Consider the following 65,926-nt stretch of genomic DNA (forward strand, 5'->3'; position numbering starts at 1 on the left):
CGTTGCACTTGGCAAGCAGGAGGTCATTGGTGACCTTTGAGAGGGCAGTTTCCGTGGAATGTAGGAGATGGAAGCCAGATTGGAGGGGGTCGAGGAGAGAGTTAGTGTTGAGGAATTTGAGGCAGCGCGTGTAGACAACTCGTTCTAGACTGTGAGCCCACTGTTGGGTAGGGACCATCTCTATATGTTGCCAACTTGTACTTCTCAAGCACTTAGTACAGCGCTCTGCACAGAGTAAGCGCTCAATAAATACAATTGAATGAATGAATGAATGGTTCGGACATATGGTCCCAGAAGCCTTTGAGAAAAACCACCTGTGGCATAGGGACCCCCTCTCCTTGTGACTGTTATGGCTGTTAGGCCCCAATCTACCCCCCTCTTTCCACGTTCTTTGTTCAACTGTATTTATTGGGCATCTACTGTGTGCTGTGTGGAGTACTATAATGGGCGCCTACTGGGCTCGGGGTGCTGTAATGAGTGCCTGTGTGTAGAGCACTGTACTAGGTGTTTGGGAGCATTTGGTAAAAATGGAAAGCTGTGGTCCTGTTCTCAAGGGGCTTGCAATTTAATGGGGAAAGAGAGGCAGGAACAAATTACCATATATACATTCAGTGGGTACAGGAGAAGCATAGACAGGGAAAAACAACAAAAGTCAACCAAAATGATTGAGAAGTAGAAAAGAAATAAAAGAAGAAAGGAAAGAAGGAAAGAAAGAAGAGAAGTAGATAGACCAGTGCTTTGCACATAGTAAGCACTTAAGTGCCATTATTATTATTATTATTATTACTACGGGTTAATGCTAAGGGTAGCTGACGGGGTCATCTGAGACGGGGAAGTGGGGATTAGTTAAAGAAGGCCTCCTGATGGAGGTGGCTTTTCAGGAGCCTTTGAGGGTGGGGAATGACATAATTTGGAGGATTTGAAAAGGGAGGAAATTCCAGGCAGGGGCAAGGCTGTGAGCAAGATGCTTTAAACACTCCCTGATTAATTCCCACCACCTTAGGTCTTGTCAGCTTAATAGTCCTGTCAAACCTTGGGTTTGATCAATCAGTTATATTTACTGAACACTTACTGTGTACAGAGCACTAAACTAAGGCAATCAATCAACGGTATTTATTGAGCACTTACTATGTGCGGAGCACTGTACTAAGCGCTTGGGAGAGTACAATGTAACAATATAACAGACACGTTCCCTGCCCACAATGAGCATAGAGAAAAAGGGTAAGAAGTTGGTAGTGTCACCCTGACCACTGGGGAGCCGAAGGGCCCTAATATCAGGGCCCTTATATATGCTTCTCTATATAATAGAGAAGCAGCGTGGCTCAGTGGAAAGAGCCCGGGCTTTGGAGTCAGGTCGTGGGTTCAAATCCCGGCTCCTCCAACTGTCAACTGGGTGACTTTGGGCAAGTCACTTCACTTCTCTGGGCCTCAGTTCCCTCATCTATAAAATGGGGATGAAGACTGTGAGCCCCCTGTGGGACAACCTGATTACCTTGTAACCTCCCCAGCGCTTAGAACAGTACTTTGCACATAGTAAGTGCTTAATAAATGCCATTGTTATTATTATTATTGTTATTATTAGAGAAGCAGCGTGGCTCAGTGGAAAGAGCCCGGGCTTTGGAGTCAGAGGTCATGGGTTCAAACCCCAGCTCCACCAGTTGTCAGCTGTGTGACTTTGGGCAAGTCACTTCACTTCTCTGTGCCTCAGTTACCTCATCTGGAAAATGGGGATTAAGACTGTGAGCCCCCCCATGGGACAACCTGATCATCTTGTAACCTCCCCAGTGCTTAGAATAGTGCTTTGCACATAGTAAGCACTTAATAAATGCCATCATTATTGTTATTATTATATCAGAAGGAATGCAAAACCAGAGGGGATCATGGGAGGTCATTTACTCCATCCCTCTGCCTTTGTTTTATGGTATTTATTAAGCGCTTACTATAGGTCAAACACTGTTCTAAGAACTGGGGTATGTACAGGTTAAGTAGATTGGACACAGTCCTTGAACTACATGAAGCTCACAATCTAAATGGGAGGGAGAACAGGTACTGAATCTCCATTTTACAGTTGAGGAAACTGAGGCACAGAGAAGCCCAAAGTAACAGAGCAAGCAGTTGGCAGAGCCGGGACTAGAACCCATGTCCTCCAACTCTAAAGCCTGTCTCCTTCCATTAGGCCTCGCTGCTTTTCCCTGTTTCAAGGGAGACATCGCCCTACAAGTAGTGGAAATTCACAAATGGTGTAAGAGTCACAGGGGAACGATGTCTCTCCCACCTTCAGAGAGCACCAAGGACGAATGGAAAAGAGCCCGGGCCTGAGAGTCGGAGGCCCTGGGTTCCAATTCCGGCTCTGCCACTTGTCTGCTGGGTGATCTTGGCCAAGTCACTTCACTTCTCTGTGCCTCAGTTACCTCATCTGTAAAATGGGAATGAAGACCGTGAGCCCCATGTGGGAAAGGGACTGCGCCCAACCCGATGATCTTGTATCTACCCAAGTGCTTGGCACAATGCCTGGCATGGAACAAGTGCTTAACAAATACCACAATCCTTCTTATCATTATTAAAGGGATAAATGCAGGTGATCCCAGGGCAACTTTCAACCGTGGGCAAAACGGGAATTCTCTGGGATACCGTGGGGATCGGGCCCAAGCCGGGACGGACAACCAAACCCTTTACATGGTCCTCTCAGCACGGAGAGACACCCCCAGCCCTCGCTCCCATGGGGTCTCTTTTCCATTGAGCTGCCGGCTTGCCCCCCCAACCCTGGGGAGACCCTTTCCCCTCCTCTCCCCAACGTGGGGCTGCTCACTGCTTTCCTGCGGGATTGGGGCTCCAGGAAACCCCCCGGCAGGAGCTGGAAGCTGGCAGACTCTTGTGCTGCTCCCAGGGTGGCCGTCTCCTCCAAGAAGCCTTCCTGCTTCGGTGTCCGGGCTGGGTGCTGTGGTCCCGACCCGCCTGGGAGGGTACAACATAGCAGAGTTGGTGGACACGTTCCCTGCCCACAGTGAGCTTAAAGGCTAGAGGGAGTTTACAGCCTAGAGGGTTTGTACTGAAGAAGCAGCGTGGCACAGTGGAAAGAGCCCAGGCATTGGAGTCAGAGGTCATGGGTTCAAATCCTACCTCTGCCCCTTGTCAGCTGGGTGACTTTGGGCAAGTCACTTAACTTCTCTGGGCCTCAATTACCTCATCTGGAAAATGGGGAGTAAGACGGTGAGCCCCCTGTGGGATAACCTGATCACCTTGTAACCTTCTCAGTGCTTAGAACAGTGCTTTGCACATAGTAAGCGCTTAATAAATGTTATTATTATTATTATTATTATTATTATTATTATTATTATTTCTGTGCTCGGATTTATTTGTCTTCCCATTTATCTATTCATCTTTCCATATCCCTACTGCTGCTCCAACCAGTTCTCACTTTACTTCCTCCAGCGTGGCTCAGTGGAAAGAGCCCGGGCTTTGGAGTCAGAGGTCAGGGGTTCAAATCCCAGCTCCGCCAATTGTCAGCTGTGTGACTTTGGGCAAGTCGCTTCACTTCTCTGTGCCTCAGTTCCCTCATCTGTAAAATGGGGACTAAGACTGTGAGCCCCCCGTGGGACAACCTGATCACCTTGTAACCTCCCCAGCACTTAGAACAGTGCTTTGCACTTAGTAAGCGCTTAATAAATGCCATCATTTTTATTATTATTATTATTACCTGTCAGTAACTTGGGTCTGCCTGCCTCCTCATTAAATTGTATGCTCCCAGAAGGTCCTTTTGGTAGCAGCAGTAGTAGTATTAGTGTTTATTAATAATAATAATAATAATGACATTTATTAAGCACTTACTATATGAGGAGGCCTTCCCAGACTGAGCCCCTTCCTTCCTCTCCCCCTCGTCCCGCTCTCCATCCCCCCCATCTTACCGCCTTCCTTTCCCCACAACACCTGTATATATGTATATATGTTTGTACATATTTATTACTCTATTTATTTATTTATTTTACTTGTACATATCTATTCTATTTATTTAATTTTGTTAGTATGTTTGGTTTTGTTCTCTGTCTCCCCCTTTTAGACTGTGAGCCCACTGTTGGGTAGGGACTGTCTCTATATGTTGCCGACTTGTACTTCCCAAGCGCTTAGTACAGTGCTCTGCACACAGTAAGCGCTCAATAAATAAGATTGATTGATATGCAAAGCACTGTTCTATGCGCTGGGGAGGTTACAAGGTGATCAGGTTGTCCAATGGGGGGCTTACAGTCTTAATCCCCATTTTACAGATGAGGGAACTGAGGCACAGAGAAGTGAAGTGACTTGCCCAAAGTCACCCAGCTGACAATCGGCAGAGCTAGGATTTGAACCCACGACGTCTGACTACAAAGCCCGTGCTCTTTCCACTGAGTCACGCTGCTTCACACAACATTAAGCCCGCACAACGTGCAAAGTACTGTATTAAGCACTGGGAAAAAGTACAAAGAATAAACAGGGGTCCTGGCCCTCATGGGGCTCACTGTCATGAAATAAAGGGGTGGGAGGAGGGGAGGGCTGGTAACAGACACACAAGAAAGGTGAAACAAAAAAACAGAAAATAATAGCAAAAGACAAGACTGGAAATCACAGGTTAGGACTCTCCCCAGCATTTAATGCATATCATAGGTGCATTGATGGATGGATGAATGTGGTGGTGGGAAGGGTGGGCTGGAGAGGAGAACGAAGGAAGTAATAATGAAGCAGCATGGCACAGTCGATAGAGCTTGGTCCCGGGAGTCATTATTGTTATTAGTATTATTAATAATAATAATAATAATAGTGGTATTTTTAAGTGCTCACTATGTGCCAGACACTGTACTAAGTGCTGGGGGGGGATACAAGCAAATGAGAGTCTGTTGCCGAATTGTACTTTCCAAGTGCTTAGTCCAGTGCTCTGCACACAGTAAGCGCTCAGTAAATACGATTGATTGACTGACTGATCAGATTGGCACAGTTCCTGTCCGACACAGGGCTCACAGTCTCAATCCCTATTTTACAGATGAGGTAACTGAGGCACAGAGAAGTGAAGTGACTTGCCCGAGGTTACACAGCAGGCAAGTGGTGGAGCCGAGATGAGAACCCATGACCTTCTGATTCCCAAGTCAGTGCTCTATCCACTACGCCTGAACTCTCTCCCCCTCCCCATCCCCCCCCACCTTACCTCCTTCCCCTCCCCACAGCACCTGTATATATGTATATATGTTTGTATGTAGTTATTACTCTATTTATTAATTTTATTTGTACGCATTTATCCTATTGATTTTATTTTGTTAATATCAATCAATCAATCAATCGTATTTATTGAGCGCTTACTATGTGCAGAGCACTGTACTAAGCGCTTGGGAAGTACAGATTGGCAACACATAGAGACAGTCCCTACCCACCAGTGGGCTCACAGTCTAAAAGGGGGAGACAGAGAAAAGAACCAAACATACGAACAAAATAAAATAAATAGGATAGAAATGTACAAGTAAAATAAATAAATAAATAGAGTAATAAATATGTACAACCACATATACATATATACAGGTGCTGTGGGGAAGGGAAGGAGGTAAGATGGTGGGATGGAGAGGGGGACGAGGGGGAGAGGAAGGAAGGGGCTCAGTCTGGGAAGGCCTCCTGGAGGAGGTGAGCTCTCAGCAGGGCCTTGAAGGGAGAAAGAAAGCTAGCTTGGCGGATGGGCAGAGGGAGGGCATTCCAGGCCCGGGGGATGACGTGGGCCGGGGGTCGATGGCGGGACAGGTGAGAACGAGGTACGGTGAGGAAATTAGCGGCGGAGGAGTGGAGGGTGCGGGCTGGGCTGGAGAAGGAGAGAAGGGAGGTGAGGTAGGAGGGGGCGAGGGGATGGACAGCCTTGAAGCCCAGGGTGAGGAGTTTCTGCCTGATGCGCAGATTGATTGGTAGCCATTGGAGGTTTTTGAGGAGGGGAGAAATATGCCCAGAGCGTTTCTGGACAAAGATAATCCGGGCGGCAGCATGAAGTATGGATTGAAGTGGAGAGAGACACGAGGACACGAGTTAATATGTTTTGTTTTGTTCTCTGTCTCCCCCTTCTAGACTGTGAGCCTGCTGTTGGGTAAGGACCGTCTCTACATGTTGCCAACTTGTCCTTCCCAAGCGCTTAGTACAGTGCTCTGCACACAGTAAGCGCTGAATAAATACTACTGAATGAATGAATGAATGAACTCTGATGGACTTCTCGGCCCAGCCTGTGCTGAGCATCATTAAGGACTGTCTCTATATGTTGCCAACTTGTACTTCCCAAGTGCTTAGTACAGTGCTCTGCACACAGTAAGCGCTCAATAAATACGATTGATTGATTGATTGATTGGCCTCTTCCGGTCCCCTCCCTGTCAAAATGTTATTGGACAGTGAGTCTGAGACTAAATAAATGCTTATGGCAAACCAAGTTTCAGCAACACCCTGCCCCTGATCCTAGCCTTGAAACAGGAGGCAAACACCAATGCAACATCCAGATTAAGTTAAGGACCCACATGCGATCATTCATGCATTCAATCGTATTTATTGAGCGCTTACTGTGTGCAGAGCACTGTACTAAGCGCTTGGGAAGTACAAGTTGGCAACATATAGAGACAGTCCGTACCCAACAGTGGGCTTGCAGTCTAGAAGGGGGAGACAGAGAACAAAACAAAACATATTAACAAAATAAAATAAATAGAATAAATAATAATAATAATGTCATTTATTTAGCGCTTACTATGTGCAGAGCACTGTTCTAAGTTCTAAGTGCTGGGGAATTCACAAGGCGATCAGGTTGTCCCACATGGGGCTCACAGTCTTAATCCCCATTTAATCCCCTTAATCCTCATTTTACAGATGAGGTACATAAATATGTACAAATAAAATAAATAGAGTAATAAATACGTACAAACATATATACATATATACAGGTGCCGTGGAGTATCGTACTCTGTGGGATTGTGATTCTCCGAAAGAAAATCGGAGACGGCAACCAAACCCAAACAATCTCAGGAAGACTCGCGAGGGAAAGTACAGGGGGGTTTGGCTCAGTGCAAACCGTCTCTTATGACGAAATACAACGGAAGTGAAAATCTTACTGATAGATACTTCGTAACCACAGTTAAAAACCAAACCCGCCTGGAATCAATCAATCAATCAATTGCATTTATTGAGCACTTACTGTGTGCAGAGCACTGTACTGAATGCTTGAGAGAGTACAATACAGCAGAGTTGCCAACATGTTTTCTGCCCACAAGAAGCTTACAGCCTAGAGGAGGGGTCAACTTCAACCCATTATCTGAAATTTCTCAAGATTCCTGTTTCAGTTTGGAATTCAATTTCGAAGTGCTATTCTGCATATAAGAGCCTATTTTGGGGGAACTTTCCTCCTTATCTCAGCACCCTAGCCTCAGGCTCCAGAGTTCTTTGAAATCAATCAATCAGTGGTATTTATTGAGCACATACTATGTGCAGAGCACTGTACTAAGCACTTGAGAGAGTACAGTACAACAGAATTAGCAGTCACGTCCCCTGCCTATAATAACCTTACAGTCTAGAGGTGGAAATGGACATTGATATGAATAATAAGTAATTTATAACATATAATTTAAAGATACATACCTAAGTGCTGTGAGGTTGGGGATGGGGCAAATATGAAATGTCCAGAGGTCATAGATCCAAGGGCATAGATGCTGCCGAAGGGAGAGCAAGCCAGGGAAAAGACAGCTTAATTGGGGAAGGCCTCTTGAAAGAAATGTGACCTTAATAACGCTTCGAAGATGGAGAGAGTGATCGTCTGGCATATACGGCCGGGGATGGAGTTCCTGGCTAGGGGGAGGATGTGGGAAAGGGGTCGGAGATGAGACAGATGAAGCAGGCACCAGAGGAGCTGTGTGACCTTCGGCAAGTCACTTAACTTCTCTGAGCCTCAGTTACCTCATCTGTAAAATGGGGATTAAGACTGTGAGCCCCACGTGGGACAACCTGATCACCTTGTATCCCCCCCAGCGCTTAGAACAGTGCTTTGCACATAGTAAGCACTTGACAAATGCCATTATTATTATTATTATTATTAGTATTAGGCAGGCTGGGCTGCATTAGACCAGTGAGGTGAGGTAGGAATGGGGCAAGCTGATTGAGTTCTTTAAAGGTGATAGTAAGGAGTTTCCATTTGATGTGGAGGTGGATGGGCAGCTATTGGAGGTTCTTGAGGAGTGGGGAGCCATGGACTGAACTTTTTTGAGAAAAATGATCCAGGCAGCAGAGTGAAGTATTGACTGGAGAGGAGAGGGACAAGAGGCTGGGAGATCAGCAAGGAGACAGATAGGGTAGTCAAGGCGGGATAGGATAAGTGCTTGGATCAGTGTGGTAGCAGTTTGGAGGGAGAAGAAAAGGTGGATTTTGGCAACGTTGTGAAGGCCGAACCAATAGGACTTGGTGACACGTTGAATATGTGGGTGGAATGAGAGAGATGAGTCAAGGACAATGCCAAGTTTACTGGCTTGTGAGATAGAGAGGATAGTGGTATTGTCTACTGTGGTGCAAAAGACACGGGGAGGACAGGGTTTAAGAAGATAGGGAGTTCAGTTTTGGATATTCAGTTCTGAACAGCCAAAAGGTCGGTGGGACATCTGAGCAGAGGTGTCCTTGAAGGCAGGAGAAAATGCAAGATTGAAGGGAAGGAAAGAGGTCAAGGCTGGAAATACAGATGAGGGAATCATCTGCACAGAGATGGGAGCAGATTCATTCATTCATTCATTCATTCAATCGTATTTATTGATCGCTTAAGCAGATGAGTTCTTCAAGGGACTGGGTGTAGATGGAGGATAGAAGAGGACTTAGACCTGAGCCTTGAGGGATTCCCCACTGTTTAGGAACGGGAGTCAGAGGAGGAGCAGGCAAATAGAAACTGAGAATGAGCGGTCAGAGAGATAGGAGGAGAACCAAAAGAGGACAGTGTCAGTAAAGCCAAGGTTGGATAAGGTTTCAAGGAGAAGGGGGTGGTCCACAGTGTCAAAGGCAGCTGAGAGGTCGAGGAGGATTAGGGTAGAGTAGAGCCTGATTTGGCAAGAAGGTCATTGGTTTCCTTAGGACTGTTTTTACGGAGTGAAGGTTGCTGGAGGCTGGATTGGAAGGGATCTAGGAGAGAATTGGAGGAGAGGAAATGTAGGCAACTCACTCGAGAAGTTTGTAGGGAGATTGTAAGCAGGAGAAGGGGCGATAACTGAAGGGAACTGTGAAGGGGGGGGTTTAGGCTCAAGCATGTTTGAAAGGAGTGGGGAAGGAGCCATTGGAAAGTGAACAGTTGAAGATGGAAATCAAGAAGGGAAGAAGTGTTTTAAAAAGTTTTAAAAAGTGTTTTGAAATGGACAAGTGTTTTAAAAAGGTGTGGAGGGATGGGATCAGAAGCACAGGTGGAGTGGGTCGATTTACAGAGGAAGTGAGAGATTACTGCAGGGAGTGTGGAAGAGGGAAGAGGGCAGAGAGGGGGATTGGATTAGGGAGGAGAAATGAACACAAATGGTCATGCTCTTCTGAGCTCCAGCTTTAAGCCTCTCCAAAATAAATCAGACTTTAATCTACTAATGTTAGTCGTATTCATCAGCCAATGACGATAAAGGTTACTCATCTCTGCACAGCATACGTGTAGAGAGGGAATGGCAAAGCTGAAGAGATTCAAGGCTAAGCAGAAAACCCCTGAACAAAATATGTTTCTAATGTAATACATACCAAGAATTACTGTCCTAAATGCCCAGCTATTCCAGCTGAGCACAGAAACAGACATGACCCATTCCTGATCGTTTGGGAGAAAGTATTTGGCTACAAAGTTATGAATTGTCATTGAAACCCTAACCTTCCCCAGTCCAGCTCCCTGGATTTTGAAGTCAACACGATAATAATCATCATTATTATTTTATATGTGAGTGCTATGTGTCGAATATTGCTCCAAGTGCTGGGGTAGATATAAGTTAATCAGGTCAGAAAAAGTCCCTGTCCCACCTTGGACTCACAGTCTAAGTAGGAGGGAGAACAGGTATTTCTCTCCCATTTTACTTATGAGGAAACTGAGGCATAGAGAAGTAAACAGCTCCCTTTCTCCTCTGTAATAATAACAACAATAGTGGTATTCATTGAGTGTTTACTGTGTGCCGAGCACTCTTCTAAACCCTGGGGGAGATACAAGTTAATCAGGTTGGACACAGTCCCTGTCCCACGTGGGTTTTACAGTCCCAATCCCCATTTTATAGATGAGGAAACTGAGGTCCAGAGAAGTAAAGTGACTTGCCTAAGGTCACACAGCAGACAAGTGGCAGAGCCAGGATTTGAACTTATGTCCTCTGACTCCCAAGCCCATTTACTTTCCTCTACGCCATGCTGTTGTGAGTCCCACTGTCAGGAGAGGCTGGCAGGTGGCCCCAAGTCAGACAGGCCCACATCTCTTCCACACGGCCTGGGCTTCTCGGGGCCGGACGCCGGACCTCTCCATGCTGACTCTGCCGCCCACTCCAGCAGCTCCTCAGACACCTGGCTACAGCCTCCGAGGAAGGGAATTCCGGGGTCTATTGATGCCTCTCAGGTGGGCTTCCCGGCACCTTGCCCGGATGAGAGTACCAAGACCCCCGAGCAGCGGGGAAGCCCCAAGCCCAACATGTTAGTAGTAATGACAATAATTAAGCACTTTCTATGTGCCAAGCACTAGGTCTGAATATGTCAGACACAGTCCCTGCCCCACATATGGCCCACAATCTAAGGGGGGAGACCAAACCGGTAATCTAATCCTCATTGTACAGATGAGTAACTAAGGCACAGAGAAGTTAAATGACTTGCCCAGGGTCACACAGTATTCAAGTGGCACAGCCTAAGAACCCAGCTTTCCGATCTCCCAGACCTGTGTTCTTTCCATTAAATCACACTGCTTTTCACGCTGTCGCTGTTGTTTCTGTGATAAAACACCCCACATTCTCCAGGGCTCTTCTCTGGGAGGCAACGAGGCCTAGGATAAAGAATGGAGGCTGAGAGTCAGGAGATCCGGGTTCTAATCCCTGCTCTACCATTGGTCTGCTGTCATCATCATCATCAATTGTATTTATTGAGCGCTTACTGTGTGCAGAGCACTGTACTAAGCGCTTGGGAAGTACAAGTTGGCAACATATAGAGACGGTCCCTACCCAACAGTGGGCTCACCGTCTAAAAGGGGGAGACAGAGAACAGAACCAAACATACTAACAAAATAAAATAAATAGAATAGATATGTACAAGTAAAATAAATAAATAAATAGATTAATAAATATGTACAAACATATATACATATATACAGGTGCTGTGGGGAAGGGAAGGAGGTAAGATGGGGGGATGGAGAGGGGGACGAGGGGGAGAGGAAGGAAGGGGTTCAGTCTGGGAAGGCTCAGTCTACTGTGGCCTTGGGTTCTTCCTCCCTCTAAGACCTTGTCCCCAGGAACTGTCTGGTCCAAATATCTTGTAACTATCCTAGCGTTTAGCAAAGTGCTTGGCTCATGGTATGTGTTTGGGCAGTAAAGAGTTAAAGGGAACAGGACTGAAATTTACAGAAGTTTGGAAAGGGGTCATATGGAATTGTGAATTTTATTAATTCACATCCCCAGAATTACAAGGAAACACTTTACTGGGCAAGTGGGAGAAGGTGGGAATTTATCACAGGAAACTGTATAGGCCCAAGACGCGAGCAAGGTTTGAATAAATTTACCCAGAGGCTGATAACGAGCTCCTGGTTGAGGGGGAAAGTCTGCGATGTTAGCTTGAACACCACTGAGGTGAGCGTCCCCGAGGGCAATCCTCATATGTACCCAACCAAAAGCCGTAACTAGGGAGAGAAAAAACCCAGCTCATACCCTACGCTAGTCAGAGCAGCCCAAACTTCAGCCAGTTTGCAACTGAGGAAGTTTGAATCATTGATGCTGGTCTTCCAAAGTCTTTTCCCAATGCTCATTTAGAAACAGACCCTTTTTTTGTTCCGTATATACTTGTATCTTTGGCACTTCTTTCCAAGAAACTCAAGATTTCTCACTCTTCCCCCCAGGCCTACAGTCCCGTGGACTGTAAACTCGTTTTGGGCTGGGAATGTCTCAGGTGCTTAGTGTAGGGTTCTGCACACATCAAGCACTCAATAAATATGACTGACAGTAAGCTCCTTGAGTGGAGCGACTCTGTCTACCAAATCTACTTTGTGGTACTCTCCCAACCGATTAAAATAATTCTCTGCACAAAACGCTCAATAAATACAATTTACTGATTGATGAATAAATACTACAATTATGGGACTGTCTAAATACAAGAATGGGGTTGAGGGGAGGAAGCACAGCTGGTGCATCAGGATGGAGACACCGCCCTTGGAGCCAAGGTATTATTCAGATCAGGTCATCCCATCCCAGGCAATTTTCCCTCAATTATTTGACTTATTCAGGTTTACCCAGGGTGGCAGACACCTCTGTTTAAATCGGGTTGTTTTGTACCAGAAGGTCCGGTTCTGTCACGGTGGGGCATCTGGCCTTTGTCGGGCATCTCCCCAAACCGGAACGTCTTTTGAACTAAGCCACCCCCATGGGACCCGAGGCCGGTCCCGGGGTTTGATCACTGCCTGGCCTGCCAAGGAGGGGACCTTGACCCCTGTGTGAGGTCCAGAGGGTTTGTAGGGTTTTTCGCTTCATTAACTAGCCCGTGAGGCCCGGAGCCGGCCATTCATTCACTCAATCATTTTTATGTGCAGATCAGGGCACTAAGCACTTGGGAAGTACAATTGAGCAATAAAGAGAGACACTCCCTGCCCACAACGTGCTTACAGTCTAGAAGAGGGGAGACAGACACCAAAACAAGTAAACAGGCATCAATATGAATATACAGAATTTTTTATAAATATATATATATATATATATACATCAAAACAAGTAAATGGGCATTAATATAGAAGTATAGATATGTACATATCTATACACAAGTCCTGTGGAGGGGGGAGGCGGGGTAGAGCAAAGGGAGTGAGTCGAGGTGTTGGGGGGAGTTGAGGAAAAGGGGGGGCTTAGTCTGGGAAGGCCTCCCGGAGGAGGTGAGCCTTCAATAGGGCTTTGAAGGGGGGAAGTGTCACTGGCAAATTTGAGGTGGGAGGGTTTTCCAGGCCAGGGGTAGGAAGTGGACCAGGGGCCGACGGTGGGACAGGTGAGAATGAGGCACAGTGAGGAGGTTAGCACCAGAGGAGCGGAGTGTGCGGGCTGGTATACAGAAGGAAGCAGCGTGGCTCAGTGGAAAGAGCCTGGGCTTGGGAGTCAGAGGTCATGGGCTCTAATCCTGCCTCATTTATTCAATCGTATTTATTGATTGCATACTGTGTGCAGAGCACTGTACTAAGCACTTGGGAAGTACAAGCTGGCAACATGTAGAGACGGTCCCTACCCAACAGTGGGCTCACAGACTAGAAGGGGGAGACAGAGAAACAAAACAAAACATATTAACAAAATAAAATAAATAGAATAAATATGTACAAATAAGAGTAATAAATACATACAAACACATATACATATATACATATACATATATACAGGTGCTGTGGGGAGGGGAAGGAGCAACTTGTACTTCCCAAGCGCTTAGTACAGTGCTCTGCACACAGTAAGTGCTCAATAAATACGATTGAATGAATGAATGAATGAAGTAAGGTGGGTGGGATGGGGAGGGGGAGGAGGGGGAGAGGAAGGAGGGGGCACAGTCTGGGAAGGCCTCCTGCAGGAGGTGAGCTCTCAGTAGGGCCTTGAAGGGAGGAATATTACTAACTTGGTGCCACATGTCTGCTGTGTGACCTTGGGCAAGTCACTTAACTTCTCTGAGCCTCAGTTACCTCATCTGTAAAATGGGGATTAAGACTGTGAGCCCCACATGGGACAACCTGATCGCCTTGTATCCTCCCCCCAGTACTTAGCACATGGAAAGCGCTTAACAAATGCCATCACAGCGTGGCTCAGTGGAAAGAGCATGGGCTTTGGAGCCAGAGGTCATGGGTTCAAATCCCAGCTCCACCAATTGTCAGCTGTGTGACTTTGGGCAAGTCACTTAACTTCTCTGTGCCTCAGTTACCTCATCTGTAAAATGGGGATTAAGACTGTGAGCCCCACATAGGACAACCTGATCACTTTGTAATCTCCCCAGTGCTTTGAACAGTGCTTTGCACATAGTAAGCGCTTAATAAATGCCATTATTATTATTAGTATTCGTATTGAGAGAAGGGAGGTGAGGTAGGAGGGGGCAAAGTGATGGAGAGCTTTGAATACAATAGGAGTTTTTGGTTGGTCCAGAAGTTGATAGGCAACCACTGGAGTCTTCTAGACTGTTAGCCCACTGTTGGGTAGGGACCATCCCAAGTGCTTAGTACAGTGCTCTGCACACAGTAAGTGCTCAATAAATATGATTGAATGATTGAATGAATGAATGAATGAATGAATGAATGGAGATTATTGAGGAGGGGGTGACATGCCCAGGAGGTTTCTGTAGAAAGATAATCCGTGCAGCAGAGTGAAATATAGACTTAAATGGGGAGAGACAGGAGGTTGGGAAATCAGAAAGGGGGCTGATGCAGTCATCCGGTCAATCAATTTATTGAGCGCTTACTGTGTGCAGAGCACTGTACTAAGTGCTTGGGAGGTACAAGTTGGCAACATATAGAGACGGTCCCTGCCCAACAGTGGGCTCACAGTCTAGAAGGTCAATCAATCAATCAATCGTATTTATTGAGCGCTTACTGTGTGCAGAGCACTGTACTAAGCGCTTGGGAAGTACAAGTCGGCAACACATAGAGACAGTCCCTGCCCAACAGCGGGCTCACAGTCTAGAAGGTCAATCAATCAATCAATCGTATTTATTGAGCACTTACTGTGTGCAGAGCACTGTACTAAGCACTTGGTAAGTACAAGTCGGCAACACATAGCGACAGTCCCTACCCAACAGCAGGCTCACAGTCTAGAAGGGGGAGACGGAGAACAAAACCAAACATACTAACAAAATAAAATAAATAGAATAGATATGGATAAGTAAGATAAATAGAGTAATAAATACGTACAAACATATATACAGGTGCTGTGGGGAAGGGAAGGAGGTAAGATGGGGGGATGGAGAGGTGGACAGGAAGGAGGGGGCTCAGTCTGGGATGGCCTCCTGGAGGAGGTGAGCTCTCAGTAGGGCCTTGAAGGAGCTCTCAGTTGAAGGTCGGTATGGGATGAGTGATTGTACTAACGTGGTCAGACGTCCCTCTCACCAAATACACCAGGATAATGACCCAACCCAGAGCAGGGCCCACTTTTGGGCAAATGGAGGATCTGAAACGACCCTGACCCCCCGCCTCAGAGGCCTTCCCGAGAGGAAATGTAATAAATACATATGTAATACATATGTAATAAATACACATTTTTTACATATTTACTTAATACATATTTATTACTCTATTTATTTATTTATTTTACTTGTACATATCTATTCCATTTATTTTATTTTGTTAGTATGCTTGGTTTTGTTCTCTGTCTCCCCCTTTTAGACTGTGAGCCCACTGTTGGGTAGGGACCGTCTCTATATGTTGTCAACTTGGACTTCCCAAGCGCTTAGTACAGTGCTCTGCACACAGTAAGCGCTCAATAAATGCGACTGACTGATTGATTGAGGGACAAAATGGCGGCGGCAGTGAGGGCACCGTCATGTGAGGCCGCAGTGCGGTAGCGCCGGCCGTGCGTGGTGACGTCATCGCGGCGGGGGCCGGAGCTTGGGGGATGACGTAATCACGTCCGCCGGCCGCCCTGCTGCCGGAACCTGCGGAGCCTCCTGGGGCTGGGGGACAGGCAGTGGCTGCAGGTAAGATCAATCAATCAATCAATCGATTGATCGTATTTATTGAGCGCTTACTGTGTGCAGAGCACTGTACTAAGCGCTTGGGAAGTCCAAGTTGGCAACATATAGAGACGGTCCCTACCCAACAGTGGGCTCACAGGCTAGAATGGGGAGGCCTGGGCTCTTCCCAATCAATCAATCAATCGTATTTATTGAGCGCTCACTGTGTGCTGAGCACTGTACTAAGCGCTTGGGAAGTACAAGTTGGCAACATATAGAGACAGTCCCTACCCAACAGTGGGCTCTCAGACTAGAAGGGGGAGACCTGGGCTCTTTCCAATCAATCAATCAGCCGTATTTATTGAGCGCTTACTGTGTGCAGAGCACTGGACTAAGCGCTTGGGAAGTACAAGTTGGTAACATATAGAGACGGTCCCTACCCAACAGTGGGCTCACAGTCTAGAAGGGGGAGGCCCGGGCTCTTTCCAATCAGTCAATCGTATTTATTGAGCGCTTACTGTGTCCTGAGCACTGTACTAAGCGCTTGGGAAGTCCAATTTGGCAACATATAGAGACGGTCCCTACCCAACAGTGGGCTCGCAGTGTAAAAGGGGGAGGCCCGGGCTCTTTCCAATCAATCAATTAATCGTATTTATTGAGCGCTTACTGTGTGCTGAGCACTGTACTAAGCGCTTGGGAAGTCCAAGTTGGCAACATCTAAAGACAGTCCCTACCCAACAGTGGGCTCACAGTCTAAAAGGGGAAGGCCCGGGCTCTTTCCAATCAATCAATCAATCAATCAGTCGTATTTATTGAGCGCTTACTGTGTGCAGAGCACTGTACTAAGCGCTTGGGAAGTCCAAGTTGGCAACATCTAGAGACAGTCCCTATCCAACAGTGGGCTCACAGTCTAGAAGGGGGAGGCCCGGGCTCTTTCCAATCAATCAATCAATCGTATTTATTGAGCACTTACTGTGTGCAGGGCACTGGACTAAGCGCTTGGGAAGTACAAGTTAGCAACATATAGAGACAATCCCTACCCAACAGTGGGCTCACATTCTAAAAGGGGGAGGCCCGGGCTCTTTCCAATCAATCAATCAATCATATTTATTGAGTGCTTACTGTGTGCTGAGCACTGTACCAAGCGCTTGGGAAGTCCAAGTTGGAAACATCTAGAGACAGTCCCTACCCAACAGTGGGCTCACAGTCTAAAAGGGGGAGGCCCGAGCTCTTTCCAATCAATCAATCAATCGTATTTATTGAGTGCTTACTGTGTGCAGAGCACTGTACTAAGTGCTTGGGAAGTCCAATTTGGCAACATCTAGAGACAGTCCCTACCCAACAGTGGGCTCACAGTCTAAAAGGGGGAGGCCCGGGCTCTTTCCAATCAATCAATCGTATTTATTGAGCACTTACTGTGTGCAGAGCACTGTACTAAGAGCTTGGGAAGTCCAAGTTGGCAACATATAGAGACAGTCCCTACCCAACAGTGGGCTCACAGTCTAGAAGATGGTGGCAGGGCCGATTAGCCCCCCACACCCAATGAAGGGAGGGGATGGCCCACTCCCTTTGAAGGTTGAAAGACTGGGGTTAACTCTCCCCAATCAATCAATCAATCAGTCAGTCGTATTTATTGAGCGCTTACTGTGTGCAGAGCACTGTACTAAGTGCTTGGGAAGTACAAGCTGGCAACATATAGAGACAGTCCCCACTGTACTTGGGCTGAAGGGAAGGGAGCCCCGGTAAAGACAAGGGCCAAGAGGAATGAGGAAGGGTCTCACTTCAGGTATTGGAATGGGGGGCTGCCCTTAACCCCTCAATCAATAATAATAATAATAATGATGGCATTTGTTAAGCGCTTACTATGTGCAAAGCACTGTTCTAAGCTCAGGGGGGGATACAAGGTGATCAGGTTGTCCCACATGGGGCTCACAGGTATCATCCCCATTTTACAGATGAAGGAACTGAGGCTCCGAGAAGTTAAGTGACTTGTCCAAGGTCACACAGCAGACACGTGGTGGAGCCGGGGTTCGAACCCATGACCTCTGGCTCCAAAGCCCGTGCTCTTTCCACTGAGCCACGCTGCTTCTATCAATCAATCGTATTTATTGAGCGCTTACTGTGTGCAGAGCACTGGACTAAGTGCTTGGGAAGTCCAAGTTGGCAACATATAGAGACGGTCCCTACCCAACAGTGGGCTCACAGTCTAGAAGGGGGAGACAGAGAACCAAACCAAACATACTAACAAAATAAAATAAATAGAAAAATATGGAACGCTTCACGAATTTGCCGCCTCAGACCTCAGAGTGGCGGGGAGGGGGCTGCAGCCCCTCTGTCCCTCCGAGCTCTCCAGTGCTTGGTTGGTCCCTGAGTCCATGTCCCCTGCAACAGGGAGCGGCCCCCCCCGGGCCCGGGCCCCCTGTGCGACCTTCTAGACTGTGAGCCCACTGTTGGGTAGGGACCGTCTCCATATGTTGCCACCTTGGACTTCCCAAGTGCTTAGTACAATGCTCTGCACACAGTCAGCGCTCAATAAATACGATTGAATGAATGAATGAATGACCCCCGTGCTAATCGTGGCTTTGGAGTCACAGGTCATGGGTTCAAATCCCGGCTCCGCCAATTATCAGCCGTGTGACTTTGGGTAAGTCACTTCACTTCTCTGGGCCTCAGTTCCCTCATCTGGAAAATGGGGATTAAGACTGTGAGCCCCCCGTGGGATAACCTGATCACCCTGGTTTTGTTCTCTGTCTCCCCCTTTTAGACTTTGAGCCCACTGTTGGGTAGGGACTGTATATGTTGCCAACTTGTACTTCCCAAGCGCTTAGTACTGTGCTCTGCACACAGTAAGCGCTCAATGAATACGATTGATGATGATGATGATGATGTAACCTCCCCAGTGCTTAGAACAGTGCTTTGCACATAGTAAGCGCTTAATAAATGCCATTATTATTATTATTAATCACACCTGACCCCACCCTCGGGAGGGGTGGGGCCTCTGACCTGGGAGACCCGGGCCACTCCTATGTGGTTCAGTGGGTGTCACCCGAACCCTGATCCCAAAACCCCATCCAGGGATCCATCCCCTTCCAGATCCACAATCGCAATAATCCACAGCCGGGAAGTGCCAGATTAGCTCTAGACTGTTAGCTCTTTATGGACAGGGAACGTGTCTACCAGCTCTGGTTTTGAACTCTCCCGAGTGATTAGTTTTGCCCGCATTAAGCACTCAGGAAGTACCATTGATTTGTTTGGGGCTAGAAGCTAAGCAGAACCACCTCGATCCTGGGCCGTTTTCCCAAGCATTCTCTGGAGGCACGGAGAGTGCAGAAGAACCTTTGTCCTCAGGGGATCCCGAAATCCGAAATATTGCCCTCTGCTCAGAGGGGTTCGATAGAAAATAGATGTTTCAGGACCACTGAGAGCGCCTGCCGAGCCTGGAGCTTCTGTTCAAAAGTTAACTACTGCTTGCCAAGGAAGCCTTGTTTGGCTCGAGGCCAGGGTTAGGCCAGGACCAAAGTGTTCCCCGGCCATGGAGGGGCATAAACTCAAGAGTCTCATGGAGGTGAAGGGTCTGCCTGTGTCCTGTAGCCCGAGGAAGATGCACCGTCACTGTCTTGCAGTCAGCTGACAGTCGGAAGACTGTTCCTCTTTTCCGATAAGAGCTGTAGTTTAGTCACCGCGAGGTGGAAAAAGATGGGAGTTCTTCTTTTCCTGAGGGGCTGCGGTTGCCGGGCCCTGCAGTCCGAGGCGTGGCCGGAACTTGCCCGATGGCTTTTTCTGCAGAGGAAACGGCAGCCAAAGGGCAGAGTCTCACAGGCCCTGGGGTCCGTTGGGTCGAAAGAGCCAAGGTGGCCCCCAGCCCGTGACTTGGGCCGAGGACTTGTCAGGAGGGTGGCCAAGGGCCAGAGCGGCTCAGGAATCGGGAAGAGAAGCAGGGTAGATATTGGGGCCGTATGACCTTGAGACCATCAACGCAGCCCCCGACGTGTTCCAGCCCTAAGTGGTCACAAAGCTACGGGGTTCAGTGACCCAAGCCTTGCTGGCTGGAGCTGGGACCAGCGGCCCTGCAGATTCCAGAACTACATGCCACCGTGGGGCCCTGCGTGAAGGGAGTGGGATAACTAGCCCGGAGGAGCCCTGACACCCGTTGGAAGCCCCAGGCTCATGTTTGCTGATCTCTCCATTTCAGGGGAAAGTGATCCAAACCGGTGCCAGACTGTCTAATCCCCTGCAGGTGCCTCTGATCGGCTCTCCGCTCCCACCATGGGGGAACTATTCCGGAGCGAGGAGATGACCCTGGCCCAGCTCTTCCTGCAGTCTGAAGCTGCGTACTGCTGCGTCAGCGAGCTGGGAGAACTGGGGAAGGTGCAGTTCCGTGATGTAAGTAGCCGGCGGCTTGGCCCTTCGTGTGCAGACCAGAGACTGATGGGTCAGGTTTCCTCAACTCCTTAGTCTTCACGTGGTAGAGGGCAAAGCTCCCCGAAGCCTTGCTCGTCACCCTCCGCTCTCTCCCACCGTAGGGGAGCGAAGGGTCTCGTTCCAATGACGTGGCCGGTGGCTGGAATCTAGCTATTGTAGAGGTTGACGCCCAGCCAGCTTGCCCTGACCCCGTGACCGAGCCCCGGTCCGACAGGCCAGAGAACTTTTGCCTCAAAGCCTGAATGTCCTGAGTTTGTGAGGGGACTTTCCTTCCCTGACTTGTGTCTGCTGTGGCATTTGGGGAGGGGTCGGGGAGGGGAGCTACCCTGACCTCTGTTCCCACCGCTCCTCCATGCTGGTGGCCAAAAGGATGACGAGAGCGTCAGCGTGGGAGAAGTTCCCCACCTGGAAGGAAAATGAAACTTCCCCCTGCTCCTTGACTTGGCCTGTCTGTACTGTTCCCAGTGTGGGTGGGTAGGTGGCTGACTGGCTGGGCGAGTTGATCAGATTGGCCCCGCGTCTCTGGAAACCATGAACCCTGTGCCGCCACCTGAGCCGGAACTGACTTGCACGAGTGGGCCAAATTCCGGAGATCCACAATTTGCCTTGTTCTCTTGGCAGCTAAACCCGGACGTGAACGTTTTCCAGCGGAAATTCGTGAACGAAGTCCGACGATGTGAAGAAATGGATCGCAAACTCCGTATGTCTCTCCCGGCTCATGTGCTTTCTCCAAACGGTCGGCCCTCTCTCTCACAGTGGGCGGCTGACTGGCTGGGCCAGTAGCCCAGGGCCAGAAACTCCCGATGGGGTCTTCTAGAGCGGGGCTAGGATTCTGATCCAAAAGCCATTTTCTCCTGTCTGGTGTAGAGAAGTCTTCTGGAGGGTCTTTGGCATCAGGCTCAGGCGAGCTCTTTGAGGGAGCTCACGGGGGTGAAGGGGATGCAGGGCAAGCGGGGGTCCCACAGGGATTCCAAACTAGGGGTTTGTTAGCTGCTTCCAGCCCCGAAGAGCTGTGTCTTAGGTGGTCATGAGGGAACCAGGAAAAGCTGCTCCCATCAGGGAGCCTTCTGGAATAAGCTCCAGCTGCCTCGGGCTCAAGTGCACAGATTCGGTCACTTCATCACCAGCCTCCTGTCCCTTTGGCGTAGTGTCTGGATGAATGGCAGCAACTCCCAGTCAGGCAGTGAGCCCAGCAGAGATGTGTCCCTGGAGGCAGGGGGCCGGCTGTAGGCCTCGGGGGCACCGGGCACCCCGCCTCCCCATCTCTGGAGTGAGCCCAGGAGGGGAGACTGACGCTCATTCCCATCTGTTCCATGGGAGAAACGTGTCTCTGATTGTCAGCAGGCCACCTATCTTCCCATCAGGTGGGACCAGACTTATTCCATCTCTGTCAGCCACTCCAGCCTCTCTGACCCAGAACTCTCCAACCTTGGCCTCCTCTTCTTCACTATCTTTCGGCTCGCACGTGTAATCAGAGTGTAAATCCTGTTGTGCCTTCCTCTCCCCAAATAGCTACCACCCTGCTGCAAGCTCGTGTCATAACCCAGGCAGACCGTGGCGTCAGGGTCTTTGCCAGTCTCCCTGTCTGCGGCCTCTTCCCTCCAGCCCATCCAATCTACACTTTACGCTGCTGCACAGATAACCATCTCACAGGGTCGCTGAGCGCAGATGTCTCCACTCCTCCAAAGCCTTCCGTGGCTTCCCATTCCTTCTCTGGATCAAGCAGAAAACTGTTGAAGTTCAACTTTAGGGCCCCCACCCCGACCCCCACTTCTCCCCATCTTATAAATGGGGCTTCTTCACCTGCAACTCCTCAGCTTGTTCTCTTCACTTCTCCCAGGCCAGTCTAAACAACACTTCACTCTCGTTTCCCCTGGCTCTGTCCCCTTTCCCGACCCCAAATTCCCTTTTCCTTTACACACACCCGCACTCTCATACACACAATAATAATAATAATTGTGGGTTTTTTTAAGCAGTTACTATGTGCCAGGCACTGTACTATGGGGTGGACACAAGCAAATCAGGTTGGACACAGTCCCTGTCCCACCTGGGGCTCAGTCACAATCCCTATTTAATAGATGAGGTAACTGAGGCACAGAGAAGTGAAGCGACTTGTCCAAGTCCACTCAGCAGACATTTATCACTACCACTTCCCACCTAACAGACCCCAGGTTCCGCTATCTTCAAGAGGCTTTCCCTGGTTAATCTCACATGTCCCCACCCTATATCCCACACCAACCGCTACTTCAGCCCCTTCAGGTCACTTAAGCATTTGGGTAGTAACTGCCCCCCAACTCCTTTGCACCTATTTACATATCTTTATCCTCTATCGCCTCCTCTTTACTGTCATTTATTCTGTTGTCTGCCGGCTTCTTCCACTCCTGGAGGATCATGGCTACTAACTCAGTTGTGTTCTCTCCAGCAGAAGAACAAGACGTTCTGCCTCTAAGAAACTCACCCAAGCTGGGGAGATGGAGAGAAAATTCTTTTCAGAAAGTAGAATCAGAATAGTTGACTGTTCAAGGAATAATGAAGTGCTGAGGAAGGGCATAAACATCAGGGTTCGAGTCGGCTGACTCAGGGTATTGGGGATTAATCGGGGAAGGTGGGGATTTTTAGAAAGGCTTTGACCCTCGGTCAATATTTATTGAGCACTGGCTCTGTAGAGCAGTCTGGAAAGGTTTTTATGGCCACTGCCCACCACTAGCATAAGTTCCTGGAGTGCAGGGTGTCAGGTGTGTCTACTGTACTGTGCCACGCAATCAGAATACGGCCCCTAGGCCGCAGCGGCCGGAGCCCCGACTCTGTCACTCCATTACAGGCTTTGTGGAGAAGGAGATCCGGAAGGCGAATATTGCAATTCTGGACACGGGCGAGAACCCTGAAGTGCCCTTTCCTCGGGATATGATTGACTTGGAGGTAAGTAGGCCCGGGGAAGAGGGGTGGGGGTGATTCAGGGCATCACAGCGTGGTCTCTCCACAAAGCAAAGTGACCTGTTGGTCTGAGAATCGGCACTTGAAACGTGTCCTCGGGCTGAACCACTGAGGTACAACCGTTAGCCTAAGCAAAAGCTGCCTGAACATATGTCCTGATATAAAGAACCTAGAAGCTGGTGGTGAGAAGAGAGATGATGTTAATAGTTGTGGTGTTTGTGAAATGTTATATACCAGGCTCCATTTCCCTCCACATCCAATGGAATATTATGGTAATAAATGTTGTATTTGTTAAGCATTACTATATGCCAGGCATCATACTAGAGCACTGCGATTGTCTTGGTATACGCTGTCGAGCTGTTTCCAACCCATAACGACTCCACAGATACAAGATAATCGGTTTGAACAATCCCACATAGGGCTCATAGTCTTCAATCTGATTTTACAGATGAGGGAACCGAGGCACAGTAAAGTGAAGTGACTTTCCCAAAGTCACCCAGTAGACAAGTTGCAGAACTGGGATTAAAACCCAGGTCCTCTAACTCCCAGGCCTGTTCTCTTTCAACAAGATCATCCTACTTCCACTCCCAGGCTTGCCCACCAGCTCCTTCCATCCCACAAATTGGTTCTTCTCACTCACTGCTCCTCAGCATTCTCAATCAATCAATCATTATTGGTTGAGTGCTTATTGTGTACAGAGCAATGTACTAAGCTCTGGGAAGAATGCAACATAAAAGAGTTGGTAGACGCATTCCCTGCCCACAAGGAGCTTACGACCTAGATGGGGAGGTAGACATTAAAGACAATTATGGATATGTACATAAGTGTTGTGGGGCTGAGGTAGAGTGAATAGCAAATGCTTAAATGATACAAGTTCAAGTGCAACGGGGATGCAGAAGGGAGGGAGTAGGAGAAATGAAGACTTAAGTGGGGAAGGCCTCTCGACGGAACAATGATTTTAATAAAGGCTTTGAAGGTGGAGAAAGTGACAGTGTGGCAGATATAAAGTGGGAGGGAGTTCCAGGCCAGAGGCAGGATGTGGATGAGGGGTTGGTGGCGAGACAGATGAGCTCAAAGTACAGTGAGTAGCTTGGAATTAGAGGAGCAAAGTGAGCATACTGGGTTGTAGTAAGAAATCAGTGAAGTAAGAAAGGAGGGGGCAAGAGGATTGGGTGCTTTAAAGCCACTGATAAAGCATTTCTGTGTGATGCTGTTCCAGACATTCAACTTCCCCCTCAAACCTCCTGTCCCCCCGTCCCCCGATCCTACCGTTTCTTTCCCGTACTGACGTGGCCACATATTCCATCATCAAAACTGAAACCATCAGATGTGATCTTCCTAAAATCTCCCTTGCTTCTCTCCAGTTGCCCCTCCTCCTCAACACTCTTTAACTCTTCCTGTGTTCCCTGCAGGAACTCAAGAAGAGCTCTCTTATTATTAATAATAATCATAATAATAGTGTCACAGAAGTAGCATGGCTTAGTGAAAAGAGCATGGGCTTGGGAGTCAGAGGACATGGGTTCTAATCCTGGCTCCCCCACTTGTCTGCTGTGTGGCCTTGGGCAAGCCACTTAACTTCTTTGTGCCTCAGTTACCTCATCTGTGAAATGAGGATTAAGACTGTGAGCACCTTATGGGACAACCTGATTACCTTGTATCTACCCCAGCTCTTAGAATTGTGCTTAACAAATACCATCATTATTATTATTATTTCTTAAGCACTTATTATCAATCAATCAATCAATCAATCGTATTTATTGAGCGCTTACTATGTGCAGAGCACTGTACTAAGCGCTTGGGAAGTACAAATTGGCATCACATAGAGACAGTCCCTACCCAACAGTGGGCTCACAGTCTAAAAGGGGGAGACAGAGAACAGAACCAAACATACCAACAAAATAAAATAAGTAGGATAGAAATGTACAAGTAAAATAAATAAATAAATAAATAAATAGAGTAATAAATATGTACAACCATATATACATATATACAGGTGCTGTGGGGAAGGGAAGGAGGTAAGACGGGGGGATGGAGAGGGGGACGAGGGGGAGAGGAAAGAAGGGGCTCAGTCTGGGAAGGCCTCCTGGAGGAGGTGAGCTCTCAGCAGGGCCTTGAAGGGCCTTATGTGTCAAGACTGTTCTAAGCACTGGACATGTTGTTTGTCTCCCCTTTCTAGACTGTGAGCCAATTGTTGGGTAGGGACTGTCTCTGTATGTTGCCGACATGTACTTCCCAAAGCACTTGGTACAGTGCTCTGCACACAGTAAGCGCTCAATAAATACGATTGAATGAACGAATGAATGAATACAAGCTACTCAGGTTGTATCCCTGCCCAGCATGGAGCTCACAGTCTTAATTCCCATTTTACAGATGAGGTAATTGAGGCATAGTGAAGTGACTTGCCCAAGGTCACACAACGGACAAGTGGCAAACCTGGGGTTAGAACCCCAGGTTCTTCTGGCTCCCAAGCCCATGCTCTCCATTAGGCCAAGCTGCTTCCTCTGTAACTCTACCCCTTCCGCCTGTGCTTCTGACCCCATCGCTTCATTCCTTTTTGAAACACTTGCCCCCTCCTTTCTCTCCTGCCCTCAACCTCCATCTTCAACTGTTCACTTTCCAACAACTTCTTTCCCACTGCCTTCAAACATGTTTATGTATCCTCTACCCTAAACCCCGCCCCTTGATATCATGACTCCCTCCAGTTATCGCCCCACCTACCTCCTACCATTTCTCTCCAAAAGTTGTTTAGACCCGCTGCCTCCACTTCCTCTCCTCCAGTTCTCTCCTTGATCCCCTCCAATCTGGTTTCCACTCCTTACACTCCACGGAAATAGCCCCCTCAGAGGTCACCGATGATCTCCTCTCCAAGTCTGACAGCCTCTACTCTCTCCTACAGCTGCCTTTGACAATGTAGACAACCCCCTTCTCCTTGAAACTTTAACCTTGGCTTCATTGACATTGCCCTCTCTTGGTTCTCCTGCTAGCTCTCTGACTGCTCCTTCTCAGTTTCTTTTGCCTCCCACTCTGTGACAGTGGGGCTCCCTCAAGGTTCAGTTCTATGACCCCTGCTATTCTCCATCTACACCCACTCCCTTAAAGAACTCATTCGCTTTCCTAACTTCAACTGCCACCTCTATGCAGATGATTCCCAAATTTGTATCTTCAGCCCTGATCTCTCTCCTTCCCTGCAATTTTGCTTTTCCTTCTGCCTTCAGGACATCTCTTCCTGGATGTCCTGGTGACACCTTAAACTAAAGATGTCCAAAACTGAACTCCTTATCATCTCACCCACACCTTACCCTCCCACTGTCCCATTACTACTACTACTGCTAGTAATAATAATGGCATTCGTTAAATACTTGTATGTGCCAAGCACTTTACTAAAGTGGATGCAAGCAAATCAGTTGGACACAGTCCCTGTCCCATATGGGACTCATTGTCTTAATCCCATTTTTTTTTTTAATAGATGAGGTTGCTCGGGCACAGATGAGTCACAGATAGAGCCGGAATTAGAACTCAGGTCCTTCAGACTCCCAGGCTCGTACTTTATCCACTAGGTCACGCTGCTTCTCCATTCTACCATCCTCCCTATCTCACAAGCCCGTAACCTTGGCGTTGTCCTCGACTTATATCTCTCATTCCACCCACATATTCAGCATGTCACTAAAAATATTCAACATGTCCTGTCGGTTCTACCTTCACAACATTGTTAAAATCCACCCTCTCCTTTCCTACCTCATTAATTCAACCTAGAATTAATTAGGTAGAATTCATGCTACCTCATTAATTCAAGGGCTTATCGTATCCCGTCTTGACTACTGCATCTGCGTCCTTGCTGACCTCCCAGCCTCCTGTCTCTCCCCAGTCCAGTCCAAACTTCACTCTGCTGCCCAGATCGTTTTTCTACAAAAACATTCAGTCCGTGTCTCTCCTCTCTTCGAGAACCTCCGGTCGCTGACCATTCACCTTGGCATCAAACAGAAACTTTTTACCATCGACTTTAAAAAACTCAATCAGCTCGGGCCCCTTCCTATCTTCCCTCACTGCTCTCCTACTACAACCTAGCCCTCACACTCTGTTCCTCTAGCTCCAGCTTACACACCGTGCCCCAGTCTCATCTATTTTACCACCGGCTCCTTTTCCACATCCTCTTCCTGGCCTCGAACTCCCTACTGCTCCATGTATGCCAGACCATCACACTCTCCACCTTCAAAGCATTAAGGTCACATCTCCTCCAAGAGGACTTCTCTTTATTCCTCAGCTTGTACTCCCTTCTCTGATGTCTATGCACTTTGATCTGTGACTTTTGGGCATTTGATATTCACCCTACTCTCAACCCCCCAGCACTTGTGTACATATCTTTATATTGTATAAATTATTCATTTTAAATGTCTGTCTCCCCCTCATAATAATGGTATTTGTTCAATGCTTACTATGTGCGAAGCACTAGAACATAAGCTCACTGTGGGCAGGGACGACATCAGCCATATTTAGTGAGCACTTACTATGTTACTGTATGAAGTGTTTGGAAATTACACTCCAGCAATATAGCAGACACATTCCCTGCTCACAGTGAGCGAACAGTCTAGAGGGTGAGACAGACATTCTCAGATCACAGTGAGCGAACAGTCTAGAGGGTGAGAAAGACATTCTCAGACAGACATATAATAAATAAATATATTTATTAATATAAATAAATTACAGGTGCATTCATAAGTGCTGAGGGGCTGGGATGGGACTGAATAAAGGGAGCTGGTCAGGGCAACACAGAAGGAAGTCAAAGAAAAATAAAAGGGCTTATTCAGGGAAGGCCTCTGGGAGGAGACGTGTCTTCATAAAGGCTTCGAAAGTGGGGAGAGTAATTGTCGGTTATAAGGAGGAAGGGCATTCCAGACTAGGGGCAGGATGTGGGTGAGAGGTGGACGGCAAGGTGGACGAGATTGAGGTACAGTGAGAAGGTTGTTGGTATTAGAGGAGCAAAGTAGTTGCTCCTGGGTTGTAGTAGGAGAACAGTGAGGTGAGGTAGGAGGGGGTGAAGTGATTAAATGATCTAAAGCCAACTGTGAGGAGTTTCTGTTATGTCTGCTAATTCTGTTGTATCTCGCCACTGACCTCTCGCCCATATCTTGCCTCTGGCCTGGAACACCCTCCCTCCTCATATCTGACAGACAATTACTCTCCCCCACTTCAAAGCCTTATTGAAGGCACATCCCCAAGAGGCCTACCCTGACTGAGCCTGCCTTTCCCCTTCTCCCACTCCCTTTTTTCATCCCCCCGCTCCCAGCCCCACAGCATGTAATGTTCATAGCTGTAATTTGTTGATATTAATGTCTTTCTCCCCCTCTAGACTGTAAGCAGTTTGCGGGCAGGGAATATGTCTTTTTATTTTTATGTTGTAGTCCTCCAAGCGTGCTTAGTATAGTACTCTGCACACAGTAAGCACTTAATAAAGATGACTGAGACTGACTTGTACTTTCCCAAGCCTGTAATATAGTGGTCTGCACATAGTAAGGCCTCAATAAATATCACTGATTGATGTGGAGGTAGATGGGCAACTACTGGGGGCTCTTGAGGAGAGGAGAGACATGGTCTGAATGTTTTGGGTTTTTTGTTGTTTTGTTTTTAGAAAAATGGTCTGTGCAGCAAAGTGAAGTATGGACTAGAAGTGGGGAGAGAGAGGCAAGGAGGCCGATGCAGTAATCCAGGCAGGATAGGATAAGTGCTTGGATCAATGTAGTATCAGTTTGGATGGAGAGTAAAGGGTGGATTTTAATGATGTGAAGATAGAACCAACAGGATTTGGTGAGATTGACTATGTGCCTTGAATGAGATAGATGAGTTGAAGATAATGCCCAGGTTATGGGCTTATGGGACAGGGAGGATATGGTGCTGTGTACAACAATGGGAAACTCAGGGGAGGACAGGGTTTGCGTGGGAAGATAAATTTGGTTAAGTTGGAGGTGTCAGTGGGGCATCCACGTAGAGATGTCCTGAAGGCAGGAGAAAATGTGAGACTGCAGAGAAAGAGAGAGATCAGGGCTGGAGCGATGGATTTGGGTATTATTCACGTAGAGGTGGTAATTGAAGTCGAAGGAGTTCTCCAACGGGGCGGGTGTAGATGGAAAATAGAAGGGGACCCAGAACTGAGCCTCAAGCCTAGTTAGGCAGTTAAGCAGTGGGAGGTGGAGGAGCAGCCCGCCAAAGAGACTGTCGGAGCAGCCAGAGAGATAGGAGGAGAACAAGGAGAAGACAGTGTCAGAGAAGTAAGATTAATAATAGCCAAGCACTGTTGGGGTAGATATAAGGTATTCAGGTTGTCCCACGTGGGGCTCACAGTCTTAATCCCAATTTTACAGATGAGGTAACTGAGGCACAGAGAAGTTAAGTGACTTGCCCAAAGTCACACAGCTGACAATTGGCAGAGCTGGGATTTGAACCCATGACCTCTGGCTCCAAAGCCTATGCCCTTTCCACTAAGCCACACTGGTACCAGGCCTGCCTGCTCACCAGGCCTCAGTCCTGACCTTCCCACCACCGTCCTCTGGTTTACCCCACTCTGCCTCTGCCTAAAACTCCCCCCGGCCCTTCAGATCTGCCGAAACTCTCGCCCCTTTCATCGTTAAAGCCCTTTTAAATCCCCCCTCCTCCAGGAGGCTTTCCCAACTAATTCCCTCTTCCCTTGGTCATGGCATGAGAGAAGCAGCGTGGCTTAGTGGAAAGAGCCCGGGCTTGGGAGTCAGAGGCCGTGGGTCCTAATCCCGGCTCCATCACTCTGTTGTGTGACTTTGGGTGGGTCACTTAACTTCTCTGTGCCTCAGTTACCTCGTCTGCAAAATGGAAATTAAGACTGTGAGCCCCACGTGGGACAACTTGATTATCTTGTATCTACCTCAGCATTTAGAGCAGTGCTTGGCACATAGTAAGCACTTAATACCATTACTATTATTATGGCATCCCTTAAGCTCCCCATAGCCCTGATATGAATGTTGGTTTGTTCATGTATTTGCTCCCTCTTTGCTTCTCCTGCCAGGAGTCATGTCTGTCTTTGTTCTTGTTCCCTCCGTATGTTCCCAGTACATTACTCTATTTATTACTACTCTGTTTATTTATCTATTACTCTATTTATTTTACTTGTACATATTTATTCTATCTATTTTAGTCTGTTAATATGTTCTGTTTTGTTCTCTGTCTCCCCCTTCTAGACTGTGACCCCACTGTTGGGTAGGGATTGTCTCTATACGTTGCCAAATTGTACTTCCCAAGCGCTTAGTACAGTGCTCTTCACACAGTAAGCACTCAATAAATACGATTGAATGAATGAATGAATCTGCCTTTATGCACTGTCCCATTGTAACCTATGAGAAGCAGTGTGGCCTGGTGGCCTAGTTCCATCCAAACCGCTACCCTGCTCGTTCAAGCTCTCATCCTATCCCATCTGGACTACTGCACCAGCCTTCTCTCTGATCTCCCATCCTCGTGTCTCTCCCCACTTCAATCCATACTTCATGCTGCTGCCCGGATTGTCTTTGTCCAGAAACGCTCTGGGCATGTTACTTCCCTCCTCAAAAATCTCCAGTGGCTACCAATCAATCTGCGCATCAGGCAGAAACTCCTCACCCTGGGCTTCAAGGCTGTCCATCCCCTCGCCCCCTCCTACCTCACCTCCCTTCTCTCCTTCTCCAGCCCAGCCCGCACCCTCCGCTCCTCTGCCGCTAATCTCCTCACCGTGCCTCGTTCTCGCCTGTCCCGTAATCGACCCCCGGCCCACGTCATCCCCCGGGCCTGGAATGCCCTCCCTCTGCCCATCCGCCAAGCTAGCTCTCTTCCTCCCTTCAAGGCCCTACTGAGAGCTCACCTCCTCCAGGAGGCCTTCCCAGACTGAGCCCCTTCCTTCCTCTCCCCCTCTTCCCCCTCTCCATCCCCCCATCTTACCTCCTTCCCTTCCCCACAGCACCTGTATATATGTTTGTACATATTTATTACTCTATTTTACTTGTACATATCTATTCTATTTACTTTATTTTGTTAGTATGTTTGGTTTTGTTCTCTGTCTCCCCCTTTTAGACTGTGAGCCCACTGTTGTGTAGGGACTGTCTCTCTCTGTTGCCAACTTGTACTTCCCAAGCGCTTAGTACAGTGCTCTGCACACAGTAAGCGCTCAATAAATACGATTGATTGATTGAAAGTGCAAAGGCCTGAGAGTCAGAGGACCTGGGTCCCAATCCCGGCTCCACCGCTTGTCTTTTGTGTGACCTTGGGCGAGTCACTTCAGTTCTCGATGCCTCAGTTACCTCATCTGTAAAATGGGGATTAAGACTGTGAGCCCCATGTGGGATATGGACTGTGTCCAACCTGATAAACACCAGCACTTAATACAATGCCTAACACATAGTAAGTGCTTAACAAATACCATTTAAAAAAAAACAAAAAATAAAAACGAGGGCAGCAAACATGCTGTTGCTCCTGTGTTTTCCGGTGCCCGACATGGGTCACCCTGGAGGGTGAGAGGTTGGTGTCGGGTCCTCTTAGGAGCTCCTCCCTCCGGGCACCGGCCTGGCCCACGTCCCCCGCGGGCAGGTCTGAGGCCCGAACCCGGCCGGGGAAGCAGGCTCCACCGCGGGCTCACCGCTTGCTGCCCTCCCCTCTCCCAGGCCAATTTTGAGAAGATTGAGAACGAGCTGAAAGAGATCAACACCAACCAGGAGGCACTGAAGAGAAACTTCCTGGAGCTGACCGAGCTGAAGTTTATCCTGCGCAAAACCCAGCAATTCTTCGACGAGGTCAGACTGTTGTTTGTTTCGGGACCTGGGCGGCCGGCGCCAGCCCAGCTCTGGCCCCCGCCTGGTCTTACCCCAGAGGTTGGGTTTCAGTTACCGGTCTGGAGACAGCCATTTTTACGCCTTCCTCTAGTTGAAGAAGCTTCGGATTCAGTTCCATATTTCATGCAGAGCCAGCCTGCTAGAGTTCACATTTTTCATTTTTTTCATGTATTTTTGGCTGCTTTTCATCTCTGGCTGGGGAAATCTTAGGTAGTTATGGAAAGGTAGAGGTGAGGTCCCCACACTGGGGAAGCCTGTTGGCCAGGTAAGTATTTCCACAGGGCCAGTGCCCACTGGGAGGGGGCTTCCACCCGGAGCTCTGGCCAGATCTCACTCCAGTCTTCCTCCCCTGCACCCCTCCCCACCAAAACCGTTCCCGTTAATCTCAACCTCTGAATGCATTGGCAAGGCCACAGATGTACTCAAACATCCAGGCCTAATTTCTCGAGGCGGGCGCACTGGCGGCCCTGAGTTCCAGCTGCCAGGTTCCTCAACTTGATTGCCCCCCACTTCTGGGTCTCACCGATTAGATTGCAGATGTCCCCATGCCAGCCTGCAGCTGGCCCTCCCGGGGGTGCCACGAGATAAGCCGCTGGGATTGGCTTTGGCCAAGGACCCTCCGCCTGGGCAGCCACAGAGCCTGTGCCTCCCGCCGCCCCCGGGTTTTCCAGGGAAGAGATTCCTCCTGCTGGCCCCGAGTTCCACTGTCTGCTGCACCGGGAGCCTGGGCAGGAGCTGCCACTGATGGAGCAGCTGGGCCGGGGCAGGACAGGGAGCTGGAGGGGCAGGTCACACTGACCCCTGACCTCACGCCCTGCCCTCCAAGCCTGCTGAGATCTGGAGACCAACGGGAAAGAGGGGTGGGCACAGCCAGCCCTCTGGACACGTTGGTGTGGGTCTCATGCCACAGGCCTGAGCAGATCCAGAGTGGCTCCCCCATCTCTTTGTGAGTGGTCAGAAAGGGCTGCCTGCAGCCCGTCCCCTCTGTGGGTTGAGGCCCTGGCTGCGCAAAGCCCCATCATCCAGGGCCTTTTTCCTGCTGGCCCTGGACAGGCAGCAGATATGGAGAGGAAACCGAGTCCCTCTGTCAAAGCCTCAGCATGGGGGAGGCTGGTCTCACTCTCCATAGCCCAGCGGTGGGCCAGACCTTTCTGCTGTGCAGGCGGCATTCAACTCATGAGGTTGCACTCACCCGACTGGTGGGTGGCATAGGGAAGTGGGCTCTGGTGGGCACTGGGCATTGAGAATGCTGGGAGGTTGTGTTCAGAGAGATAGGACCTCATCAAACGGGTCATGTGTATGATGATGACTCTTTTCTGGGTCATCTTCGTTGGCAAGAGGTATAAAGGTTGAGAGATTTCTCTGAACCTTCTGCCCTATGCCCCCTAGCATATGAGTGCATAAAGAAGAGGGGAAAAGTAATGGTTAATGGCATGCAGACCTCCCCGTTCTCCCTCCACCCAACTCGTCTATTTCTCCTCTCTTGAAATGTCTCTCTGTCTGTTTCTTTGTCACCCTACCACTCATCGCTTTCAGGCTGAGGGTTCGTGGGAGCCGATTGGGTGGACACAGAGGGTTTTGATTTTGGAGAAATTTGACTTCCCTGAGTTTCTGCCTGAGCAAGGGCTGCTGAGGTCACGAAGGCTGTGGGACAACTGGGAGCGGCAGGCCCGCTGATGATTATGATGATGGCATATGCTTAAGCGCTTACTATGTGCCAGGCACTGTACTAAGCATGGGGGTGGATACAAGCAAATTGAGTTGGATACAGTCCCTGTCCCATGTGGGGCTCCCAGTCTCAATCCCCATTTTACAGATGAAGTAACTGAGGCACAGAGAAGTGAAGTGACTTCCCCAAGGTCTCACAGCAGGCCAGTGGTGAACCCAAGCCTATGCACTATCCACTACACTATGCTGCTTCTCTGCTTCTCTCTTCCTGGAGACCCCTGGGTTGGGGCACAGCCAGGTGCTGAGTGAGGATCCTGGGTTTCTGCCAGGATGTGGGCCCTCCCGTGTGAGATCTTTGTTTGCCCAGACCCTGGGGCCAGCTAGTTAATAGGGGCATGAGGAGCCGGGTTGAGGGCCTCACCCAGTGGTGGTGGTATTTTTGGCGTGCTTACTGGGGGCCTGGCACTGTACTGAGTGCTTGGGAGAGCCCATCAGAAGCAAGCCACATTGCCTGGCCTCCAGGAGCTCTCTGCCGAATGGCCAAGAGAAGCAACATGCAGCCCCTCGCTCCTTCTGAGCCCAACTTCAGACACTGCCTGGGTTCCCTGTATTTGATCTGCTTGAAACAGAATCCAAAGAGCCCGAAGTGGGGCTGGCAATGGGTGGCACCACGGGGACCCTCAGTGCCCACCTCAGACTACTATTGCCACGCCCTTAGCCCCCGAATAACCAGCGTGAACTTGGCTGTCCAGGAGAAGTGTGCCCGACTCTGCATCTGGTCCCCGGGCCCCTCTCCTGCCAGGGTTGGGGCTTTGGCTGGGCCAGGCTGCCATTTGTGGAGGAGACTTGGCTTTAAGCCTGAAGACTTGCACGCAGCTCTGCCTTCCAGGGCCCAGCGTGGCCCCGAGACGGGAGGAAAGGCAGCAGGTTTTGTTCCAAACAGGAGAACCCTTTAATAGCCACTTGGGTGGCCCGGGTTGGTGGTCTGGGCAGAGTGGCCACAGCCAGAAAGCTCCACCCGAGGTGTGGTCTGGGGTCAAGTCGCCCAGAGGGCAAACCCTCGGCCGGAAGCCCCTAGGCACACCAGGCTGGGCCACGGAGACACCCGCTCACTCGCTGTCCTGACCATTGGTGGCAGGCAGGTGCCTGGCACGCTTCTCCAGGAAGGCAGGGCCTTGGCAGTTCCCGGCTGCAGTCGCTCCCCGTTCTTGTCCCCAAACTTGTGGACCAGGATGCTGCTGCCACCGCTTCCCTCGCCTCACAAAAGTCTTTCCCACACCTCAGGTGGAAGGACGATTTCTGGCATAGCTGCCTCGCCCCCTTGCCCTCTCATCTGTTAATTCTCTGTGGCTCTACCTCTGGCCCAGGCGCCTGGGGGGAAATCTCTGCTTCTCGTCCTGTCTTTCCTCTTCCACCCCATCAACTGCCGCTCCTTCTGCCTGTGTCGCCGGGCCCCTGGGGGCCCTTCCATCCGCACCTTCTCCGGCTTGTCTCCTGGCTGGTTCCTCACCCCTGCATGCCACTAACTATCTTCACTAGGTGTTAATTGATTTGTGAATTCAGGCTGAATTGCATCATCAGCAGATGGCGGATCCAGACCTGTTGGAGGAGTCCTCGTCCCTCTTGGAGCCGAGCGAGATCGGGAGAGGCGCGGCCCTGCGGCTTGGGTGAGAGCACCAGCAGCAGCAGCAGAACCGCCGCTCTGCCCCAGCATGAATCCCACCGCCCCCCCCCCCCCCCCCAGGCTATCTGCTGACCCCCCAGGGGAGAGGGTGAGGCTGGCCCTCGGCCACCCGGGCTTGACCCGGGAAGGCTGGGCGGGCCAACGGTCTGGCCTTGTCCCCGCAGCTTTGTGGCCGGGGTGATCAACCGGGAGCGGATCCCCACCTTCGAGCGCATGCTGTGGCGGGTGTGCCGCGGGAATGTGTTCCTGCGCCAGGCGGAGATAGAGACCCCCCTGGAGGACCCGGTGACCGTAAGCAGGGCCTGAGGGTCTCTGGGAGGACCCCCGTGAGGGGGGAGAGTCGGTGGGACGGTGCACGTGAGACCAGCGGGACCCCAGCGGAGGATCTCGGCCTTCTCCCTGGCAGACGGGGAGTTGGCTAAGTGGGCGTTGGGGCTGTGGGAATGGCCGTGGGGAGTGATGGTCAGTCTCTCTTCGCATGTTTTTCTGCTTCTGGTCTGGGCCTGAGGCCTGTGGCCCACTGCCAGGATGGCGCTTCACAGGGAACGGTGCGTCCTCAGCTCTGGGGGCCAGCAGTTCCCTGGGCCGCTTCAGTGGCTGGAGCAGGAGAGAGGGAGCAGCTTGAGTCTGTTGACTCCATTCTTGGCTTCAGTAACCGTGCCGATGTCCCAAATCTTGGCTCCCAAGCACCGCCGAGGGCATGTGAGGAAGGCACAGGCTCCCCTGGGCCTCAGGCTGCCTTCCCTGGCTTTCCTGAGGCTGCTCTTCGGTGTGGGGGCGGTGCATTGTCTGGCACCTGCCAGCTCACCCCTGCTCCTACCCTAAGGGGCAACCCTGGGGTTGGTAGGTGGCACCCATCACCCAGAAGGCTCAGATGCCCTCCTGCCCTGTAGTGGGCCGGGAGACCTAAATTGAGGGTGTGTCCTGGTTTTAAGGGAGACCACGTGCACAAGTCTGTGTTCATCATCTTCTTCCAAGGAGACCAACTAAAAAACCGCGTCAAGAAAATCTGTGAGGGGTAAGAGGCAGTCATCCTCCCCCTCTCCTTTCCCCTTCCCTTCCCTGCCCACCACCAGCTGGCACAGCCACCCTGAGCCCCCCCAAATCCGGGCCCTTGGAGCTGTGGGGCACGCATCCTCGTAGGCCTTGATCTGAAAGGGCCTGATGGCCTAGCTGGATAAAGGCCCCAGGTGCCCTATACAAGTGGCCTGAGCCCCTGGAAGCCTGGCACGGCTTCGGTTCGGGTATGGGCTTCTACCCGGGAGGAGGGGCGAGTGGGCCCTGATGTTTCTCTGCTGACTTGATCATCTTCTCCCTTCTCTTCCCTCACCCCCCCATCACCATGCTAAAAAGCGCCTGGGCTGGTTCCGCCTCTGCTACCTGCCTCCGTCCAGGGCTAGCGGTCACCCCCGGGGCCCGTGCGGCCCCTCTCCTGGGGGTTGTCCCATGCTTTGGGAGGTAAATCATCCCATCCCTGTGCCCCTCAGGTTCCGTGCTTCCCTCTACCCCTGCCCTGAAACACCGCAGGAGAGGAAGGAGATGGCTTCTGGCGTGAACACTCGCATCGAAGACCTGCAGATGGTACGGCACCGCCCCGCCCCAGGCATTTTGAGACTTGAGACCATGACCTGGGATGAGTTCTGGGCCAGGTGAAAAAGAACCTGCAGGCTTGAGTGACCTCCAGGCAGCCGTCTCAGCCCACCTGTCCCCCGGGTCTACCCGGCCCGCCTTTCAGCTCTGTGTGAGGGCAAGGCTCCCCACTGGAAGGGCACATTGGGAAAGGGCATTCCTGTTTGTGAGTAGGGGCAGGAGAGCGCTGGCAACAGGGTGAGACATCCTTGTGCCTAAAGACCAGAGTGGAGGGCTGCTGTATGCCTGGACTCTGGGCCCTTTTGGGCAGGGAGCTGACTCTGGCACTAGCTGAGACACCAGCTGAAGAAAAATCCAAGCCAGGGGCTGCCTCCCTCTCTGCCAGCCTGGCCTCCCTCCCTCAGCACCCTGAGGTCAGCCCAGCCCTGACTCTGCTGGTGGAAGTGAGTTGGGCTCCCCCAGGCCTGGGGCTGGACACACTGGAATCAGGCACTTGGTGACCGAGCCCAGAGGCGTGGTCTGATCTGCCGTGTGGCCCGTGAGGCCGAACCGAGGTGCCTGGGTGGTCACGGGACAGGTGGGCAAAGCGGAGCAGGCTCTGGGTGAGGTGGTTTACCAATCTCCTGAACTATGGGGTGTGTGTGTAGCAGCTGCTCTCTGGTCAGCCAGGTGCCAGGCAGCCAGTCAGTTAGTTCCCCTGCTCTTTCTGCAGCCTCGGGATGGTACTCCAGGCACCAGGGCACCACAGGTTAAAGGGCTGGGCCCACAGGGCTTGGGCACGGCACACGGCTGGTGGGGCCGTGCCGTCCAAGGAGCAGGCTGGGGTCCATCTGCACTGTCCTTGGGGCTGACCCGGGCCCAACCCCAGAGGCCAGGTGCCCTCGCGCCACGCAGGTGTGGGCAGAGCCAGGAGCTAAAAGCCATCTCCTTGGGCAGGGGACCAGCCTGTCGGAAAAGCAAAACGCTGCGGGGCCACACTAGGGGCCCAGGGAGGGGCCTTCTAAGGCCTGGTGGATGGTGGGCGACTCATCCCGGCTCCCCTTCAGGTGCTAAACCAGACGGAGGACCACCGCCAGAGGGTCCTGCAGGCAGCCGCCAAGAACATCCGGGTGTGGTTCATCAAGGTGCGCAAGATGAAGGCCGTCTACCACACCCTGAACCTGTGCAACATCGACGTGACCCAGAAGTGTCTGATCGCCGAGGTCTGGTGCCCCGTCACGGACCTCGATTCCATCCAGTTCGCCCTGCGCAGGGGCACGGTGAGTCCCGCCCTGCCCCTGGGTGGGGGTGGGGACGGCAGACCGCCCCCCGGTTCCCTCTTTGTCCAGGTGACCACGCGGGCTTCGTGGTGGGGGCCGTGCGCGGGGTTTCCTGCAGCCGGACCCCCGCTCCCGCTGACCGGTCCATGGCTCCCCAGGAACACAGCGGCTCCACGGTGCCGTCCATCCTGAACCGCATGCAGACCAACCAGACCCCTCCCACCTACAACAAGACCAACAAGTTTACATCGGGCTTCCAGAACATCGTCGACGCCTACGGCATCGGCACCTACCGCGAGATCAACCCCGGTAAGACCGGCCGGCCCGCCGGGACTGGCACGGCCCCGGGGGCTGCGAGGGAGGAGCGAGCTGCCCCAGTCGGGCGGGTTCAGCGGTGGGGCGGCCCAAGTCAAACAGTCATACTTATTGAGCACTTACTGTGTGCAGAGCGCTGTACTAAGCGTTTGGGAGAGTACAATATAACAATAAACAGGCACATTTCCTGCCCACGACGAGCTTACAGTCTAAAGGGCTGCAAGCCGACCTCTCACGCCTTTTTGCCCCATCTCCTCCCCACCGCCCACATGGGGCCGGGGGTTTGTGCAGTCCATTCCCAGTTCCCTGGTAGCCTGCTGGTCTCAGGCAGTTTCCAAGGGCCCCCTCGGCTGTTTCACAGCTCCCACCTGGGAGAGTACAATACAACAGGGTTGGCAGACACGTTCCCCGCCTACACCGAGCTTACAGTCTAGAGAGGAGAAGCAGACGTTAATATAAATAATTTGTAATGTATAACTTAAAGATATGTACTTAAGTGCTGGGGGGTTGAGGGTGGGGTGAATATCAAGCGCTCAAACGCCATAGATCCAAGTACCTAGATGATGCAGAAGGGAGAGGGAGCCGGGGAAAGGGGGGCTTAATCGGGGAAGGCCTCTTGGAGGAGGTGAGAGTGACAGCCAAGCCAAAGCCAGCCCCAGAACCCTCCCCATCCCCAGAGCCTGCCAAGTGGGCCAGGTGTGGCTGAGTCTTGCTGTGGAGCCCTCAGAGAGTGGCCATTGCGGGAGGAGTCCGAGGGAGCAGAGAGTTGAGGGAATCCCACGCGGTCTCCCCACTCCTCCAAAACCTCCAGTGACCACCCATTTACCTCCATCAAGCAAATACTCCTTACCATCGGCTTTAAGGCACTCAGAATCAGCTCACCCCCTCCCGCTCACCTACTGCAACCCAGCCCGCACCCTTCCCTCCTCTAATGCCAACCCACTCGCTGTCGCTCGATCTCGTCTCTCTCACCGCCAACCCCTTGCCCGCAACCACCTGGCCTGGATCTCCCTCCCCCTTCATATCGACAGACCACCACTCTCCCCACCATCAAAAGCCCTCCTAAAATCATATCTCCTCCAAGAACCCTTCCCTGACACAACTCTGGTTTCCCTTATTTGCTCTCCCTTCCGTGTCACGTGTGCACTTGAGCCTCTGTCCCTTAAGTGCTTGATATTCACTCCACCCACAGCACTTTTGTGCATATCTTTATACCCTGCCATTTCCCCCATCTGTAATGTATTTTAGTGGCCACCTCCCCCTCTAGACTGTGAACTCCTTACAACTCTGTTGTACTCTCCCAAGCACTTAGTACAGTGCTCTGCCCACAGTAGTGCTCAGTAAATATCATTGACTGAAGGGCTGGGTGGGAGAGATAGAAATGCCTTCTGAGTCACCTCCCGTGGTTTCTCCAGCCGCATTCATCCTGGCCGGGCCGGACTGCTGCCCCACGGAAGGTGACGAGAGGGAGGGACCAAGAAGCCGTGTGGCTTAGTGGCTAGAGCACAGGCCTAGGAGTCAGAAGGACCTAAGTTCTAGTCCCGGGTCTGCCACAAGTCTGCTGTGTGACCTTGGGCAAGTCACTTAACTTCTCTGGATTTGTTACCTCATCTTTAAAATGGGGATTAAGAATGTGAGCCCCATGTGGGACAGGGACTGTGTCCAACCTGATTAGCCTGTATCTCCCCCAGTGCATAGAACAGCTTGGCACATAGTAAGCGCTTTAACAAGGACCATAGTTGTTATTTGGCCAGACCGTGCTGCGCCCGGGACCGGGAAACGCTTCCCTGCCCTTTACGTGGTGGGTTTAACGGACCCAAAAGGAGGTTTTGGAATCCCCATCTGGGCTCCCCAGATCACCACCTTGTTGGCTTGGCAGCTTCTCTGGAAGCGGCCCCCGGTCTGGGTAGTACCCGCTGGCTCTGTGGCCCACGTGTGCCCCTCCTCTCTGCCTGTTTTCCTCCACTCCCCCCGCTCAGCACCCTACACCATCATCACGTTCCCCTTCCTCTTCGCCGTGATGTTCGGGGACTTTGGCCACGGGGTCCTGATGACACTGTTTGCGGCCTGGATGGTGATGCGTGAGAGTCGGATCCTGTCCCAGAAGAACGAGAACGAGGTAGGTGATCCGGCCTGGCCCCAGCCCCCAGGCGGGGATAGAAGTGATGGGAATTGTGACCTCGCAGGTCTGGCTCTGGGAGCCAGGCCCCTCCTGCTGATAGTAGCCAAGGACAGAGCTCACGTTTCAGGCAGGACATCCGAAAAGCTGTGGTGACTTGTTGCAGAGAAGCCGCAGGTTGGTGTGGGAGCATGGGGTTCCTCCTCTTTGCGGGTGTTGGGTTCGTGGTCCAGCGCTGTGGCTCCTTCTCTTGACCAAACCATCCCTGTCTGAAGTGCTGTTCTTCCCTCCCTGACCACCATCTTCAATCACTCGGCCTCTTGTGATTCCTTCCTCTCTGGCTTCAGACACCCCTACATCTCCCCGATCCTCAAAAACCCATTACCCCCCCTTCCATTCCTGCTCAACTTTCTCAAAAGGTTTGGTAATGGCCACTCCATCTACTTTCTTTTCTCCAACTCCCTCTCTGACCCTCTATGGGCTGGCTTCTGCCCCCGTTATTCCACTGCTCTTTCCAAGATCTCCGATGACCACTTTACCAAATCTAACAGACTCTACTCCATCTTAATCCTCAGTGATCTCTCAGCAGTCTTTGACACTGTGGACCACCCCCTGCTCTTGGAAACATTATCTAACCTTGGTTTCTCTGACACCATTGTCTCCTAATTTACCTCTGTGGTCACCCCTCCTCAATCTCTTTTATGGGCTCTTCCCCTGCCTCCCCCCGCCAACTGCGGAGGGGGTCCCTCAAGACTCATTTCTGGGTCCCCTTCTATTCTCCATCCTCACCCACTCCCTTGAGCTTACCTACTCTCACGGCATCGACTATCGCTTCTTCGTGGATGGCTCCCAAATCTACCTCACGAACCTGACCAGTCTCCTCTGCAATCTCGCCAGCTCCTCCTGCCTCCGTGGCACGGGTGTCCTGCTGACACCTCAAGCTCCACCTGTCCAGTACTTTATTATCCTCTCCCAAGTGCTTAGCACAGTGTTGTGCACACAGTAAGAACTCAATAAATAAAATTGAAAACTGAGCTCCTTATTCTTTTCTCAAATCTTTTCCTTCACCTCACTTCTCCATCATCATTGGTGTTTACTGAGCTCTCACTTATGTGCAGAGCACTATACTAAGCACGCGCTCCTCCAGCCTCTAAACCCTGCAGCCTTGGTTTTATTTTTGACACATCCCTCAACTCCTGAATTCAGGCAGTTGCCAAATCCTTCTAGTACTTTCTTCACAACACATTCAGAATTCCCCTTCCTTTCTCATCCAAAAGGCCACCATGCTCGTACAGGCACTTGGCCTGTGCTGGCTCCATTCCTGCATCAGCCTGAGCCTCCCCATCTTCACCCTTCTACTCCTCTTCACGCTGCTGCCGGGATCATTTTTCTCAGTCCACTTCTCCCACATCTCAAAACCCATTCGTCTCCACATCAAGCAGAAACTCCTGGCCACTGACATTATGACACAGAATCAACCCTCTCCCACCAACTTATCCTCAGTCCTCTCCTTCTACACCCCAGCTCACACACTTTGCTCCTCCCAAGCCAACCTACTTCCTGGCCTTGTTCTCACCTCCCCCACCACTGACCATCCCTTCCAACACACCATCACACCTCCTCCAGGAAGTCTTCCTTGATTCTCCCCACCCTATTTCCCTCTGCCGTACTGCCACTTCAGCACTTTTACAACCTCTAAGCACTTGGGTATTCACTCCTTGACGCCCCACATCTTCCCCAGATAGCACTTAGCTATATATCTTTAAACTCTGTTGCTTCTCTTTACAGGTGCTTCATTTAGCATCCCTCTCCCTCACTAGGTGGGAAGCAGCATAGCCTAGAGAAGAGCGAGCACAAGCCTGAGAGTCAGAAGGACCTGGGTTCTAATCCTGGCTCTGCCAATTGCTTGCTGTGTGACCTTGGGCAAGCCACTTAACTTCCCTGTGCCCCAATTTCCTCAATTATAAAGTGGGAATACCTGTTCTCTCTCCTACTTAGATTGTACACTTGACGTGGGACAAAGATTGTGTCTGATGTAATTAACTTATACCTAGAGAACAGGGGAGAGCCGAACTAGAACAGAACCTCTCAGGGACTGAGAGGTGGAAGAGGGACCGGTGAACAAAGTTGAGGAGGAGCATCAAGAGAATAGCGGGTGCTCTAGCTTTACTTCTATTTATTCTGATGACTTGACACCTGTCCACATGTTTTGTTTTGTTGGCTGTCTCCCCCTTCTAGACTGTGAGCCCGTTGTTGGGTAGGGACCGTCTCTATATGTTGCCAATTTGTACTTCCCAAGTGCCTAGTACAGTGCTCTGCACACAGTAAGCGCTCAATAAGTACTATTGAATGAATGAATGTAGAGGGTGCCCTGCATCTGGAAGCCGAGGGCAGGGGCCCCTCACGGGTCGTGTCCGCTTATTCCCCCGCAGATGTTTGGCACCATCTTCAGCGGCCGCTACATCATCCTCCTGATGGGCATCTTCTCCATCTACACTGGCCTCATCTACAACGACTGCTTCTCCAAATCTTTGAATATCTTCGGCTCCTCCTGGAGTGTCCGCCCAATGTTCAAGTATAACTGGACGTGAGTGCCCAGTCTTCGACCCTGGGAGGGGTTGTGGGGACCCCCGGCATGGTGCTCCCCATCCCACCCCATGAGTCTGCATGGTGACTGGGGCGTGGTGGGGCCAGAAGTCATGGTTGAGGGCTGGTGTGGGCTCGTGGGGGAGGAAGACTAGATATGGAGCTGTCTGGTTTGCGTGACTTCCTCTTCCAGGAGTCCCCTCCCTTCGCTGCCACCAGCTCTCCTCAGCTTCCCCGCCTTCCCCCGGGCACTGTGGGGGCAGGGTGGGATGGGGTTGCCCCCCATTCGTAGGGCAGGGGGTCCCAGGCCCTGCTCAACCATCAGCCCTTTGTGTTCAACGCACGAGTCATACAGCACTAGTTCTCCTTTGGGACCGGGCTGTGGCGAATGCCAGGACCACCAGGTTCTCAAGAAGCCCCCAAGCTCCCCTCTCCCATCCCGCAGAGGGGCCAGGGTGGAGCCCGAAGCCCCTGGCTGACCTGAAGTTGGGGGTTGGGCTGGCGGGGGGACTTTCCCTGAGACTTCCTTCAGGCCATGAACCCCAGGTGGGTCCAGTGCCCCACACCACAGCCATGTGTAGTCAGCCTCAGCACCCTGGGCCCCACCGGACAGCCACCGTCCTGGGCTGCAGCGCAGAGCCCGTCCTTCCAGGGCTTGACCGCAGCTCGATGTCTGTTCCCACTAGGGAAGAGACGGTCAGGGACAACGCGGTTCTCCAGCTGAACCCTGCTTTAAAAGGGGTCTTCGGGGGGCCGTACCCCTTCGGCATCGACCCGGTGAGCCTCCTCCCTCCGGGACCCTGGCTGGGCCAGAGCTTGGGGCTGACAGGGACTGTGGGGGATGCCAGAGTGGGCCGGGAGGAGCCATATCAAACTGCTGGGGGCCCCTGAGGGGCTGGTGGTAGGGCATCTTTCCTGCTCCACAGTCAGGATTTGGGGAATGTACCAGGCCAGGTCGGGGGCCGGGGAATCGGGGAAGCCAGCCAGGCACTTTGGCGGAACGGGTTTGCGATGGACTGCTCCTCTAGCATTTCTGTGGGCTAGTGCCAAGAGCACTGGACTAGGTGTTTAGGAGGCCCAGATTTTTCTTCCAGCTCCATCATTTGCTTTCTCTCCATCACCTAACTTCTGGGGGCTCTGGTTTCCTCATCAGTAGAATGAGGTTGAAATACCCATTCCCCCTCCATCCCTCTTAGACTGTGAACTCTGTGTGGGACTGACTCTGTCCAAGTTGATTATCCTGTATCTCCCCCAGGGCTTAGCTCAGCACGTAGCACATAGCACTTAATAAGTATTTATTATTGTTATTTATCTCTTCCCCCTCTAACGACATGGCCGGACAGATATGGAACATCGCCACCAACAAGCTGACCTTCCTCAACTCCTTCAAGATGAAGATGTCTGTCATCCTTGGCATTGTCCACATGCTGTTTGGAGTCACCCTCAGCCTCCTCAACCATGTGTGAGTGGAACAGCAGGGCCCAAGCGGCCCTGGTCTTCCGTGGGGAACAAACTGGCATGTACAGGAGAGTTGACCCACTATCCACAGCAAAGACGGAGCCCTCTCAGGGCACGGGCCCTGCCCACAAGGGGCTTACAGTCTAATGGGAATAGCCAGCTTGCACTCGGGTAAAATGGCGAGTATTTCGGCTACTTTGATTTGGCTGCTGCACAGTCAATCAGTGGTAAGATGTATTGAGTGCTATTGGGTGCTGAGCACAGTACTAAAGTCTTGGGTAAGTGTAATAGAGTTGGTAGACCCTGATTCCTGGAGCTTACAGTCAATCCACTAATGGCAATTTATTGAGCGTTTACTATGTGTAGAGCAGTCTGCTTGGGAGACTGAACTCCTTGTGGGCAGGGAACATGACCTCGACTCTGTTGTATTGTACCCTCCCAAGCACTTAGTACAGTGCACTGCACACAGTAGGCCCCAGTGACTGGGAGAGAATATTACAACAGAGTTGGTAAACATGTTTCCTGCCCATGAGGCAATTACAGTCTAGAGCAAGAGATAGACATTAAACTAAATTACAAATATGTACAAAAGTGCTGTGGGGCTGAGGATGGGTGGATAGCCAATGCTTAATGGGTACACATCCAAGTACAAGGGTGATTCATTCAATTGTATTTATTGAGCACTTATTGTATGCAGAACACTATACTAAGCACTTGGGAGAATACAGTACAACAATAAACAGACACATTCCCTGCTCACAACAAGCTTACAGTCTGCGGGGGAGAGGCACACAATACTATAAAAAAATAAATTACAAATATGTGAAAAAGTGCGTGGGGCTGGGAGGGGGGAAGAACAAAGGGAGCAAGTCAGGGTGATGCAGAAGGGAGTGGTGGAAGAGGAAAGCCTGGGGGAGGAGGGTGATGTAGAAGAGCGAGGGAGTAGGGGAAATGGAGGCTTAGTCAGGCAAATCTTCTTGGAGAAAATGTGATTTCGAATAAGGCTTTGAAGGTGGGGAGACTGATGGTCTATCAAATATGAAGAGGAAGGGCGTTCCTGGATAGGATAGTGTTAGAGGAGCAAAATGAGCAGACTGGGCTATTGCAGGGACTCGGCAAGGTAAGATAGGAGGCAGGAAAGTGAGGGCTTTAAAGCCCAAGGTAAGGAATTTCTGTTTGATGCAGAGAAGGCTGGGCAATCGCTGTAAGTTCTTAAGGAGTGGGGAAGCGTGGACTGAATTTTTTTTTTATAATAGAAAAAAAAAAATTAGGGCCGCAGAGTGAACTATGGAGTGGATTGGGGAGAGACAGGAGGCAGGGAGGTCAGTGAAGAGGCTGATGCAGTAGTCAAGGCGGCATAGGATAAGTGCTTGGACCACCATAACAGCAGTTTGGATAGGGAAGAAAGGGAAGAGGATCACCATAACAGCAGTTTGGATAGGGAGGAAAGGGAAGATTTTAGTAATGTGAGGCTAGAGCCAACAGGATTTTGTGACAGAGTGAATATGTGAATAGAATGAGAGACGAGTTGAGAATAATGCCAAGGTTACGGGCTTGTGAGACAGGGAGGGTGGTGGTGCTGACTACAGTGATAGGAAAGTCTTGGAGAGGCTTTTGGTGTGAAGTTGAGGAGTTCTGTTTTGGACGTATTAAGTTTGAGGTGTTGGTGGGACATCCAAGTAGAGATTTAGCCAAAAGCAGGAGGAAGTGCGAGACTGCAGAGGCTGGAGAGGTAGATTTGAGTAAATCATCTGTGTAGAGATGGTCGTTGAAGCGGTGGAAGTACATGAGTTATCCAAGGGAGTGTGTGTAGATGAAGAATAGAAGGGGACCCAGAAAAACTGAGCTTTAAGGAACTCCCACAGTTAGAGGGAGGGAAGCAGAGGAGGAGCCCATGAAAGGGACTGAGAATGAGGGCCAGAGAAATAAGAGGAGACTTGGGTGAGGACAGTGTCAAGAAGCCAAGGTTGGATAATGTTTCCAGAAGAAAGGGGGTGGACCACAGTGTCGAAAGCAGCTAAGAGGTCAAGGAGGATTAGGATGAAGTAAAGGCTACTGGATTCAGGGAAAAAGGAGGTCATTGGTGACCTTTGAGAGGGCCGTTTCCATAGAGTGAAGGGGGCAGAAGCCAGATTGGAGGGGATAAAGGTGAGAATCTAGCAGGAGATTCTGTTATTAAAATTTATCAGAGGTAGGGGCAGCTCACCTGCTGGCCTGCTTGGGCAGCATCCCAGAAGCCCCTCCATCCTGCCCCTGGGGCAGGACCAACAGAAGCGCCAGATCTGACTGCAGGCCGTGGCCAGGCCAGCTCAGCTGCTGTCGGTGGGCTCGGAGGTGGGGATGGTTGGGGTCTGTGGGCCCCTACCCCAGTTGGTTCCCAGGCAGTGGTGGTTGGGGGTAGGGGGGGCGGGGCGGGCCTGACATGGAGGAGCTCCCGTCCTAAAGCAAGAGCTAGATTGGGTGGGTCAGAGGGCCTGGCAGTGTCTGCCACTCCCAGTAAAACTTCTCTCTGTTGGGGCCTTGCCCCTCCCCAGCTACTTCAAGAGACCCCTGAATATCTACCTGGGCTTCATTCCTGAAATGATCTTCATGACCTCTCTGTTTGGCTATCTGGTCGTCTTGATCTTCTACAAGTGGATAGCATACGATGCCTTCACGTCAGAAAACGCGCCCAGCCTGCTGATCCACTTCATCAACATGTTCCTGTTCTCCTATGAGCCCAGCGCTATCATGCTCTACAAGGGCCAGGTGGATAGCCTCCAGCCTGTCATGCAGGACCGGGGAGGGATGGGGAGCGTTCCCCTACTGGGCTCTGCGGGGGGACAACGGTGACCGGCCCCCCCCACTCCAGACCCTTCCGAATGCCTTTCAGAGCTCAAGCCCATCTGGGCCTTCGGTTGGGAAAAAGCAGTTGAGCGATAGAGGAGAGTGCCGAGAAACGGGGAGGGGCTGCGGAGGAGCGACTGCCAGTTTGCCCCCTGTCATCAGGGGACCGAAGTGGGTTTGAGAAGAGGTGGAAGGAAAACGACATAAAGGCCGTTGCCCTGGGGACTGCAATGAACCCCAGAAGTCATGCTCCCCTGCCACCTGGGGTGCAGACATGCTCTCGCCAGAGCCAAGGGCCGGGTTTCCCAGTTGGGGCAGGACCACAGACCTGCTACTGTTGGCCAGAAGTCCATCGGGGCCTGGGCCTTGGGCTTAGAGTCAGGACTGAGAAGCCCGGGGTTGGGGAGAGCGGCGTCTGACTCGGGGCTTTAATGGGTGGGGAGCGGAGGGAAGAGCGAACTCAGGACAAGGGTCTCGGTGCGCTGACTCTTCTTGCTCTTTCGGCAGAAAGGCGTCCAGTGCTTCCTCGTGGTCATGGCGTTCCTGTGTGTGCCCTGGATGCTGCTGGTCAAGCCGCTGGTCCTCCGCCACCAGTACTTGAGGAGAAAGCGCCTGGTGGGTGACCGGCTCGGGGCTTCCTGCCCAAAGTCATCGGCCTGGGGGTCCGTCCGGCACCCCTCCCTGGAGGGAACGCCTGGCCCGGCCCCGCTCTCCCATGCACGTGCTGGGCCTACGACGAGGCAGCGGCTATATTCGGGGGAGCCCCGAGAGCGGGCGGGGCCCGGGGCTCGGGCTGACCGGAAGGCCCCTGTGGTGGATCGGCACCGTGGACAGCCGGGATGAGGTGTTTGTTCTCCGGGGTTTGCCGGGGCCACCTTGGGTTAGCGCTGAGCAACTTCCTCCCTTTCCATGTCGGGCTGGCTTGGCCCGACTGAGCCCTCGGCCAGCTGGGGGCCGGATGGGGCCTTCCGCTGGCGTGTGCGCGAGTCAGGACTTCGGCCCGCATCCTCCTCTCTTCCCTCCCGATGCTTTGGCTTTGTGAGATCTGGCTGCCGGCTCCTCCGCCCCCATGCGTGCTGGGGGGCTGGCACTCGGGGAGCCCAGGCTGCGTGGCCGCCACCCAGCTGGGAACTGTGTCTGCCTGGGCCCGGGGCCGTGCAGTTACCAGCCCTCCCCTCCTCCCTTCCTCTCCCGGCCATCTCTTGTCACCACCACGTTCCCGCCATTCTCCTTCCCTCCTAGTCCGCCCCCTCCTCTGCTTCCATTCCCGATCAGGAAGGGCAAGCCAGCCCAGCCCAAGCCAGCCCGGCCCCGGGAGAGCAGGCACTCGAGGCCGCAGCGGCTGCGACAGTGAGTGGATTTGTCTGCGGGCGGGCGAGCGAGCGAGGGAAAGAACAGCCCCCGACAGTCCCCCTGACGATGCTGGCAAGGGAGGCCAAGGCCCGTGGGCTGTTGGTGGCAGGCAGGGTGCCCGGTGGGATTCTGCAGTCCTTCTGGGACCTATTAACTCAAACTAGGACTGTCCCTTGGGACCTCTCTCCCTGTGCTTTGTGGTAGCAAGCAGCGGGTTGGAATCCCAAACAGAATGGCGCAGAGTGGGGCCCCTGGAGCAGAAGGCACGTCTTCTCGAAAGCAGCCAGGCCCCCCAAACCCTCCATTCTCCTAATTATGGGGAGCCCAGGAAAGCAGCTGGGGTCGTGGACTGGGGCCAAGGAAGGGACTCGGCCATCCTGAGGCCCCTCTCCATCCCCCACCACTGGCTGGGAGTTGTCTGTAGCCCCTGGGAAGGCACGTTCTCCAGGGCCCATCTCTTCCAACGTGGCTTGTCCGTTCGGCCTTTTCCCACCAACCCGGGGTCTCCTGGAGGTGCCGGCCTCCAGCGCCGCAGACGGGGCCGGTACTTCCCAATTGCCGCCTGCACAAGTGCAGCTGGGGGTTCGTGTGGGCTGCCCTGTCCCTCGGTATTTCCGGCGAGAGTCAAGGCCAAGGTGGTGAAAGGCACCTTGAGAGAGAGCAGCCGATTCGGCCAGGGGGTAGGGGGTTGGGACCAGAGGGATAGTGCCTCAAGCTGGTGGACATGGCTGCCTGGCTGGTGGCATTCCTTGTTCTCCTCCATGGATAGGTGGTTGGGGGGCGGCTTGGCCCGATGCCTCTTTCCTGGCATCTGTTTACTGAATTGGCCCGGGCTGAGTGCCTCTGGCCTAGCCGGCCCTTCTCAATGGCAGGCTGGGGCCGGGAGCGGTGGGGGACCCGATGAGGGAAATGAGAAGTGGACCCTTGGCTGGAGGCCCCCGGAGGTTTGCCCAAGCAGGCGGCGTGAAATGGGAGGACTCTGTTTGTCCATGTGGGCTTGGCCCCGGTCTCTCGTTGGGTCTCTGGCCCGTTTCCTCTCTGGGTGTGCGACCAGAGGCTTGGAATGTGTGTTTCTGGCTGTCCGCCACGCCCCAACCATCCATCTGCCCCTGGGATTCCGGAACCCACGTTCTACTTGACCCCGTGATCGCTGCCTTCCTGCCCAGCCCAGGTCCGGTCCCGTCCCCCATCCTACCTCTATCCTACTCTCTGTCCCGCTCTGGTCGGCTTCCACATGCAGACGGACCTTGGACTGGGCGGCCAAGCCAGGGTCCGCGGTAGAGCCCTGCAGGGTGGAACTGGGGGTGTCTAGAGGAGCTCTATGAAGCTGGCGTGGACCAAGCATTGCTCCCAGAGGTGGCGGTTGGACAGAGTGGTGGGAAGAAGCTTCAGTTCTAGTCTTGGGTCTCATCTTCCTGCCCCTCTGCTCTCGGGCAGTGATTGGGCATCGCAGGTACTGAGCTAGGGAGCCACCCGCCTCCAGCCTGAATCTTAAACCAGTGGGTCGGTGGTGGCCAACAGGCTCTTGGGAGGACAAAAGCGTAGTCCCAGGTGCATGGAGGGGTCAGGCACCTGGAAGGGGGCACAACATGGGAGAGCCGTGAACGGAACTGGGTGGCAGAGCTTCCGTCCAAGGAGAGTGACACCTGGCTTTGCCGCCGTATGGTCCCTATTCCCAGCTGGGCGACCTCGGTCCCTGGGCCTTATAGCATTTCCATGGGTGGCCCTGGCTAGTGCAGGCCCTCATCCTTGCCTGGAGCAGAGCGGGAGTGGGCCAGTTGGTAGTCCCAGCTGAGTGAAAGCCACGGCAGCCCTGCTGGCTTGGTGGGTGGCATTTATCTGGCCAGAGCCCTGCAGCCCTCCAGGTTGGACTGCCTTGTTCCTAGTGCCAGTGGGGGGTAACGGGCTCCCCAGCCCTGCTACCACATCTACTCACCCCAAGCACTGCCACAGGCGGTGGGGCAAGTGTGCTGGGGTTCAATGTCCCGGATAGAGAGGCCCGTCTCTCCCAGGCAGGCAGGCACAGCTGAACGGCAGATCCGGGAAGGGGCCTGTTTGCTTTTGGAGGGAATGTTCACCCTGTCTCCAGACCCCACTGAAGCCCAGACCCCCCTGCTCTCTCCCTTCTCCCGTACAGGGGACTCACAACTTCGGTGGGATCAGGGTGGGCAACGGCCCCACGGAGGAGGATGCTGAGATCATCCAGCACGACCAGCTCTCCACCCATTCCGAAGACCCGGATGAAGTAAGAGCCTGAGTCCCCGGGCGTGCCGGCCTCCCGCACTGCCCTTTTCCAGCCCCTCTCTTGGACCCCGTTCCTGCTGTCAGTCTGACTTGGTGCTCTCCCTCCCCAGCCCCAGGGATCCTTTACAACCCTGCGCCCTGTTTCTCTCACTCCCCTTCTCAAGGCTGCGCACACTCTGCCACCCTCTTGGGTAGGCCCAGGGCGCAACTGGGCCCAGACCCCGACTCCATTGCTTCCCCCACCCCCAGCCCAGTCTAGGGATAATTCTTCCACCTCCTCCTCCTCCACTATTCCTGGCCAGAAGCTCTAGCAGTGCTGGCGGTCTCTTTGGTTCTTTGGGCCTCTATCGCAGAGCCTCCAACTCCAAGCCCCTTTCCTGCCCAGGGTCCACGCCAGGTGCAATCTAGTGCCCACCCTTGCCACAGCATGTGTCTCTGGGGAACCAACTGGTGGGGGAAGCAGCATGGGAGCCAGTCTGCCCACTCAACTGGGGCTGGGTAACCAGGCCCACAGCCAGGCCAGGAGCTAACGGGAGCATGCCGGCGGCTGTGGGCACTGCCCTCGGGCACGTGCTCGTGTTGTACCCTGGGTGGGGGCCGGCCCTAAGTGTAAATTTGTGTTTTCAAGCCTACCGAGGACCAGTTGGTAAGACCGAGCCGTGTGTGCGTCACTGTGTCTCTGGGCCTTCTGTTCCCCTTCCCCTCTGCCCTCCCCCTCACCTTCCTCTTCTGATCCCCCTCCCCGCCCCAATCCCCCTGTCCATCCTGAGCACGTCTCCCTCTGCATAAGTGCACACCTCGGGCCTGCCCCTCCGCCTGGCCTTCCCATTCCCACGGTTCTCCCCGGGGGGCCATTTGGGGTAAGCTGCAGGGGGGTCTTGCACTGTGGAAAAACTCAGGCTGCCCTCTGTCTCTGTGTCTTGTGACATTGCCTCTGCTGTGCCAGTAGGGATAGCTCTGCTCGTTCTGTGGTGCCACACGGCCGGCCTCCCTCTCTCCATCTCTTCTCTCCCCTGCCTGATTCCCTCTCTCCTTCCTGGCCTCCTTTTCTCTCACCCTCTCTCCATGCCCACAGTGGGGTGGGGCCCGGCCCAGGGACCACCCCAGACCAGGCCCGGCCAGCCTCTGCCGCCACCCTCCCGAGGGGGTGGGCTTGGACACGCCCGGCCCCGGCACCTTGTTCTTCGAGAAATGGCGGGTCCTCCCCCTCCCCCTCAGGGAGCCCAACCACTCACCAAGGCCAGCCTCTACTCCAGACCACCATTTGGAGAAAGCCAAGACACGCAGAGGACGGGATTGACTCTCTCCCGTGCCCGCAGCCTGGCTCCGGAAGGGAGCGGGCAGTGTCTCAGCTCTGCCTCTCTCCTTGACCTCATATTTCTTAATCCCAGGCCTCCCACCTGCCAGCTGCCCCCAAACTGCTCTTTTAAATCCAACTCTCCTTTCATGTCTGGCAGCTAGTCCAGCCCCACTCCCATGGGGGAGGGGAGTATGTCGGGGAAGGGGTGATTCAGTGCTGCTCATGGGGGCCGGGAGTCTCCCTTCTGTGGAGAACACATGTGGCCTCCACGCCACTTGGCACCCATGGCTGGTTGTGGCCAGTCGTCCGTTGCAGGCGTGATGCCTGTGCCCTGGGTCGGGGGCAGCTGACCGACCCAGCGCCTCCAACTGATCTGCTGCCGAGCCCCCTGATCCTCGTCTTGGGCAGGCCTAGGGAGCAGGCTCCGCGGCCCAAGGGGCGAGGGAGTTGGGAACTTGATTTTTTTTAATGTTATTAAGCGCTCACTATGTGCCAGGCACTGTATTAAGAGCTGGGGTAGGTGCAAGATCATTACATTGGATGCAGTCCCTGTCCCGCGTGGGGCTCACAGTCTTAATTTCCGTTTTACAGATGAAGTCACTGAAGCGTAGAGAAGTTGTGACTTGCCTGAAGTCGCATAGCAGACAAGTGGTGGAACCAAAATTAGACCCCGGTTCCTAAAACTCCCAGATCTGTGCTTTTTCAAGTAGGCCATGGTCGGCCTGGGCCCTGGGAACCCGTCTGGCCCAGAGGCTGCCCAGGAAGTAGGTTGATAGGGTCATCAGCATCATCATCAATCGTATTTATTGAGCGCTTACTATGTGCGGAGCACTGTACTAAGCGCTTAGTACTGTCAGTCTGTCTGACCAGTGGACTCCATCCCCTCCCTCCCTCATTCCCTCTTCACCCTTCTCTCCACACCAACTGGACTAGTGGGCCCAATCAGTTAACCAGCCAACCAATGTGATTGAGTGTTTTCTGAATCCCTGGGTTTCATCATTATTAATAATAATAGTGATGTTTGTTAGTCAACCAATGGGATTGAGCATTTGCTGTATCCCTGGGTTTCACTATTATTATTTCCACAATAATAATAGTGATGTTTGATAATCAAACAATAGTATTTAGTAAGTGTTTTTTGTGTGCAGAGTTTTGGATTAAGTGCTTGGGAGAGTACAATGAGACGGTAGACATGAACCCTGCCCTCAAGGAGCTTACAAACTAAGCAGAGGAGGCAACTACTAAAATAGACAAGGGAAGCAGACAAGTGCCAGGGTGGGATGAATGCTTAGGGGGTTTGGACCCAAGTGCATAGGTGACACAGGAGGGAGGGAGAAGAGGAAGTTGAGAAGTTAGAGACGGCTTCCTAGAAGAGAGTTGATTTTAGTCAGGCTTGGAAATTGGGAAGCATGCTGGTCCAGCTGATGTGAAGGGGAAGGAAATTCCTGGCAGGAGGGAAAATGTGAGCAAGGGGTCATCACAAGAGAGATGAGCTCAAGTCCAGTGAGTAAGTTGATGTTAGAGGGGGCAGTGTGCGAGCTGGCCTCCTGGACAGGGAGCAGAGGCCAGGAAGACCCAATCCAGGCCTCCTGGTGAATCCCTCCAAAGATGGGGCCTGGCACCCCCAGGGGATGCCCAAGAGGACCCCTCCCACTGGTGCTTGGGTCCAGCAAGGTTGCTGCGTTCTCTGGACTTGAGAAGCCCAGAAGGTCCCGTGAGCCCGTGGTCCCTGGTCTGGGACTCGACCAACCTCAGCCCCAATCGCGCTCCCTAGGAGAGTTCAAAAGGTGATGTCTCCAGACCAAATCAGAAAACCAGTGGCGAAAGCAGGCTGGACCTCTGCCTCCCCACGGAGTGGTTTAGCTCAAGGAAAATGGTGTGGAGGGCTGTTGGTGTCCCAGATCCCAGGGTGGGAGCAAGCAGGACCCTTCCTTCCCCTTGCCTGCATGGGCCTCTGCTGATGGAAATCGGTGCCCCAAAACCCAGCCTCCCTCCCCATTCATTCAGGCCTGCAGTTACTGAGTTAGTGGGGGTCAGGAAAGAACCAATCAATCAATGGTATTTATTGAGCACTGCTGTGAGCAGAGCACTGTACTAAGGGCTTGGGATAACAAGCTTATAGTCTATAGGGAAAGGCGGACATTCATTCATTCAATCGTATTGAGCACTTACTGTGTGCAGAGCACTGTACTAAGCGCTTGGGAAGTACAAGTTGGCAACATATAGAGACGGTCCCTACCCAACAGCGGGCTCACAGTCTAGAACGGGGAGACGGACAACAAAAGAAAACATATTAACATAAATTATGGGTAGGTACATAAGTGCTGTGGGGCTGAGGGCGGGATGAATACCAAGTGCCCAAAGGACCTAGACGATGCAGAAGGGAGAGGGAGCCAGGAGAAAAAGAGCTTAGTCGGGGAAGGGTTCCTGGAGGAGATATGACCTCAGTGAGGCTTTGAAGGTGGGGAGAGTGGTAGTGGTCTGATGTTTTTGGAAGCGGGAGGGAGTTCCAGGCCAGAGCGAGGATGTAGCAAAGAGGTCGGCGGTGAGATAGACGAGGTGGGGGCCCATTGAGCAAGCTGGCATTAGAGGAGCAGAGAGTGCAAGCTGGACTTTAGTAGGTCAGTGAGGATGAGATGAGGTAGGAGGGGGTGAGCAGTTTGGGTGTTTTAAAGGCAATGGTAAGGAAGAAAGAAAAACATTCTGGTGGGCAATAGCACAGTTCCCTAGAGAGACTTTATCCATAGCGGTGGGTGGAGGAAGGGAGCTCTCAGACTGTCACTGCCACAGCGTGGGGGTCCTCCCCAGGGCCTGAGGGTGGCCCGGGCAGCCCCCTGTACGGGCCACCCTTCACTCAGGCGGGAGAGAAGGGGAAGGGGTGGATCTTCCAGCAGATGGGAACCCATGGAGGTGAGCATCCAGCAGCGGGTCTGCCGGTCTCCACCCGACAGACCCAGAGCGCCCATGCCCCCTCCTTTGCTTGGTCCCCACAGTTTGACTTTGGCGACACCATGGTGCACCAGGCCATCCACACCATCGAGTACTGCCTGGGCTGCATCTCCAACACGGCCTCCTACCTGCGCCTCTGGGCCCTCAGCCTGGCCCACGCCCGTGAGTAAGAGGAGCGGCTCGGGGGGCGGGAGCACCCAGACGTCCCGCTCAGACACCACCGGAGCGCCCTCCGCCCTCACCGCCGATGCTTCGTGTGTTCATTTGTGCCCACCTCAGCACTGGTGTCAGTTGTCAAATCCATCTATTGGGATTGCCCTATTTGTGTGTAAGCTCCTTGTGGGCAGGGAGCTTTCTGCTATACTTTTCCAAGCACTTAGCCCAATCTATTGCAAACTGCGGATGCTCGGGAAGTATCATTGCCATTGCAACTGCACCTCCACAGGGAGAAAGCTCTCTGATGCCTCCTGGCAGGATCTGGGGAGAGCGGGGGCCTCTGGCTGGGCTTCTCCCTTCTCTCCCCTCCCAAGGGGCGATCGATCAGCTGAATTTGGGATGGTGGATGGTGGGATGAATGCTGCCACGCACTCAGCCTGGGGAGAGATGCAGCGAAGGTGGGAGTGTGGATGGCTCGGCGCAAACCCTCACCACTCTTGCAAAAACAACACAAGGGCAGGTCTTGCCGACAGTAGGGCAGAGCTTCCCCCTCCTAACCACTGCTGCCCCAGCTCGCCTGAGGGGCAGGGGAGCAGAAAGGTGCATTCTCATGGGTAGTGAGTAAGAGGGGCTCATCTGGATCCTCACAGTCAGAGATGCAGTGTTCTCACTGGCAGCAGAGTCGTCCGAAAACTGAAGGGTTGTGTGCGAGTTTGTCTATCTGCCTCTCTGTGCATGCCCCCTCTGCCCTCCCACCCTCCGTCAGGCCAGTGAAGAATTTGGATTTGCACCCAGGCTCCGCTGCTGAGGTGGTGTCCCAAATTCGTTCATTCAGTCAGTCGTATTTATTAAATGCTCACCATGTGCAGAGCACTGTACTAAGCGCTTGGGAAAGTACAGTGCGACAATGAACGGTGACAATCCCAGCCCACAGTGAGGTCACCGTCTAGGCAGGGGCACACCTGCAGTTCTAGATTTCTGTCCTGCAATCAATCAATCAATCAATTGTATTTATTGAGCGCTTACTGTGTGCAGAGCACTGTACTAAGCGCTTGGGAAGTACAAGTTGGCAACATATAGAGACAGTCCCTACCCAACAGTGGGCTCAGCCCTCACCAGGCTGATGGGTCCCCCTTCTTGCCCCCCGCAGAGCTGTCTGAGGTGCTGTGGACCATGGTCATCCACATCGGCCTCAGCATCAACAGCCTGGCGGGCGGCTTTGGGCTCTTCGTCATCTTCGCGGCCTTTGCCGGGCTGACCATCGCCATCCTGCTGATCATGGAGGGCCTGTCGGCCTTCCTGCACGCTCTGAGGCTGCACTGGTGAGTCTCCCCAGGGGCCGCAGGGCCCCGGGTGGTGCCCCCTCTTGCTGGGGGCTGCTGGGATCTGGGTGGACGGGGGGAAGGGCACGTCTCCCAGTTCTGCCCAGTGGATGCTGGTGGGCGAGACAGAGCCCTAGCACGCCCAACCCCCTCTTTCTGCCCCACTAAATGTGTTTTCCAGGGCGGGAGGTGGGGAGGTGGCGTTGCAGGGGTCCCTGCTCTTGGACCACCCTGGGGTTTTGGTGGTGGGTTGGAGTAGTGAGCACTGTGGCTGAGCAGGGAGGGAGCCCTGAGGGCTGCCACGGGCTGGGGAATGGGGGAGCAGCCCCTAGTGTGAGGTCACTGCCCCTCGGACCAGGATCTGGGGCCTTGGCACCCCCAGGCCGCACTTCTCTGTTCCACCCGATCCAGTTGACCTTCTGCCAAAGTGGCACCCCCGCCCCTGCCTCCCCTCAGCCAGCCCTCCCCTGGGCGGCAGGCTTAGGGGGTCAGGAGCCAAGCAGCAATCTGTGGCCACCCCACCTCTGGCCCCATTGGCGTGTCGGCCTCTCTCACACTCCCTCCCTCCCTCCTTCCTGCAGCGGTGGTGCTGTGTGGCAGGGGAATTTCTGAGTAACACTGGATTGCTCCCTGCTGCTGTGACTCACATTTCCTCCCCCTCGCTGGCCCTCACCAGCCAGCTTCTCCCGCCCGGCTGGAGTCTGACACCTTTCCCCACTTGCACCCCCTCCATCCCATCCCCGAGCAGGGCATGGAGGGCAGAGCCCCGGGGGTCTCGATTACTGATTCTTCCCCTGGGGGCCTGGAGCCATGTGGTTTCTTCTGACCCAGCCAGACGGCCCCTGAAAGGGGCCCAGAGCCTGGTGCGAGTGAGGGGTACGATGGGGCTGGAGGCTGAGCCTGATGGGCCCCACCAGTGGCCTCCCCCTACTCACCCCCAGCGGACTGCAGCCTGGAGCTAATGGTGGTGGTACATGTTTCCGGAATTTCAAGGGGGCCTGGGCGTGCCAGGCCGTGGCCGGCATGTACAGAGCGCGGAGCAGCTGCTCCCGCTGAACGTGGCGGGAGCGTCGGTGTTGGGTTCTTCGACCCAGTTTATAGCGAGCGCAGCCTCGTTCCCCTGCCACTCGGCCCTGGCCCCCAGGCTGGCTCATCCTGCCAGTCCAGCCCGCCCCAGCCATCCCCAAGGCTCTGCTCCCAGAGACCCAGTCTGTTTTATGCTCCTGTGGCAGGGTGAGGGTGGTGGGGACCTCCCCATCTTCCTTGCCCACCTCTTCTGTGGTCCTGGCCCAACATCTGGGGGCAAAGAGGGGGAGGGTTGAGGGAGACCCCTGAGCTGAGCCTGAAATTTGCGTCAACTGCATGCTTTAGCAGTTACTTGTGGTCACATTTTTCCCCCCGGCCCCTCATCCCTTCCTGGCACTTCCTGCTCCTGGCACCTCCCATAGGCTCAGTGACCAGGCAAGGTCTGGTTGCTGTAAAAGAGCCTGTTCTCTCCCTGGGGCCGGAGGTGGGGCTGTCTGGCCAGACCTCTCAGGGGGCCCACAACCAAACCCACCCTGTTGGGGCCCTCACCTACTCCTTACAAGTGCTCCCCGTGGTTATCTTCTCCCTCCTCCACCCCCCAAAGCAGGAAGGCCTGGGCAACTGCAGAGCGGGTGGGCCTGGGAGAGGAGCTGGTTGGGAGCGAGCCCCAGATTCCTGGGAGTTGGGGGCTGGGGGATGGCTGGAGCCTTTCCAGGGAGCGGAGCAGCCATCTCGACCCGTGGCCTGGAGCCAGTGGAAAGATTGACTGCAGGACCCCACCCTGCTGGCTCACCATGGGCTGCCCCCTCCCCTTTTCCTGGGCTGGAGGCCAAAGGAGCCCCAAAGGGCCTTCTCCCCGGTGGAGTCCCACCGCGCCCCCGAAACCTGCAGCAAGCACCCTCTGGAGGGGATCCCCTCCCTGCCTGGCCTCGGGGTGCTAGGTCCAGGCCACTTAAGGAAATTTGTATGTGGTCTGTGCTGGGGCGGGGCGGGCCGGTCCCGGGCCGGTCCCCGGCCGTCGAACACGTGAGCCTCGGCTACATCCGTGCCAAATGCCGGGGAAGCACAAGCTGTCCCCACGCCCACGTGGAAATCCTGCCTGCCCGCCCCCACCCCCGGATTCCTGAGCAGGGAGTGAGGGGCCCAGCTGCCCCCAGGCCTTGGGGAGAGCCCTCAGGCCCCTCCTCGCCCCCCCCGCCCCGCCAGCCAGGCCTATCTGCGGGCGGCTCTCCTGCCCAGGGTGGAGGGGGCAGAGGGCAGGAGGCCGCCAGAGCCGCCGCTCCTTGGAATCTGCTTTTCGGTCCATATTTGGCGATACTCTGGGGGCCGTTTATAGAGGGAAACCAGCCAGCTTCATTCTTGCTCGATCTGGTTGCTGCAGGGCCCAGGCCGGGCTGACCTCCGAACCCCTTCCCCCCGCCCCCCCCCTTCACTTCCCCTCCGCCCCGCTCTGGGCCTTGACTTGGCTTCCCGTTTTTGGTTCCTCCTCCCCGAGGAGCAGGAGGCCCAGGGGTTTCTGGTGGACCCCAGTACTCCTTAAGGCGATGGCTCCAGGCTGCTGCAGGTTTAGGCAGTTTTCACTGCTTCTCAGGGCAGGGGGCTGGCGGCACAGGACTTGACCCTTGGCAGTGGCTGCCCCGGGATGGGACAGGACTTTGCAGAGCTGACCAAGACAAAGCTGAAGCGAATGGGCTCTGTCAATCAATCGTATTTATTGAGCGCTTACTGTGTGCAGAGCACTGTACTAAGCGCTTGGGAAGTACAAGTTGGCAACATATAGAGACAGTCCCTACCCAACAGTGGGCTCACAGTCTGTCCTCTCCTCTCTCCTCCCTCTCTCCAGGGTCGAGTTCCAGAACAAGTTCTACACCGGCACCGGCTTCAAGTTCCTCCCCTTCTCCTTCGACTGCATCCGAGAGGGGAAGTTTGACGAGTGAACCTCCCCTCGTACCCACCTGCCCCACCCTTCCCCTCCCCGGGGGCTTATAGCTCTGACTGTATCTGTGACTGTGTGTGTGTGTGTGTGTGTTTGTGTGTGCACGTGCACCTGTGGGGACCACTGGGCCCGAGGGGTGATGGCCGCCTCGCTTCCCTCCCCACACCCATTCCTGGGACTAGGAGCGATACCTAGGGAAACCGGAGTTAGGGCCTCCCATCTTCCCCAGAGAGACGCGGCCCTGCCTCTCGCCTGCAGCTGCAGTGACGGTCAGGGTTTGCCCCCTGGCCAGACCCCGTTGCCATCCACGCGTGTTGCTGTGCTCATGACAGCCAAGGTCCACCCTCAACCCTTGTCTATGAGCGTTCTTCCCCTTGGGTTCGCTGTCCGCCCCCACTCCCTGCGTGTACGGAGCACCCTGCCCCGTGGGGTCACCCTCCGCCCCGGCCCCCGCGGCAGCAGAGATTCCCACTCAGAATAAATCGTGTTTGACGTCAGTAGGGCTGCCTGCCTGCCTGCCTGGGCCTTGCCCCCGCTCCCGCCCGGTTCCTCGGCTCTCCGCCCCACTCCCCTCATTGCTTCTGACTGGCTTCTTCTTCTCGCTCTCTGGTCAAAGGCCACTCCTGACTGCATGCGTGAAATTCTCACCTTATCTCCAGTTTCCCTGGCGCCTTCTCCCTCCCTGATCCTGGCTCAGGACCAGCCTGGCAGCGGGGCCCAGGGCTCCCCTCTCTTCCCCCTCCCCACCACTCCCACTTTGGAGTGAGATGCACAAGCCCCTTCCCTTCCTGCTCGCGCCCCAAGCCCCGTGGCACCCCAGATCACTGCCGGTCCCCATTCCCTCTGATCTCGTCACAAAGGGCTATGGGGGAGCTTGATGGCAGCATGAGGGGAGTTTCTGGGTGACCATCCTACACCAGCTGGCAGAGGGGAGGGTCAAGTGCCCGTCCCCGCTGGCAGATAGCAAGGCACTTTGCACCTCCCACGTTTCCCGGGTTCCTCCCGCCCCCCTGCATTCCTCCGCTACAGGGTTGGGGCTGACGGAGCGGGAATGTGAACTACAAGAGGGGATGGGGTTGGCCCCGACCCCAGCCTGCTGGAGGAGATGACCCACTCTTCCACCTTCCAAGAGTGTGGGTGGGAGAAAGGAGATACTGTGGACTGGATCTTGCAGGGTGCGGGAGGTGAGGGAAGGAGGAGGTCTCTGGAAGACAGGGATTCCTTGCTTTTCTGATATTCCAAGTCGCCGATCGTGCGCCCCCCCCACCCCACAGGGCCCTGTGTCCCATAATAATAATGATGGCATTTATTAAACACTATTTAATAAACTATTTAATGAACAGTACTCAGCGCTTAGAACAATACTTTGCACATAGTAAGCGCTTAATAAATGCCATTATTATTATGTGCAAAGCATTGTTCTAAGCACTGGGGAGGTTACAAGGTGCTTAGGTTGTCCCACAGGGCGCTCACAGTCTTAATCCCCATTTTACAGATGAGGTAACTGAGGCACAGAGAAGTTAAGTGACTTGCCCCAAGTCACACAGCTGAGAGTTGGCGGAGCCGGGATTTGAACCCATGACCCCTGACTCCAGAGCCCGTGTTCCTTCCACTGAGCCATGCTGCTTCTCAATCAAGGTCCCATCCCACCTGTCTACAGGTTGCAGGCTGACAACCACAGCCCTGGGGAGGTCCTATGTCTCTGGGAAGAGACCCTAAGGAGGGAAGGGACGAGGCGGGCCGGGCCGGGCCAGGCCTGGCTACTTTTTGGACTGCAGTTGCAAGCTGCCCCCTACTGGTCGACCTTGGGAGCCGGCGGATCTCTGAGGCTATTAGGAAAACTGAGGCAGGAGGAGGGACTGAAAGGGCCTGCCCCATCATCATCATCATCAATCGTATTTATTGAGCGCTTACTATGTGCAGAGCACTGGACTAAGCGCTTGGGAAGTCCAAATTGGCAACATATAGAGACAGTCCCTACCCAACAGTGGGCTCACAGTCTAAAAGGGGGAGACAAAACCAAACATACTAACAAAATAAAATAAATAGAATAGATATGTACAAGTAAAATAAATAAATAAATAAATAGAGTAATAAATATGTACAAACATATATACATATATACAGCCCCTTGACAGCTGGAATCAGTCAGGGCTATATTATTATGACTATGATACCTGTTAAGCGCTCATATGTGTCGAGCCCTGTTCTAAGCCTTGGGCTAGAAACAAGTACATCAGGTCGGACACAGTCCCTGTCCCACATGGGGCCCTTAAATAGGACAAGGTATTGAATCCCCATTTTACAGATAATAGTAATAATAATAATGGCATTTATTAAGCGCTTACTATGTGCTCAGCGCTGGGGAGGCTGCAGTGCGATCAGGTTGGCCCACATGGGGCTCCAGAAGCAGCGTGGCTCAGTGGAAAGAGCCCGGGCTTTGGAGTGAGAGGTCGTGGGTTCAAATCCTGGCTCCTCCAACTGTCAGCTGTGTGACTTTGGGCAAGTCACTTCACTTCTCTGGGCCTCAGTTCCCTCATCTGGAAAATGGGGATGAATACTGTGAGCCCCCCGTGGGACAACCTGATCACCTTGTAACACCCCCCCGCAGCGCTTAGATCAGTGCTTTGCACATAGTAAGTGCTTAATAAATGCTATCATTATTATTAATCCCCATTTTACAGATGAGGTAACTGAGGCACAGAGAAGTTAAGTGACTTGCCCAAAGTCGCACAGCTGACAAGTGGCGGAGCTGGGATTTGAACCCATGACCTCTGACTCCAAAGCCCGTGCTCTTTCCACTGAACCACGCTGCTTCTCATGAGAAGATGGAATAACTGAACCACAGAGAAGTTGTGACTTACCGAAAGCAACCAGTTAGCAAAGATGGGACTAGAACCCAGGTCCTCTGACTCGCCGACCTGCGCTCTTTCCATTGGGCCATATTGCTTCTCCTATTTATTGAGCAATTTCTGTACTAAGTGCTTAGGAGGATTCAATACAACAGTTAGACACAGTCCCTGCCCACAAAGATCTCACTGTCTAGAGGGGGAGACAGACATTAAAATAAATTACCGATGTGGACCTAAGTGCTGTGGGGTTGAGGGTCGGGTCAATATCGAGTTCTGAAAGGTACAGATCCACAGGCAGAAGGGAGAAGGAGTAGGGGAAATATGGGTTTAGTCACGGAAGCTCTCTTGCAGATGATATTATAACAATAATAGCAGTACTCATTAAGCACTTACAATGTATCAAGCACTACATTCATTCATCCATTCATTCAATCATATTTATTGAGTGCTTACTGTGGGCAGAGCACTGTATTAAGCGCTTGGAAAGTACAATTCAGCAATAAAGAGACAATCCCTGCCCTCAATGGGCTAAAGTCTAGAAGGGGGGAGACCAGACATCAAAACAAGTAAACAGGCATCAATAGCATCAATATAAATAGAATTATATACACATCAAAACAAGTAAACAGGCATTAATACAAATAAATGGAATTATAGATATATACACAAGCATTTGTGGGGCAGGGATGGGGGGTAAAGGGAGAGAGTCGGGGTGATGGGGAGGGGAGTGAGAACTGAGGAAAAAAGGAGGGCTCAGTCTGGGAAGGCCTCTTGGAGGAGGTGAGCCTTCAGCAGGGCTTTGAAGGGGGGAAGTGTGGTTGTTTGGCAGATTCGAGGAGGGAGGGCATTCCATCATCATCATCATCAATCGTATTTATTGAGCGCTTACTGTGTGCAGAGCACTGTACTAAGCGCTTGGGAAGTACAAGTTGGCAACATATAGAGACAGTCCCTACCCAACAGTGGGATCACAGTCTTAAAGGGGGAGACAGAGAACAAAACCAAACATAGTAACAAAGTAAAATGAATAGATATGTACAAGTAAAATAAATAAATAAATAGAGTAACAAATATGTACAAACATATATATATATATATATATACAGGTGCTGTGGGGAAGGGAAGGAGGTAAGATGGTGGGGGTGGAGAGGGGGACGAGGGGGAGAGGAAGGAAGGGGCTCAGTCTGGGAAGGCCTCCAGGCCAGAGGTAGGGCATGGGCCAGAGGTCGACAGTGGGACAGGTGAGAACGAAGCGCAGTGAGGAGCACTGGGGTAAACATGAGTTAATCAGGTACCACATGGGGCTCATAGTCTAAGCAGGATGGAGAATAGGTATTGAGTCCCCATTTTGCAGAGGAGGGAAGGGAGGCTCAGGGAACTACAGTGGCCTACCCAAGGTCGCAAAGCAGGCAAGTGGCAAGTGGCACAGCCAGGATTAGATCCCATTTTGATCAGACTTGGAAGATGGGAAAAGTGGTGTTGTGTCAGATATAAAGGGGGAGGGAGTTCCAGGCCAGAGGGAGGACATTTGGCAGCCAGATAGATGAGGCAGAGGTACAGCCAGTAGGCTGGTGCTAGAGGAGTGAGGTGTTTGGGCTGGGCTGTAGTAGGAGACCAGAAGGAAGGAAGGATGGTAGGAAGGTGAAGGAAGTCTGGTCCAGGGAGGGGTGAACAGGGAAAGACAGTTCAACCCCCACACACCCTCCCCGCCACGTTGGCAGAGGGTTCTTGGAAATGGAGCTATGGACTGGAAAAGTGCAAGGGGCCAGAAGGCTAAGGAAGAGTGAGGCTGGAGTGGAAGCCACCTGCCTAGGATTCAAAGTGGGCAAAAGGATAGGGAAGCAGGGATCGCCGGGAGGAGGGCATGAGTGCAGGCCGGAGCGCCAGGGGATGCCCCGTGTCCGTATCAGTCAATCAAATGTGTTGAGTGCTTACTGAGTGCAGGGCACTGTACTCAGAGCCTGGGGGAGTACAATGTAACAACAGACACATTCCCTGCCCACAACAGGCTGACAGTCTAGAAAGAGACAGACATTAATATAAATAAATAAATTATTCATTCATTCATTCAATCGTATTTATTGAGCGCTTAATGTGTGCAGAGCACTGTACTAAGCACTTGGGAAGTACAAGTTGGCAACATATAGAGACGGTCCCTACCCAACAGTGGGCTCACAGTCTAGAAGGGGGAGACAGAGAACAGAACAAAACATATTAGCAAAATAAAATCAATAGAATAAATATGTACAAATAAAATAAAGAAATAGAGTAATAAATACATACAAACATATATACATATTACAGCTTTGCACATAAGTGTCGTGGGGCCTGGAAGGGGGATGAATAAAAGGAGCAAGTCACGGTGATGCGGAAGGGAGCGGGAGAAGAAGAGAGCATAATCCGGGAAGGCCTCTTGGAGGAGATGTTGGGGGAAGGGTGAGAGGTTGATAAAATCAAGGTACAGTGAATAGGTTGGCATTAGAGAAGCAGAGGTTTTGGGCTGGGTTGTAGTGGGAGAGTAGTGAGGTGAAGAAACTCCGATAGGAGTTTCTTTTTGATGTGGAGGTGGGTGGGCAACCCCTGGAAGTTCTTGAGCAGTGGCAAAACCTGGACTGAACATTTTTGTAGAAAAACGATCTACGGAGGAGAGTGAAGTATCTGGAGTGGGAAGAGAGAGGAAGCAGAGAGGTCAGCAAAGAGGCTGATACAGTAATCAAGACAGGATAGGACAAGTGATTGGATTAACGTGGTAGCAGTTTGGATTTGTAGGAAAGGGCGGATTTTAGCGATACTGTAAAGGTCGAACCGACAGGATTTAGTGATGGATTGAATACGTGGGTTGAATGAGACAGAGGAATCAAGGATGACGCCACGGTTGTAGGCTTGTGAGGCAGGAAAGATGGTGGTCTCATCTATAGTGATGGGAAAGTCGGGAGGAGAACAGGGTTTGGGTGGGAAGATTAATTTGGTTTTAGACATGTTAAATTTGAGATGACGGGGGAACATCCAAGTAGAGATGTTTTGAAGGCGGGGAGAAATGCGAAACAGCAGAAGGAAAATTGTTCAGGACTGGAGATGTAAATGTGGGTATCCCTGGCATAGAGGTGATAGTCGAAGCCATGTGAGCAAATGAGTTCTCCAAGGGAGGGGGTGTAGATGGAGAATAAAAGGGGACTCAGAACTGAACCCTGAGGGACCCCCACAGCTAGGGAGGCAGAGGAGGAGACTGAGAATGAACGGCCAGAGAGATAGGAGGAGAACCAGGAGAGGACAGTGTCAACGA

The 65,926-nt window shown here is 52.6% G+C and overlaps 1 protein-coding gene across 8 annotated transcripts; it reads left to right on the plus strand.

Annotated features, from left to right (window-relative positions):
* The first annotated feature begins 15,809 nt into the window (after positions 1–15,809).
* ATP6V0A1 (ATPase H+ transporting V0 subunit a1) lies at positions 15,810–60,291 on the plus strand. Of its 8 annotated transcripts, none has more exons than XM_038754888.1 (23): positions 15,810–15,849; positions 20,018–20,208; positions 20,869–20,947; positions 23,069–23,166; positions 31,833–31,961; positions 35,232–35,335; positions 35,517–35,643; positions 36,288–36,370; positions 36,840–36,933; positions 37,989–38,201; positions 38,360–38,510; positions 40,496–40,635; positions 43,068–43,222; positions 43,908–43,998; positions 44,565–44,683; positions 47,214–47,427; positions 48,013–48,120; positions 48,748–48,855; positions 50,996–51,103; positions 51,731–51,748; positions 55,396–55,513; positions 56,658–56,829; positions 59,699–60,291. In XM_038754888.1, the coding sequence occupies exons 2-23, from the start codon at positions 20,092–20,094 to the stop codon at positions 59,790–59,792; spliced, it is 2,640 nt and encodes an 879-aa protein (XP_038610816.1). In that variant the 5' UTR covers positions 15,810–15,849; positions 20,018–20,091; the 3' UTR covers positions 59,793–60,291. The 8 variants fall into 8 exon arrangements, with proteins under 8 accessions (XP_038610816.1, XP_038610819.1, XP_038610818.1 ...); XM_038754891.1 differs by having other exon boundaries at positions 35,253–35,335; XM_038754889.1 differs by having other exon boundaries at positions 15,812–15,849; positions 20,063–20,208.
* Positions 60,292–65,926: the final 5,635 nt, after the last annotated feature.

The sequence above is a fragment of the Tachyglossus aculeatus genome, chromosome 11, assembly GCF_015852505.1.
Source record: "Tachyglossus aculeatus isolate mTacAcu1 chromosome 11, mTacAcu1.pri, whole genome shotgun sequence".
NCBI classification, from domain to species: domain Eukaryota; kingdom Metazoa; phylum Chordata; class Mammalia; order Monotremata; family Tachyglossidae; genus Tachyglossus; species Tachyglossus aculeatus.

Excerpts from the sequence above, each read along its gene's own strand:
- ATP6V0A1 (XM_038754888.1), top strand. The coding sequence starts at position 20,092 with ATGGGGGAACTATTCCGGAGCGAGGAGATGACCCTGGCCCAGCTCTTC. Across the intron at positions 38,511-40,495 it reads CTACCGCGAGATCAACCCCG|CACCCTACACCATCATCACG; the intron begins GTAAGACCGGCC and ends CCCCCCGCTCAG. Across the intron at positions 47,428-48,012 it reads TCATGCTCTACAAGGGCCAG|AAAGGCGTCCAGTGCTTCCT; the intron begins GTGGATAGCCTC and ends CTCTTTCGGCAG.